Source organism: Triticum urartu, chromosome 5, assembly GCF_003073215.2.
Source record: "Triticum urartu cultivar G1812 chromosome 5, Tu2.1, whole genome shotgun sequence".
Lineage (NCBI taxonomy): Eukaryota > Viridiplantae > Streptophyta > Magnoliopsida > Poales > Poaceae > Triticum > Triticum urartu.
Genome location: NC_053026.1, coordinates 95,001,198 through 95,073,286, shown reverse-complemented (window position 1 = coordinate 95,073,286; position 72,089 = coordinate 95,001,198). Strand labels below are relative to the sequence as shown.

The 72,089-nt window shown below is 45.7% G+C and overlaps 2 protein-coding genes and 3 non-coding genes across 21 annotated transcripts in view; all 5 read right to left on the bottom strand.

Annotated features, from left to right (window-relative positions):
* Window positions 1–33,015: 33,015 nt before the first annotated feature.
* On the bottom strand, window positions 33,016–36,884 carry LOC125508053 (heat shock cognate 70 kDa protein 2-like). The gene is made up of 2 exons (XM_048672619.1): window positions 36,538–36,884; window positions 33,016–34,951 (listed from the first exon to the last, which is right to left on the bottom strand). The coding sequence occupies exons 1-2, from the start codon at window positions 36,749–36,751 to the stop codon at window positions 33,222–33,224; spliced, it is 1,944 nt and encodes a 647-aa protein (XP_048528576.1). The 5' UTR covers window positions 36,752–36,884; the 3' UTR covers window positions 33,016–33,221.
* On the bottom strand, window positions 35,139–35,281 carry LOC125511868. The gene has a single exon (XR_007285140.1). It is a non-coding gene; the product is annotated as a small nucleolar RNA F1/F2/snoR5a (small nucleolar RNA).
* On the bottom strand, window positions 35,343–35,426 carry LOC125511739. The gene has a single exon (XR_007285093.1). It is a non-coding gene; the product is annotated as a small nucleolar RNA Z196/R39/R59 family (small nucleolar RNA).
* LOC125511738 lies at window positions 35,513–35,599 on the bottom strand. The gene has a single exon (XR_007285092.1). It is a non-coding gene; the product is annotated as a small nucleolar RNA Z195/SNORD33/SNORD32 family (small nucleolar RNA).
* Window positions 36,885–61,380: 24,496 nt separating the features above from the next.
* LOC125508051 overlaps window positions 61,381–72,089 on the bottom strand; it is a 13,890-nt gene continuing 3,181 nt past the window's right edge. For 2 of the 17 annotated variants that reach the window (XR_007283195.1, XR_007283197.1), the window contains 5 exons: window positions 71,192–71,257; window positions 70,876–70,994; window positions 70,591–70,667; window positions 67,444–67,723; window positions 66,562–66,924 (listed from right to left, as the gene is read on the bottom strand). Coding sequence is in view for 6 of the 17 variants with exons in the window: in XM_048672612.1 (XP_048528569.1) it covers window positions 62,967–63,411; window positions 63,491–63,555; window positions 63,633–63,716; window positions 63,837–63,872; window positions 63,933–64,094; window positions 64,184–64,270 (879 nt within the window). In the remaining 11 variants the exon portion in view is untranslated. The other 15 variants (XR_007283191.1, XR_007283192.1, XM_048672612.1 and 12 more) reach the window with 14 other exon arrangements.

Genomic DNA, 72,089 nt, shown 5'->3' with positions numbered 1-72,089 from the left:
GAAGCTTTCCGCAAACTTAATCTGCAAGTTGTTCCTCAAGGTTTCCTCGCCAACCTTCAAGTCTCTCCTACCTTGGAAGACCAGATTCGCCAAGCTCAACTTCTTGATGCTATGGTGAAAAAGGTGAAGATTGGGATTGCCAAGAGTCAGCCCAAGTACAAGTGCTACCGCCTTGATGACAAGGATACTCTCTTCTTCGAGGATCTTATTGTTGTGCCCAAAGGTGACCTTCGTAAAGTGATCATGAACGAGGCTCACAATTCTCTCCTCTCCATCCACCCTGGGAGCACGAAGATGTATCAGGACCTCAAGAACACCAAAGGCCAGCTGGTCTCCTCCAACCTCTTGCCATTCCAGAATGGAAGTTTGACCACATTGAGATGGACTTCGTGACTGGGTTTCCAAAGTCCAAGCGTGGCAATGATGCTATATTCGTTGTCATCGACAAACTCACTAAAGTGGCTCACTTTCTGCCTATCAAAGAGTCAATCACTGCAGCTCAATTGGCGGAACTCTATACCTCTCGGATTGTCTCTCTGCACGGTATTCCACAAGTGATCTCTTCAGACCGTGGCAGCATCTTTACCTCCAAGTTTTGGGATTCTTTTCAGAAGGCCATGGGCACCAACATCCGCTTCAGTACAGCTTTCCATCCTCAAACTAGCGGTCAAGTCGAGCGTGTCAACCAGATTCTTGAAGATATGCTCAGGGCTTGTGTGATCTCCTTCGGCATGAAGTGGGAGGATTGTCTTCCATATGCTGAATTCTCCTACAACAACAGTTTTCAAGCAAGTTCGGGCAAGGCCCCATTTGAAATTCTGTATGGCAGGAAGTGTCCGTACCCCTCTCAACTGGTCGAAACGGTGAACGTCAACTTCGGAAATGACTTAATCATAGAGGCAGAGGAATGTGCAAAGTCATTGAGAACCTAAGCAGCTTTCCAGAGGCGAAAGGCCATGGGGAGATATTTTTCTGTGATCCATGGATCTCCGATCGGGAAACCGTATCCAAGCTCCGTGGCTAGTCTGCGCTCTTTGGACTTTTCAAACTTAGCGAACTGAAACATCTGAGTAGCTAAAGGAAGGAAAATCAACCGAGACCCCGTTAGTAGCGGCGAGCGAGAGCGGAACAAGGGTTTTCATCAAAGAAATCGAAGCGGTTTCATCCGCAGAAGAGCTACTATGATAGTAAGCACCGTGATTTGGCTTTCGAGATCAGAAGATCATGTTTACCTCCGCGTCTCTCAATGAAAGGTACTCGTCGCTTCGGTATCAAAGGGAAGCTTGCCCCTAGATACGTGGGACCTTTCAAGATCGTCAGCAAGAGAGGCGATCTCGCCTATCAACTCGAGCTTCCTTCAAACTTTGCAAATGTCATGACGTGTTCCATGTCTCTCAGCTCGAAAGTGCTTCAAGACTCCTGACCGCACCGTCAACTTCGAGGACATTGAGCTCCAAGAAGATCTCTTATCGTGAGCACCCAGTTGCTATTCTTGAAGAGACTGAACGCAAGACTCGCAACAAGTCAATCAATATTCCTCAAAGTCAAGTGGTCACACCATTCCGACCGTGAAGCTACCTGGGAACGCGAGGATCACCTCCGTTCTGAGTACCCGCGTTCTTTCAGTCCTAGATCTCGGGACGAGATCCTTTCGTAGTGGTGGAGTGTTGTAACACCCCGGATATATTCATTGTAATCCAACTCTTGCCGTTTTCGGCGTTAAGTTATTTTATTTTCTCGGGTTCGGTTTTTGTCTCCGTGTTGTTGTCATTGTCATGCATCTCATATCATTCATCATGTGCATTGCATTTGCATACGTGTTCATCTCATGCATCGAGCATTTTCCCCGTTGTCCGTTTTGCATTCCGGCGCTCCGTTCTCCTCCGGTGGTCATTTCTACCTTTCTTTCGTGTGTGGGGATTAAACATTTCCGGATTGGACCGAGACTTGCCAAGCGGCCTTGGTTTACTACCGGTAGACCGCCTGTCAAGTTTCGTACCATTTGGACTTCGTTTGATGCACAGGTTAACCGAGGGACCGAAAAGGCCTCGTGTGTGTTGCAGCCCAACACCCTCCAAGTTGGCCCAAACCACAAAACCTTCCATCATCTAGAGCGTTCGATCACGATCGCGTGGCCGAAAACCACCTCATTTGGACTCTCCTAGCTCCCTCTATGCCTATATAAAAGACCCCGAAATTCTCCTTCCTTCTCCCGAAAACCCTAGATCTGACCCTCCCGGCGCCGGACATTGTCCACCGGCGCGAACACGCCCGCCACCATTCCCGCGCGCAGTGGCACCCCGCGCCGTCCCTCCGCGGCCCGGAGAGCCGGATCGGGCCCTCGCCGCCTCTCCCTGCGCGCCGCCGCCGCTGCTTTTTGCTTCGGCGTCGCGCCGCCATCGACGCCGGCCACAAGCTCGCCGGAGCTCGTCGCCGGAGCCCCGCGCTCCCTCGCCTTCCCCGCGCCTTGGGAGCCGTCGCCGAGGGCGCCCGCCGTCGCCCGCCGTCAGATCCGGCCGGGGAGAGGCCGGCCTCGCCTCTCCTTCATCTCCCCGTCGACGGACCAACCTTGCCGGAGCGAGTTGACCTCGCCGGAGTCACCTCGAGTTGCGTGCCCGCGAGGAACCCTAGATCGCGGTGGTGATTTTCTTCTAAGTTGAATTATCCATATGCCCCCGTTAACGTGCTATAACTTTGCATCCGTAGCTCCGATTTTGGGCATATAGCATATCACAATGTTCGTCTCAGGAGCACATCATTTCATCTCATTGCATCATTTTCATTTGAGTTCATCTTGATGCCCGAAATGCTATTGAAGAGTGCTATTTGAGATAATTGTCAGATCTGCTGCTCCAATTAGATATTTGTCATTTTTGCCATGATTATTGTGTGCATGATATGCCCTGAGCTCTTCATGAGTTTTGTTATATGTTTCCATCTTTCCAGAGGTGCAACCCATGTATTTTTGTGATGTGTGTGGTGACTAGCACAAGCTTGCAAAGTGGGGCATTCGTTAATGCTGATTTCAGGGACTTAGCATTTCCACTAAGTCCTTGAGCTGTTTATCTCAATATGCCATATGTTCATGTTGTTTCCTAGTGATCCGTGCCTCTTTTGAGGATGATCAGTAAGGATGTTTTGTTAATATTGTAGTTCTCTATCCATCCATGCCTTTGTTTGCAATTATGGAGCACCCTATCTTGAGTCAATCGAGCTCTACTTTTGTCATTTCGTGAATCTGGCAGATTGTCTACTTGTTAGCGATTTTGTCGAGGATGTTGTAGTTGATCCGTGCATGCTATGTATTGTTCTTGCCATGTCTAGCTTGTATTTTGTGTATTCTTGATGGGTGTATGATTAGATTGTCATGACTTGCTCTGTAGTGAGTGCATCGAGCTCATAAACATGCCTACTTGATATCTGTTTCAGCATGCTCCAGTTTTCACCAGTCTGAGAACTGATTATGTTTTTGCCATGTTCACATGCTTGCAAATGTATTTTCCGATCCTTTTGTCTCAAGGTCACTAAGGGACCTTTTGTTAAGCTTTTTGAGTAGCTCCATGCCATGCTTTACTTTGCCATGTTTAGGTCCTGTAGCATATGTTTCATGCTCCAAAGTGTGCTATCTGATCTGAAATTCCAGACAAGTGTTAATTTGACTAAGTCTGAGATCTGTTTGCAAATGCATTTTTGCCATGTTTGTTTGAACCTGTTAATGGATGAATTGGACGTAGCTCAGTGCTAGTATTTGTTAAGCATCATGAATGGATCCCTGCATGTATTTTGATGCCATTTTTGGGTGCTGTAGCATGTATTCTTGTTGCATAGTTGGCTACTTGCTGTAAATTGCAGAACGTGGTCATATTTGAATTGCTTGCCATTTCCAAACCGTAACTCCGATTCCGGCGATCTTTATATCGTTTTCAAGCGATTTCATCTCACCTTTCCAGTGGCACACTTGGATTCAAGTGAGGCCGGTTCATGCATTCCTTGTCAAATTTGCAATATCAATGCATATTGCAATCCCGCATAGCATACCATGTTGAATCATGTTGATGAGTACACGTGGTTGATTGTGTTTCCTTGTTGCTTGTTTGGTCTTGCTTGGTAGAGCCGGGAGACGAGTTCGCTACGAGGAGCCGTTGAGTTGCTTTCGAGGATCCAGTCACTCTGACAACTTGTAAGGCAAAGATGATCATACCCGGAAATCACTACTATCTGCTTTGCTAGATGCTCGCTCTTTTGATGCCTGCTACGATGCCTACTTGCTTATCATGCCTCCTAAATTGCCATGTCAAACCTCTAACCCACCTTGTCCTAGCAAACCGTGATTGGCTATATGTTACCGCTTTGCTCAGCCCTCTTATAGCGTTACTAGTTGCAAATGAAGATTTGGAGACCGTTTCCTTTGTTGGAACATATTTAGCTTGTTGGATCATTATATTATCTTGTTATCTTAATGCATCTATAATACATGGGTAAAGGGTGGAGGCTCGGCCTCTCGCTAGTGTTTGTTCCACTCTTGCCCCCTAGTTCCGTCATACGGTGTTATTCCGGATTTTTTGCGTTCAACGCGTTGGGTGATAATGGGAACCTTGATAGTTCACCTTGATTAAAGCTTTCAGCAATGCCAACCTTGGTTTTACCATTTGCCACCTAGCCCTTTTCCATTGGGTCCGAAGCCCGAGGGTCATCTTTATTTACCCCCCCCGGGCCAGTGCTCCTCTGAGTGTTGGTCAACTCTCAGCCAGCCGGTGGCACCAGGGGAAATCTGGGCTGCTACGAAGTATTTAAGACATCTGAGTGCCCTGAGAACGAGATATGTGCAGCTCTTTCGGGATTTGTCAGCACATTCGGGCGGTGTTGCTGGATTTGTTTTAACTTGTCGAAGTGTCTTGTAGAACCGGGATACCGAGTCTGATCGGAATGTCTCGGGACAAGGTCTATTCCTTCTTGACCATCAGAGCTTGTCATGGGCTAAGTTGGGACTCCCCTAAAGGGATTTGAACTTTCGAAAGCCGTGCCCGCGGTTATGGGCAGATGGGAATTTGTTAGTGTCCGGTTGTAGATAACTTGAACCTTAACTTAATTAAAATGAATCAACTGTGTGAGTTACCGTGATGGTCTCTTCTCGGCGGAGTCAGGGAAGTGAACACGGTGTTGGAGTAATGCTTGCGCAGGTTGCTCTCTAGTTTCTCGTTCGTACTTTTCCTCCTCTTCTCGCTCTCTTTTGCGAACAGGTTAGCCACCATATATGCTAGTCGCTTGCTGCAGCTCCACATATATTACCTTGCCTTACCTATAAGCTTAAATAGTCTTGATCGCGAGGGTGCGAGATTGCTGAGTCCCTGTGGCTCACAGATTACTTCCAAACCAGATGCAGGGCCTAATGATTCCATTCCAGATGACGCGCTTGAGCTCAAGTGGGAGTTCAACGAGGACTCACGCCGATACTACGTGTCTTTCCCTGATGATCAGTAGTGGTGCCCAGTTGGGGTGATCGGGACCGTGTCGCATGTTGGGTTGATCTTTTATTTTGGCGCCGTAGTCAGGCCATGAGTGTTTGATTGATGTAATGCTATTTATGTACTTTGATTGACATGGCGAGTGTAAGCCAACTATGTATCTCCCCTTTTATTATCTATATTACATGGGATGTTGTGAAGATTGCCTAACTTGCGACATTGCTTTCAATGCGGTTATGCCTCTAAGTCGTGCCTCGACACGTGGGAGCTATAGCCGCATCGAGGGCGTTACACATCTCCCCTTTTATTATCTATATTACATGGGATGTTGTGAAGATTGCCTAACTTGCGACATTGCTTTCAATGCGGTTATGCCTCTAAGTCGTGCCTCGACACGTGGGAGCTATAGCCGCATCGAGGGCGTTACACGAGGCTAATTCAATCGAATACGGGTACCGGGTCCCCTTTGGTGGGATTCACATCTTCATCGGCAAGATCGGCGAACCGGCCCCTGAGCCGGACACCTGCACCGACATCATCGAGACGGCTCGGCGTGCAAGTTCTTCACCGGTTCAGCCTGAGGCCAGGCATGTTTTCGTAGGTGTTGTCCACGGTTCGGGTTATGAGGAGGAACCGATCTCTGATGGAGAAACCATAATCCGTAGTGATGACGAGTCTTCCGGAGAAACCGAATCGCTTTACCAGTTGTACGACGGCCGGATTGAGGGAGGATCCAAGGGCAACAGTATTCCGGATTCCCCCGGTCTGCCAAACCGGGCCGCTGTCTTCATGGCTGGCACACGACCGGTGCCTCATTCATCTACCGCCGCAGCGGTACTCTTCGGTTCAACAACGGCCACGCCGGCAGGTGCAGGAAGCTCGGCGCCGCCTCCGGCCCAAGTCTTGTCTGATTTGTTCGACGCTCTAGCGGCACTGATGTCCGCTGAGGTAGACGCAGCAGCTAGGGATCAGCACGATGCGGAGATTCTAAAGGTGAAAGATCAGATAGCCCAGGCTAAAGCGGACCTGACAGCAGAGAACGCCAGGATGGCCACAGAGCGGGCCGAGTTGGAAGCACAGGCTTACCAGATTAGACTAGATCAGAATGCTTCAGAAGAGGTCATGAGAAGAAGGTACCGATCACGTCTCCCGTCGGTTTATGAGCCGTAAAATCTTTTCAACACGCCAGGTGCAGGAGCTAGTAACCAACCCGCGCCAAACCGAGCGGGGGCACTGGAAGCAGGAGCGTCAGTTCAGCCACACGCAACAAACCTGCCTCGCTAGAACAACGTTGTATCATCGACACCGCCCGGGCATTATTCCAACCCGTTGGATAATATTGTGGCCGCCGCTTCACGCCTGGCGGCTTTCCCAACCAACGGCGAATCACCAATTGCAGTGGAAGCGCGTCGGGCCAGGGATCTCCTTCAGACAGCACTGAATCAACAGCAAGCATATTCACATAGCCGTGAGAGGATTCATTCCACTCCCTGTCCAAGCCGTAGTTATAGCAGACACGTGGAAGACGAACCGGCCGTATCCAGTAGCGCACACCACCGAAATTCACCGTGGGAGAACAACCCAGCCAGGGGAGGTGCTAATGCGCAAGATGTTGTGGACCACGGCCGCGCACGACGGGGGGGCGAGTTGACAGCTCGACATGAAGCACGACATCATACTCTGGTTCACCCCACTGCCTCCGTGGAGCCAGGGGTAATGTTCAGTTCCCTAGGAGTACCATGTTTAACTCCCGCACTGCGTAATGTGCGATTTCCCAAGGATTTCAAGGGACCTCGCAAGGTACCAAATTACACCACCGAGTTGCAGCCAGAGGCATGGGTGGAGAGCTATGAGATGGCAATGGAGATGTTAGATGTGGATGAGGCGGTTTGTGTTAAATATTTCACCATGATGCTGGAAGGAACAGCTCGCACTTGGTTGAAGAGCTTGCCAACCAACTCTATCAACTCATGGGCCGAATTAAAGCGCCGGTTTATCCAGAACTTCAAGGATACGTGCAAGAAGCTGATGTCAATTATGGATCTGGCCGCTTGTGTCCAAGAGGAAGGGGAGTCCACGACCCATTGGGTTAAACGAGTCTCGACGATTTTGCATTCGTCAGATCGTATTAATGCAGATACCGCGGTATTAACGTTGGAGGGCAATTGCCGTTTCAAGCCGTTGAAACAGAAGTTGGGAAGGCTCAAACATCATTGCAATGACATGTCAACACTCATGGCCGCTTTAGTTAAGTATGCCGATTCAGATAATACCAAGGATCCGGATTTAGAGGAGGACAAACCGGAGAAGGGAAAGAAGAACGGAGGTGCAAAAGGGCAGCACCACAACCAAGGGGGCCATGGGAATAACAGTAAGTGTAAAGCGAATAATTCAGATTTGGTGGCTAACACAAATATGCAGCGTCGCAAAGGTAAACCGCCCCAGCGCGGCATGAATCTGGAGCGTTTGTTAAACCAGCCCTGCCCGAAGCATGGAACCAAGGAGGCCCCTGCCACACATCTTTGGAAAGATTGTCACATAATGAGGGAGTTCAAAAATTCTGATTTATACCGGTATGATCAGGATCCACCGGGCGGTTCAGGCCCAGGTTTCCATGGGGGCGGCGGTTCAAGCTCTGGATTTCAGAACAACCAGGGCCATCAGAACAACCATGGTAATAACTAGCAGAATAACCAAGGGAATCAGCAACAGTCAGGTTACCAGAGTCACCCCAAGCAGTTGAACAGCAGACAGTATCATGTGTTCACTACCAGTTTGTGCAAGCGGGATCAAAAACTTCACAAGAGGGCAGTCAATATTGTTGAACCGACTATACCGCATTATCTACGATGGTCGGAGCAGCCTATTGTGTGGAGCAGGGAGGACCACCCGCCCCGGTTTGACAATCCGGGCCAGCTAGCCTTGGTGGTAGCGCCTCAGGTGGGGGGGCTATAAGTTTACCAAGGTTTTGATGGATGGAGGGAGCAGTATCAACATCCTATACTATGAGACTTTCCGTCGCATGGGTTTGACGAATAAGAATCTCAAACCATCAAACACTATCTTTCATGGTGTGGTACCAGGTAAATCGGCCTACCCTGTGGGAAAGATTGCTTTGAAAGTTGTGTTTGGGGATGAGTTTGATTCCAGGTCTGAGACTTTGACCTTTGAAGTGGTGAAAATCCCAAAGTCCATATCACGCGCTATTTGGACGGCCGGCTTACGCGAAATTCATGGCGAGGCCCTGTTATGTCTATCTACAGCTCAAGATGCCAGGTTATAAGGGGACGATCACAGTACATGGGAGCCGAAGGATTGCCTTGGATTGCGAGGAAGGTGAAGCAGCTTATGCAGAATCGGTTTCTGCCACGGAGGAGCTGAAATTCTATAAAGACAATGTTGATCCGGCGGATATGACCCCTCTGAAGAAACCTACGACTGAACATGACCCGGCCCTGGCGTTCAAACCGGCTAATGAGACTAAGCTTGTTGACTTCGTCCTTGGTGATTCATCCAAGTAGTTTAGTATCAGTGCAAATCTGGATCCGAAATAGGAAAGAGCGCTCATTGAATTCATCCGTGAGAACCGGGACATCTTTGCATGGAAACCTTCTGACATGCCAGGTGTACCGAGGGAACTCGCTGAGCACACGCTAAATATTGATCCTAAGTTTAAACCAGTCAAGCAGTACCTTTGCCGCTTTAACGAAGAAAGACGCAAGGCCATCGGCGAAGAGGTAGCCCGGCTGCTGGCAGCTGGATTTATCGTCGAAGTATTTCATCCCGAATGGTTGGCTAATCCGGTGCTTGTTCTTAAGAAAAATGGCACTTGGCGTATGTGTGTGGACTACACTGATTTGAATAAAGCTTGCCCGGCAGATCCTTTCGCTCTCCCATGTATTGATCAGATTATTGATGCAACGGCGGGTTGTGAGTGCCTGAGTTTCCTGGATGCTTATTCAGGTTATCATCAGATTAAGATGGCAGTTAAGGACCAGGAGAAGACGGCCTTCATCACTCCCTTTGGAGCCTTCTACTATGTTTCTATGCCCTTTGGGCTCAAGAGTGCCCAAGAAACCTACCAGCGTTGTGTGCAAAATTGTCTTCACAAGCAGATCGGGCGTGATGTTCATACCTATGTGGATGACATTGTGGTGAAATCCAGGAAGCAGGAAACCCTGATAAATGATCTCAAGGAGACGTTTGACAATCTTCGGGTTTACAAAATGATGCTCAACCCGGACAAATGTGTTTTTGGTGTTCCGGCAGGCAAACTCTTGGGTTTTCTTATGTCTAACAGATGTATTGAGGCAAATCCGGAAAAGATCAAAGCAATCACATCCTTGGTTAAACTGGCATGTATCAATGATGTTCAGCGTCTGGCGGGCCGGATTGCAGCCCTCAGCCGATTTATCAGCCGTTTGGGAGAGAAGGCGATTCCCCTGTATCAGATGTTGAAGAAAACAGATAAATTCGTCTAGACTGACGCCGCCAATGCGGCATTTGAGGAATTGAAGCGGCAGCTAGCTAAACCGCATGTCCTCGCTACTCCAGTTGATAATGAGCCTCTATTGTTGTACGTGGCTGCCAATGCCCGGGCGGTTAGTGTGGCGATTGTGGTTGAACGTAAGGAGGCCGGAAAAGAATATCCGGTTCAACGACCAGTTTATTATATCAGTGAGGTACTGATCGAATCAAAGCAAAGATATCCGCATTGGCAAAATCTAGTGTATGGAGTTTTCATGGCAAGTAGGAAACTCAAGCACTATTTTCAAGGTCATTCCTATCACAGTGGTCAGTTCTGCTCCCTTGGGCGATATAATCCAGAATAGAGAGGCAACTGGCCGGGTTGCGAAGTGGGCGATCGAGCTCGGTCCCCATAGTTTGAAGTATACACCCCGAACAGCCATCAAATCTCAGGCGCTTGTGGACTTCATCAATGATTGGACCGAGTTACAGGGACCAGAAGACAAACCGGATAATACATACTGGACCATTCACTTTGATGGATCCAGGCAGCTGGAAGGCTCGGGGGCTTCCCCTCGAGGAGATAAGATTTGTTATGTTCTCCGCTTAATGTTTCCTTGTACTAACAATGCAGCAGAGTACGAGGCTTTGCTCCACGGTCTTCGTGTAGCTAAGGAAATGAACTTAAGCCGGATTCGATGCTTTGGAGATTCTGATCTAGTGGCTCAGCAAGTTTCTGGTACCTGGGATTCTAAAGACCCGCTCATGGCGGCTTATAGGCGCGAGGTGGATATTGTAGCAGGTCACTTTAAGGGTTATCAGGTGGAGCACATCGACCGGCGCAAGAATGAAGCAGCAGATGCTCTAAGCCGACTGGGATCTCAGCGTAAACCGGTACCACCTAATACCTTTCTAGATATCTTGCATAACCCGTCTATAAAGTTGCCTACAGAGGAGGATTTAGCTGTTCCTGATCCGGAGGCCCAGTTGGTAGCCGTTTTACATGCCACTCCGGATTGGACGATTCCATATTTGGCGTATCTGAACCGGGGCGAATTACCGGAAGACGAACTTTTCGCCAGGTAGATAGTCCGGCGGTCCAAGTCTATGGTTATTCACAATGGCGAATTGCACCATTCTAGCGTTTCAGGCGTATTCCAACGTTGTGTTTCTCCTGAAGAAGGACAAGAGATTCTACGGGAAATCCATGAAGGGGATTGCGGTCACCATGCCAGCTCAAAGTCCTTGGTTGCTAAGGCTTTCCGACACGGGTTCTACTGGTTGACAGCTCATTCTGATGCGGAAGACTTGGTAAAGCGGTGTGACGCTTGTCAGAAATTTTCACGTCGTGCTCATGTTCCTACTCAGGAGTTACGCATGATCCCCATCACTTGGCCGTTTGCTACTTGGGGGCTCGATATGGTTGGACCCTTTAAGCGTTCTAAGGACAAGAAGACCCATCTGTTGGTGGCGGTTGACAAGTTCACCAAATGGGTTGAAGCGGAGCCCATCAGTAAATGTGATGCAGCCACAGCGGTTCAATTTCTCAAAAAGATTATTTTCCGTTTCGGCTTTCCACATAGCATCATCACAGATAATGGTACGAACCTTTCTAAAGGTGAGATGGAGGAGTTCTGCCAACGAGAGCACATCCGGCTTGATGTAGCGTTCGTGGCTCATCCCCAGTACAATGGTCAAGCTGAGAGGGCGAATCAAGAAATCCTGAAGGGTATCAAGCCTCGGCTCATGGTCCCTTTGAAGCGGACGCCGGGTTGTTGGGTGGAGGAATTACCATCAGTGTTATGGAGCATAAATACCACCCCAAACCGATCTACGGGATATACACCCTTTTTCCTGGTCTATGGGGCTGAGGTTGTCCTCCCAAGTGATATTCGTCACGACTCGCCCCGGGTCGCGAATTATGTTGAAGCGGATAACGAGCAAGCACGCCAAGAGGCCCTAGACCTATTAGATGAGAAGCGAGACATGGCTTTGGCTCGGTCGACGGTTTATCAGCAAGACATGCGGTGTTATCACAGCCGCCGGGTTAAGACAAGAACCTTTCAAGAAGGCGATTTGGTACTTCGGCTCATTCAAGACCAGACTGATATGCATAAGTTATCCCCACCTTGGGAAGGGCCTTTTGTGGTCAACAAAAATCTGCACAACGGATCATACTACCTCATTGACGTTCGAGAAGACTCACGTAGCTCTGAGGAGGAGACCCGGCGGCCATGGAACATAGCTCTCCTACGGCCTTATTACACTTCAAGCCACAGGCTTTTCGTATGTACATATTTTAACAATGTATATATTATGATTAGTATAATAAACCGGCATCCTTGCTATCAAGCAGGGCCTCCGCCGTTTTTTCTTCAAATATCTGTTAACATGGGGGCTTCCTGTTCGAACATAGGTGTATTCACCAAAGAGAACATAGCATTACTACCCTCCTGATGCAGCTATCATGCCACAACAAAGCTTGGGAGCTTCACACCCAAGGGGACAAAGAGAGTCTTGTTGCTACGCACAACTCAAACAATGTTACCTGGGGGCTCTTTGCGTCAAATACCAAAGAGTTTGAAAGGACCCTTGTAGCTGGGTATCGACCCACGGCTTGGAAGCCTGGTGTATTTGTTGGGGAACGTTGCAGAAAACAAAAATTTTCCTACGGTTTCACCAAGATCCATCTATGAGTTCATCTAGCAACGAGTGATCAGATGCATCTACATACCTTTGTAGATCGCGAGCAGAAGCGTTCAAAGAACGGGGATGAGGTAGTCGAACACGACGTGATCCAAATCACCGGAGATCCTAGCACCGAACGGACGGCACCTCCGCGTTCAACACACGTACGGTCAGCGCAACGTCTCCTTCTTCTTGATCCAGCAAGAGGGAAGGAGAGGTTGAGGAAGATGGCTCCAGCAGCAGCACGACGGCGTGGTGGTGATGGAGCTGCAGTACTCCGTCAGGGCTTCGCCAAGCACTATGGAGGAGGAGGAGGTGTTGGAGAGGGAGAAGGAGGCAACCAAAAGCGTGGATCAAAGCCCTCCTTCCCCCACTATATATAGGAGGGCCAAGGGGGGGGCGGCCCTAGGAGATCCAATCTCCTAGGGGGCGGCGGCCAAGGGAGGTTTCCCTCCCCCCCCCAAGGCACCTAGGAGGTGCCTTCCACTAGTGGGACTCTTCCCTTTTGTGAACCCTAGGCGCATGGGCCTCTTGGGGCTGGTGCCCTTGGCCCATGTAGGCCAAGGCACGCCCCCTACAGCCCATGTGGCCCCCGGGGGCAGGTGGACCCACCCGGTGGACCCCCGGGACCCTTCCGGTGGTCCCGGTACAATACCGATAACCCCAAAACTTGTCCCGATGGCCGAAATAGCACTTCCTATATATAATTCTTTACCTCCGGACCATTCCGGAACTCCTCGTGACGTCCGAGATCTCATCCGGGACTCCGAACAACATTCGGGTTACTGCATATACATATCCCTACAACCCTAGCGTCACCGAACCTTAAGTGTGTAGACCCTATGGGTTCGGGAGACATGCAGACATGACCGAGACGACTCTCCGGTCAATAACCAACAGAGGGATCTGGATACCCATGTTGGCTCCCACATGCTCCTCGATGATCTCATCGGATGAACCACGATGTCGAGGATTCAAGCAACCCCGTATACAATTCCCTTTGTCAATCGGTATGTTACTTGCCCGAGATTCGATCGTCGGTATCCCAATACCTCATTCAATCTCGTTACCGGCAAGTCACTTTACTCGTACCGTAATGCATGATCCCGTGACCAGACACTTGGTCACTTTGAGCTCATAATGATGATGCATTACCGAGTGGGCCCAGTGATACCTCTCCGTCATACGGAGTGACAAATCCCAGTCTTGATCCGTGTCAACCCAACAGACACTTTCGGAGATACCCGTAGTCTACCTTTATAGTCACCCAGTTATGTTGTGACGTTTGGTATACCCAAAGCACTCCTACGGTATCCGGGAGTTACACGATCTCATGGTCTAAGGAAAAGATACTTTGACATTGGAAAAACTCTAGCAAACGAACTATACGATCTTTAAGCTATGTTTAGGATTGGGTCTTGTCCATCACATCATTCTCCTAATGATGTGATCTCGTTACCAATGACATCCAATGTCCATAGTCAGGAAACCATGACTATTTGTTGATCAACGAGCTAGTCAACTAGAGGCTTACTAGGGACATGTTGGTGTCTGTTATTCACACATGTATTACGATTTCCGGATAACACAATTATAGCATGAATAAAGACAATTATCATGAACAAGGAAATATAATAATAATGCTTTTATTATTGCCTCTAGGGCATATTTCCAACAGTATTCACCTAAAACCCCGGGTTAACCTGCCTTCATCAAGTAAGCCACTCCTATCCAGGTAATCCTGGCACGACCCTCCGAACGTTTGACAGTTACTCTCATTGAGACCCTGAACTTGTCAAAGTTAAAACGATGATTGGTTAGTTGGAGGGCCATCTTAAAGGGCTTTGCCAAAATGGTTTAACTCAGTGGCCTGGCAGCCCATGAAAAGTCTCGATTTGGGCCTGGCAGCCCTCGAAAAGCCTCGACTACAGTTTTTGTTTGCTTTTTTCTGCCAAGTTTTTATTTTTCGTGAGGTCTACGTTAAACCGGAGTTTTTTAAACCCGGCACGGCTTACGGATCTTCTGTTCAAGTATACAAATAAAGGTAATCTGGCATCCTTCAAAACCGGTCTGGCTTTGACGCTTTGTCTCCAGCAATCGGCCGGCGTTCATCACAACCCGGTTCTATATCATATATATACCAACATGGTACGGTGGAGTTTGGGTTTTCACCCTTCTTCAAATCACAATTGGTAAACCGACAGCAATGTTTTATATCACAGGTATGATTTATTATTTGCTGCAACCATAGTTGCTTACCAAGTGGGATATTTTGACCCGTCCGGTGGTAAACCGCCTGGACAGATTTTCCGTATGCAGACACAGGGATTGCATAATATTGTAAAAATACATAAGCCAGTACTGAAATTCTCATGACAAATCAACGCAAAGTGTATCCCGCTGCACGAGGGCAACGTATCAAAGTATTTCCACTAGCTTATTACAAGGCGCTTGAAGGCCCAAAATATGGTGTTTCCAACAGAACAAGGTTTCTGGAGCATCACTCTAATTGCCGGATCAAGTCTCATTACCATGTTGCTGCGAAGTTGATGGGTCATCTGGCGTCGGTTCAGCTTCCTCTTCCCCACTTAGCGGCTGGAAGTTTGCGGTGGTCCAGTCAATCCGGGTTAAGGCCTGAAAGATAGCTTCTTCACTGATAAATTCTGACGGATCAATGTCAGGGGCATAAGTGTGCTTACGGATTCTTGGAATAAGATTTTGCGCCTCTGGAATGACAGGGTTAACCCATTTGTTGTTGGCATCATAATAAGACCGGTGAACCGTCAAGTTAGCATCCTCTGCCAGCTGACTCCCCAGAGGACGCATCTCCCTTGTCACTCTTTTAAGGGCTGCATCATCAAAATCTGCCCCGTTTTCTTGTGTGCTTGGAAAGCCTTTGGCAAGGTCAACCGGATCCAAGTCAGCTATCCATGCTTTGGCTCGGTTAAGTGCCAACAAAGCGCCGGCCCTGGCAACAGATCGCTTCACCTCTTCTAGCTGTGCCGGTACCATGGATAGCCTTGTCAGAGTATCCTTGATCAGTGTTGGGGCCAGATTGTCATAGGAGGCTGTACAGATAACCCATTGAGCACAGGTGTAAAGTTGTTCCAGAAGAGTATATGCTGCTTTCAACTTCATCCGTACATCTGAGCCCAAATGAGTAATGCGGCTCCCTGCAACGGTTTAAGAATTTCATATTTCAACCGGCACCTTACAAGATGGGTATTTCAAATACTTTGCTAGGAGTACTTACCAAATACTGTGGAGGTCATGGCGTTCACTTGACGCTTTAACCCAGAAAGCTCTTCTGCCACCGGTTTAAGTGCAGATTCGGCGTCTTCAGCCCATTTCAGCAATGTCCCCTTTTCAGTGTCCCAGTTGGCATGTTCTGTCTTGAATTCTTCTTTCAGTCGTTCTATGGAAGTTAAAGCGGCTCGAAGCTCATCTTTGGCTTTGGAGGGTTCTTCTTGGTGAGATTTGATACTTTCTTGAAGATCAGCAATCTGCGTCCGTTGATGGTTTATGTCAGCCTGCCAAAAACAAGAGGAGCAGTTCAATATTTTATCAAAAGTCCCAAGCATACAACTGGTTCTACACTTGGCACTTGGGGGCTAATGTGGATTAATTCTTTCTTACTGCTTATTCAAAGTCCCAAGGATTCATACAAGTTTCAATCCTGGCACTTGGGGGCTAATGCGGATTAATTCTTTCTTACTGCTTCTTCAAAGTCCCAAGGATTCATACAAGTTTCAATCCTGGCACTTGGGGGCTAATGTGTGTTTGTTCAAAAAACTTAAAAGTCAACAATGTGTAGTTTGGAAATTCAAAGTCCCGGTTTGTTTTTACAAATTAAACCGACCCTTGGGGGCTACAGGATACAAGGCAGTGAAAATACAAAGATAAGGAGGAAAATGTTTACCTCATAACGTTCCTTCATCAGGTTTACCAAGTCAGCCTCATTATCTCAACTTGTATAAAGCCGGTTCAAGAAACCGGAATGAAGATCCTGGGCAGAAAGATTAGCATATTTTGACATATCAGTTTCCATCTTCCTCTTGCCCATTGAAATAAACTCATCCTTGGCGGTATGTTTTGCCAAGACAACTGGATCACCCGGAGCGGTATAAGCAGTGCCAGTAACAATAACGTCATCGTCCTTGGCTGGGCTTGGCGGATTAGCACTTGACTTCAGCGGATCAGCAGCCGGACTTGCAGGCATAACATGTGGACTTGAGGTATCCTCATGTATGGCCGGATCAGCTTCAGGCGGATTAGCATTGATAGTTGGCTCTGGCAGGGCAAAATCATCCACAAGATTATCAAGATTTTTCTCAAGACCCTCAGGAGTTTTCTCCGGTTCAACTTCACCGGTAGGGGCGCTGGTCTTGGCCTTCTTACTCAAACGAGCTTGAGCACTAATATTAAAACAAAGATTAGCATGGTCAACTGAGTTATGAAAGAGAAGGGAAGGCTACACACTTACCCAGGGACGGTTTTCAGTGGAGGCAGCTGAGTGGTGGATGAACCACCAGATGAATTAGAAGATGCCTGATAATTTGAATGAGATGAATTGAGAGGGCATCGGAAGAAACCTTTCAAAGGATAACGATTTTCAGGAGAACAAGCAACCTCTAGACGACGTTTCCAGTTTGGGGTGTGAGGTAAACCGGAAGAAGTGACCTGTTGACCACTGTGCCGGGTTGTGCGACGCCCTTCGGTTTGCTGTGTCTTCAAAGAAAGTTTTTGATCCAAATGAGCAACAGGGTGAGAGCATTTCACTTTCCGAACTGCACGGCGAAATCGTTGAACCGGCACAAGTTCTGAGTCAGAAGAAAGACAAATTACCTCAATATGATCTGCATGGCTGGCCTCCGCATCATCCTGGGAGTAATCATTATCAGTAAAATATATGGATAGAAGTCAAGGGAGTCAAACTTTACCTCTTCAGCCGAGTCATCGACATCTTAAGGTGGCTCTGAAGACTCGGCGGTTTTCTTTTTGGCAGCTTTCTTGATGACCTTGGTCTTACCACGAGGAGCCTTAGCCACTTTGTCTTGAGTTTTCTTTTTCCAAAAAGAGCTACTGGCCTATGGGATTGCACAAAAGTATTATTATAGCAGTGTCAAAGCGGAGAAGAATAAGAAAAAGTACAAGGTTAAAATATTTACCCCTGGCGGTTTGTTGGAGGCGTAAAAAGGACGGAGACCAATTTGAGTACATACGGCGAGCGGTTCGTCGAGTATTTTCTTTACACTTTCACTGACTTCATCGTCTGTCATTTCTATTGAGTTAAACCGTTGAGGATCATTGGTGCTGCCGGTGTATTCAAACATCAATCCGGGCCAACGGCTTAAAGGGAGAATGCACCATGAAATCCAGCAACAGACGATATCAACACCAGTTAAACCATTGGCAAGGAGAGCCCGGAGTTTGGCGAGTTGAGATGCATAAGCTTGTCGGTCTTTGGCAGGCAATCTCTGAGGTAAGGGGTGATTATTGCTGAGTCGGTGCGGACGGTAGCCCGGTAGAGGATTCTCTTCAGCAGGGGCAGTATTTTGACAGTAGAACCAAGTGTGGTTCCAGTCTTTTGGATGGCTGTGAAGTTTGGCGTGAGGAAAACCAACCTCTTTCCTCTTTTGAATCGACACACCGCCAAGTTCAGTATTAGGTCCATCAGAAAATTCCGTCCGGCGATTTAAGTGAAAGAGACCGACAGTGGGTTCTTCTTGCAGATAAACCTCACAGAATACTTGGAAGTTGCATATGTTGGACACAGAATTTGGTCCAATATCTTGAGGATGAAGTTGGAGCCTGGCAAGAACATCCCGGAAAAATTTTGATCCGGGAGGACTGAAACCTCGAGCTAAATGCTGCAAGAATACAATCACTTCTCCATCTTGAGGTTCAGGGGGGCATTCAGGGCCAGGAACTCACCAACGGAGGACATTTTTTGAGGCTAAAGCGCCGGTGGTGACATATTCATTGATTTGCATTTCTGTGATCCGAGACGGAACCCAGTTGCAAGCAGCAAATTGTTTCGTCATCTTACAAAGTCTGTAAAAGGAAAATGGATGGTTTACGATTGGCGGTTCGTATCTGTTTGTCAAAATGTTAAACCGGCAATTCAAGATATATGTATGAAGTGAACCGGGCATGGTTGTTCAAAGTCTAGATGGCGGTTTAAGAGAGGGCTAATGACATACGACGAATTATCAACACTAAATGATAAACCGCCCTTTGGAGGCAGAACCCCAAGCTGGAAATTTGTTAAGTATGGAACAAACAGGTTTCACAAGTTGCAATTATTATTTTGGATCAAACGGTCGCTCTGGAAGGAAAAATTTCTAGACCTAAAACAGTGCAGAGAAGTTCATACACTCAAAGAGAGCTTCCAAACAATGGAAATGAGATCTATTTTTATGCAAGATAAGCGCAAACAATTGCTGCAGCAGTTCTATGCTGTTTTTACAATTTAAACAGGGTATTGGAGGTGAAAAATAACAAGGGTTTGCATCGGGCGGCGATGACCGCCGACGAACTCAACAAAAAGTTCCAATGTAGATCTGAGAAGGGGAAGGAGAAGAACTCACAGATGAGGACGAGCTGCGGAGGTTTGTCGTCGATCTCTGGTCAGAGTCAGGTCGATGCATCGGCCTGAGTCGGTGCGGACTGGAAGATCAACGACGGCGGCGGCGGCGATACTTGAGGTCTTCGGGTCGCGAGGAGGAATACGATGCAGTTTGGAAAGGGAGAAAATGGAAGGCGCCCCGGTTTTATTTATAAGGAAGTGGGATAAAATGGCAGGCGCGAAAATCGAGGAATCGGAGGCGGCAAAAGAGGATGCAGCTGTCGCCTCGATCTTTGGGAATTAATTAAAGAGAAGGGAATCTTTATAAAAACTTTTTTATACAGGAATGACGTCACAATGATTTATTACAGTAACAAAAGATGACGTCATGGCGATTCGTCAAAGTTCACAGGGAGAAGACAATATGGCGGTTTACGAGAATTGCCAGAAGTTCAAGGATTGAAGACTGACATGAACAGGTTCAAATCAATCTGGAGCCTAATGTTGAAGATATAACCACTGAGGGTAAACCGCCCAGGAGGGGCCGGTTCACCTTCAGTTATACTGAAGCCTAAGGAAACCCAGAAGATGGCACTTTACGGATGAAGCTTAGAGGCCCAGATCCCACAGGCGGTTTAGGGCCCATGATAGTAAACCGCCATGATTGTATAAACTTGCATTGTAAGATAAGAAAGAAGAGACCGAGGCGGACACTTGTATGAGCCAGCCTCGGGACTCCATAGACCGGCCGGGATCCTCCCTGAATATATAAAGGGGTGACCCGGCGGCGGTTCAGGGACAGAAAACAACAACTCGAAGCCAGACAAAGCGGATTCGCTCCCTGGTCTTTGAAACCCCAGCAATACCAATCACAACTAGACGTAGGCTTTTACCTTCATCGAAGGGGCCGAACTAGTATAAACTCTCGTGTCCCTTTGTCCGGTTTAACCCCTTCAAGCTAACCCGTAGTGATGGCTCCACGACTAAGTCCTTCCATGAGGACATCTGCCGTGACAATTCCACGACAACATCCCTGAAGCAGAATTTATAGAATCTTCGTGCAGTATATTCTGCGGTCCTCCTTGTGGTGTGCTCATTATCTAAAGCGATGTGGGCCACCAGACGCTGGATGTCACGAACCTCTGCATGAGCCTCTATAGAGAGGGGGAGATGAAATGCCTCGTCTAATGAGGAAACATGTAGAAATTTTTTTACTGAGACATCTTCATTCTTAGCAAAGGAAAATGCCCTTGGGTGTGAGTCAACTAGAGTTTCCTCGAGCCAGAGGTCCTTCCACATCAATACATTGTCGCCACAGTTAACCTCAACCTTTGAGATGCCTCGATAGGTTGGAGTTAGTTTAAGGACATCTCTCCACCAGAAGGAGCCACAAGGATCAGAAGCATGGGGTATCTTGTCCGTGTAGTATGTAGACCAAATCAGATCAACCCAAGGGAGGTCATGCTGGTTGTAGAACTTGTGCAGGTATTTGAGGAGGAGCGCATCACTTTGTATCTTTAAGTTGATGATCCCAAGGCCTCCACTATCTTTTGGGCGGCAGATCCTATCCCAGGCAACCAAGGAGTTGCATTTTTCCCCTTGTTCAGTTTTCTTTGTACATAGACATTTTCGACGAATCTTATCCAATAACTCCAGGATTTTCGGTGGGAACTTTAGAGTGCATAGAGCAAACATGATGAGCGAGGTGATGACTGTATTTAGCAACGAAAGTTTGGCTCCATATGACATCATGGTCAGGGTGGAAGTCAGTCTTCGTTCTACAGAGCATACCATCGACATTAGGTCTTGGATGGAGGGTTTACTAGTCCCCAGAGGGAGGCCGAGGTATGTGAACGGCATGTTACCAATCTTGCATTCAAAGATACTAGCAAGCTCATTTGTAAGATCTACCTCACAATTCATCGGAATGAGTGTCAATTTATGAAAGTTTATCTTGAGACCAATAGACGTGGCAAAATCATTAAGAACTCCTTTCATAGTACGCGCTTGAGTTGGGCACGCTGGCATGATAACTATTGTGTCATCCGCGTATTGAATAACCGGATAGTCCTGTTGGCGCTGTCTGTCAAACGATAGATGGATCTTCCCTTGTCGGAATGCATCATTAATGGCAACTTGGAGGAGATCCGCTGCAATAACAAAGAGAAGGGGAGACAAATGGGTCGCCTTGTCAGACACCACACTTACATAAGAATTGTCTGCCTGGTACGCCATTGAGGAGCACGGAAGATTTACCGGAGGAGAAGATAGACTTGATCCAGCAAAGCCACTTGTCATTAAACCCCATATGCTTCATAATCTCAAGCATAGCCCCATGTTCTACGGTGTCGAAGGCTTTAGCGAAGTCAAGTTTGAGTAGAACAATTTTTTTCTTCCAGACTTGGCATTGATGGATGTACTCAAAGGCCCAAGCAAGACAGTCTTGTATAGTTCTACATTTGATGAAACCGTATTGGTTACGATGTATAATTTTGAGAATGATCTTCTGCAGACGGTTGGCCAATAGTTTGGTGATTATTTTGAGGCAGCAATTTAGCAGTGTGATCGGTCTAAAGTCGTTAATCGTCTCTGGGGAGGGAACTTTAGGTATTAGTGTAATAAAGCCCTCATTGATGCTTTCTAAGTTAGAATCATATTTTCTGGAAAGATCATCAATAGTTGTAGAAAAAGCTTCATGCTCTTCCATCAATTTTTGATTTTTCTCCACCTCTTTGACCAGTAATTCTTCGGTTTTCCTGAGATTCTTCTCAAGCATTTCAAGTTCATCATGTTGAGATTTTGCAATATTAACAAGTTTAGCATAGGCAATGTATTCAGGAGAATATCCATCCATGGATTTTTGGTGTTTTGCTGATACCTCATGCTTAGATGATTTTTCCATGAGATAGAATGCAATTGGTTCATCATCACTTGAAGCATCATCACCAGTATCTATCTCGATTGAATTCTTAGATGATTCACAGGCAATGAAGGCATTGCTCCTTCCTATCCTTTTGTAGAATTCTTCATCATCTTATTCAGTGTTTATTGCCTCCTCTTTGGAATCCAGGGTCATATCAGCACATGCTTTATTCAGCTGTGATATTATCTTCATGTTTGATTCGATGGTTGCTCTTTTTTCACGTTAGTGACTGGTCTCGTCGAAGAAGATGAGGAAGCTTGATTTTTCTTTGAGAGCTTAGTATAACGATCCATTCGAGTGAATCCACTATAGTGAAGACATTTCCATCTGTTACTAGGTTTTCCTTCCTAGCTAGGACAGACTGCTATTAGATGACCGAACAGTTTGCATTTGAAGCATTTCATTCGGAGATAACCTTCTTGATGATTCTGGCAAGTCAAATTCGTCATCATTCGTGGGGCTTAGATTTTGTCTTCTAAGATCACTTAGCATTTTTGTTAGCATCTCAAGTTCTCTGGTGATGGTGTGTTGATTCTCAACATCTTCTTCTTCTTCTGAACTGTCATAGTGTGAGAGAATTTCTCCTTCACTTTCCGAAGAAGATTCTTGATCTGCATTTTCCAGATCCATCTTTTCTTCATGAATCGACAACAGCTTCATGACTTCAACATAGTGAAGTTCTTCATACTCTGGTCTTTTCTTGATTTCAGCTATGATGATGGGATCGAAGGTTTCATCAAGGGCACTCAGAAGCTTGTTGACTACATCTCTATCGGTGATATCAGTTACTCCTCACTGATGAAGTCTTTCAACGATGTTTGTCCAACGACCAATCAGTTCCATAGCACTTTCCTTATGAAGACTTCTGAAGCCAGCAAACATAGCATGAAGCATTTGAATGTGAGGATCTGATCTGGCAAAAAATTCTTCATGGGCATTTTTGATAGCATCCCAAAGTTGCTTGGCAGTGTCGAGCTTTTGGAACCGAAAGAAAATGTCTTTCGAGAGAATGCTACAAATGATATCTTTTGCTTGAGCATCCAGCTACAGATTTCCTTTGTCATCGAAATTGGGATCATCTGGTTGCTGAATAGTGTAGCCACTTTCCACAATCTACCACAGATCATAGTTGATAGCTTGAATTCTGATTCTCATCCTTGCCTTCCAGTAGAGATAGTCATTTCCATCGAAGATAGGAGATCTTTCATAGTGTGAGGATCTACCTGCAAATGACATACTCAAAACTCCAAGGACGTTAGACCTTTAATAAACAGAGACATGGAGTACCTGCTCTGATACATTTGTTAGGACCGAGAGTATATCGACCAGAGGGGGTGAATGGCAGATTCAAAAATTATTTTGAATGTTTCCCAATCACAGCAGCGGAATAATGGAAAGAGGGAAATGAACTAAATCATTCTTCATCTTCAGAAGAATATTCCTTGATGAAGGAAGTGACAACAGTACGAGCTTGGGAAATCATAGGTTTAACTACGATCAGAGTAATGCAACAAGCTAACAAATGCAGTAGAATGAGACACAACATGATACGCATAGAGAAATAAAACTCTAGTAAGATATCATAGATGAACCGAGGAATATGACAGTGACAAATGAAAACAAGTGATGAAAATGAAATGATATGAACACAATGATGTTCGAGGTTGACAATAGAATAGAACGATACATAAAGGGAACACAACAGATGATAATGATCAGGTAAACTATCGACACGGAACACGAATGTAAACTGCTGAAGGAATTGCAGTAAAGTAGAATGAACCAGTGGTGATCGATGGCGACAATCATATTTGGTAGACCAGTTCACCCTTTTGCCAAAGGGCTACGTTTGGTTGGAGGGGTTGTGACTTAACACGGAAGATAAACTCTCTTCGACCTATTCTCCTTCAACTCAAAGCTGATCAGACTCTAGTTGATTTCACTCATGGTAGATACTTGACGGCGTTCTTTTTGGATGGTCAGCGGCGCCATAAACTCGATAACCAGCACCGCAGAGTCAAGAAATTCAACTAAATAGAATCCTAAAACAATCTTATTCGAGCACACACGGGACCCACAGCAATGAAATTCACACAAGTGGCAATCATCCGAGCAGAGAATGGAGAACGGAAATATACTTGAAATTGTTTTTTATGAATGAGAAAGCCTTTGGGAAACTCCTTGCAAATATGTTTTTGCCGGGCACAATAGACATATCTGCTCAGTCACAACATAGTTGAATGATCTGATCCCAAAGCAAGCTTTCTACTTAAATTGCTATGACTGGCCAACTAATGATAGACTACCAATCTTGATGCTTTGAATCTATATTCAGAGCTTTTTCCAACTACCGGGACTACTAATTTCAAGTACAAAGCTCTCCTATGAATATGCTACTGCTCTTACTTTCTACCTGAATCCGAGCATTGAAGAAGCTTCGGTCGACCTTCGCGAACCACAATCACTCTTGGTTGCTGAAGATCTAGCTCGGTCAAGACAACAACTCTTCAACATCGAGCGGAAACCTATCCGTCCAGAGAGTGCGCAGCTCTCAAGAGTAATAGGTACAAGAACTCTAACTCAAAACTACTGTGATGCTAAACCACTGTCTAAGTTTGGGATCTTGATTTTTCTCTCGGTGGATCTTAAACTCAAATCACTCGGAAAGGGGTTGCTCAAATCAATCTTCTCAGAAATCTCAAGCGGAGTAGCCAACGGACAATGTTGGAGTGGGTGGCTATTTGTAGGCGCAACCTTCCCTAATGGGAAATGACCAAATTGGACACGAGGAGCACCCAATGACTGAACGACACGAGTCCAACGGTCGGAAATTTGAGGATAACGGTAACATTACTTGCGGAGCAAGTAATGCTAACTCCCGGAATATATCTCCTGCAGCACAAAGAATAACGTCTACTGCTGCCAGGTAATCATTCGGAGCATAAAAAGATTTCTCTCGCATCTTTCATAGGTTTTGTGCTAAGCATCACAGCGGATCTAAGCTTCGAAAAACTATACCCCTCTTAATAGTACAGAGGTCTTATGACTCAAATGAACCAAAGAACAAAGACGAAAAGAATATTATGTCTTCAATTTGTCTTCGACTTCCGTTCGCTGCAGTCAATTTCTTTGGACGACGATACCGAACCAAATGCTTCGCTTCAGCAGTAAACGTTCGAGGGGTTAATTCCTTCACATCAATCTTCTCGCATACATGTCTTCAACAAATGCAGCTCATTCTTCTCTGCAATGCAGATATACTTCGGTGAAGTTCCTCGAACTTGGCCCCGGAGACAACATTCTTTGCGGTTCTGTATGGACTATTTCTCTCTGTATGCACTAGCAAACAAATCAGTCCATACCTGTTTCCGTCAACAATCTCCAAAACATAGGTAGGAAGATATTGCACCAACAAGAAGAAAACTCAAAAACTTCAAGACTCTGACTAAAAAGCGTACTTACAATGGTACTTACTCGGGCGTTGGTCTGCAACGCTTCACTCTCGTCATATGCCTCCTTCAGTCGCTTGTTCCTCACCTTGACTTGAATCAGAGCCTCCTTGCTCGCCCCCACCTGGTCCTCCAGGACCCTGTACAACGTGAAGGCGGTGACAAGGGCTGGTTTCGGCATGGATAAGGGTTTAGGAGACAGAGTTGTGGCCACAAGCTTGGAACCAGCCCAGGCCAGAGGGCTTCGACCCCGCGGGCTTCACAACAGCTTTGGCTGGAGAGTCGCGGCCCACTCGGCTTGGTGAAGCATCCCGCAAGATAATATCGGTGCCAGTTGGCACCCTATCATCAACCTATGGGTTTGGCGGGTCGGCCTTGTCATCGTCATCAAGCTGGATTGTGTCAGTTGGCGCTACACTCACACGAGTAATAAGACATCATCATGTGGGTCACTCGGACATGATTCGAAGAATGAACCAGTCAATACCTTTGGAAGTGGCAGCGTCCGCGGCGTGGGCTTTAGTCTGGCCCTTCCTAGGGGCATTCGGGTCCAGTGAAGTCGTCGATGTCTCATTGCTACAGTCACAGAATCGCTCGACTATCTGTCAAGACAAATTTGCACAAAGAAAGAATTCGGTCTCTAACACTTACGTCGAAGCCACTAGCATGACCACCATGATCTTCGGCAGGTCGGCCTTCCGAGGCTTGGTAGAAACATGCTTCCGTTGTTTCTTGACTGACTCCGTAGACTCTGCCCGCTTGTGCTTCAAGCTGCGAGTGGCAGGAGCCGTAGCAGTCGGCTTCGAGCCACTCGGCGCCCGAATGCCAACCACGCGGGCGCTCGAATCATGGTGTGCTTTGGTGCGAGGCTCCCTGGGAAATTCTTCTGACGGGGAGGACTCTGCCTCCTCACCTTCCTCGGTGCTCTCGTCATGTCGCTCTCTTCCTCCTCATCGCACTCCTCCTCCTCCTCATAATGATGATGCTCGGTGCCGCTCGCCACATCCCCTAGGGCGTGATCAACATTTGGTACCTGCGAAATCACCTTCTGGAAGCTCTGCTGAAAAGAAATCACATTGAAATCAGATCCAAGCATGAGAAAGTCGTTACAGAGAATGACTCGGCTGATCTAGATGCAAACTTACATTGACAGGCGGGTGCTCCTGGTCTTAAGCGGGCACTTTCCTGGCGCCCCGCGGGTTGTCTCATGCGGACGTGATGGCCTTGAGCTTTCACTCTATGGCCTTCTCAGTCAAGTCCTCGGGATGAACTCGAATTGGATCACCCGGCCCGATCTTCATCCACATGGGGTGCGCCCTGGCCTACAGCAGTTAGATCCTCCGACTGAGGAACACCTCTAGCAGGTCCATCCTGTCAACTCCGACCCTCACAACTCCGACCAAGGCGTTGACTAGAATACCTACATCTACTTTCTCATCCTTGGCTACCTCGAGGGACGGGGGAGCAACAACTCTCACCCTCGAGTAAGGGGGAAGTCCATTTAGAGATCTAGCACTCGGGATGTCCCTCCAGTAAAACCAACTGTCATGCCAGCCCTTGACGGAGTCGGGGAAGCTCATCTTGGGGAAGGCTCTCCGCCCCCTGAGCTGTATGCCCAGTCCGCCACACTGCTAGGTCACGTTGGTCTTCGCCCCATCCAGCGAATCCTTCTTCACGGTCATCGACCGACAGGTGAAAATGTGCTTGAACAGCACCCGGTGGGGGTAGCAACCGATGACATTCTCACAGAGTAAGACAAAAGCATACAGATAGATGGTGGCATTCGGCGGAAGTTGGTGGAGCTGCGCCCCGAAGAAGTCCAGGAATGCGCGGAAAAAAGGATGGGATGGCAAAGAAAAACCTCTCTCGATGTGGGCAACGAGGAGGGCCTGCTCGTCCGCCTGTGGTGCGGGCTCTACCTCGTCTGCCTCCGGCAACCTCCAACGGCCCTTCGAAATCAACTTCTCGTCCTCCAATTCCAGCAATCTCTTCCGCGTGACCCTGGACGGCATCCAGTCCCCCTCGGTTCGGCCCGCCGGTGGACCGCCGCTCGACGATGCGCTCTTCCCCGACTTCGCCTTCTCCAGGCTCACCGTCGAGTCGTTCCCCCATTCTATCGTAGTGGGTTGATGCTTAGGGTGGACGTGGATGAGTCGAGGAACAACGGAGCGGGCGAGGTGACAAGGGGATCTATCCCCTCCGCCCTAGTTTGTTCGCTCTTTATACCATGGGTAAATCTGCCCCGTGAATCTCCGACCTCGATCTATGGATCCAACAGCGCCCGCCGCATTCACCGCGCAGAGGAAACAGGGCACGTGGCGGATTTCCCGGGCGAAAATCGAGGCGTCGTGCCCCACTTTGCCCACTAGCCGCGGTGCAACCGCTTCCACGCGCGCATGCGAAATTTCGAACAACAAGATTCTGGCTACGATTCAACTCGATTGGTCGCTTCCGATTCCTTTCCTAAGTAACACTCATCGGTCCGACCAATCGCCCTCCAAGGGTTACCATGCACTCGGACACCTAATCAAACCCGACTCAAGTCATCTTCAGGATTGCGATGGGAAGAGCTCGACGCCCCTCTACGGGTTAACTTGGCCCTTCTTCTAGGCTCCAAGGCGCGAGCCTCATAAATTTGGACTCGGAGATGGCCCGCGCTGGCATTCCCCCGTGTTAATGAGTGGCGTCTCTCCAGAGAATCGGACCACACGCCGACGTCGTCACTCGAGTTACATGGCATTTCCTCACTCGGACCTCTAGTCTATCTCTCCCGAGAGATCACTAGCATTCGTCTGATGTACACATGAGAATCCTCTACAATGCAACATGTATTAGTGTATTTTAAGTGGGTTTTAATTGTGACGTGTACAATTTTTCGTGTTAAGACTTTTTTGCTTATGCAAAAATTTCTCTCGTAGTTTAAAATAGTAATGACAGAATTAGTATTCTACACAGACTATATATAAATATTAGAAAACTATATATATCTAATTTCACGGTGATGAGCGGGGTATCGAGTATGATGTGAACAGTTGGTCCAGTTAACCTTTTTCTCAAGTCGTGTATTGAATTGTGTGCTTAGATGCATCTTGTATCAATATTTCCAATAAAATCCGTTTTTTATGTCTTTTTGGGAAGCATTGTATATGTTCTTGATAAAAAAATATCACTAGGTACCTAAAATAACTTAGTTGGTTAAATGTAAATGGTATCATTAAAAGAAGAAGAAATCATAGCACAACATAGTTTATAATTGTCAAATTTGGAAGCTGCAAAGTACAAAAAAACACATATATTTTGAAACTGAAGGATTATGTTGTAGTCTCAAAGGAGAAAATGTGTGGGCTTTTTTCTTTTTTGAAGCACTTGTTCTACGGTAAATTTTTCACATACCAAAGAAAGCAAAGCAGATACTGGTTGTATCTTTTTATATACAAAGGTGTAACTGATTGTTCAGATAGTTTGTGAATCTCCTCATCTACAAATATATCCCTGGGAGCTCAAGTGCGTGAGCAGAGCGCTGACAGTGCAAGGTACGACTAGTGCGCGACGAGGAATCATCAACCAATCAATCAGGCAGAGGCAGAGGCAGGCAGCATCAAAGATATCTTGGCCTGGAAGACTCCTCCCTCCCTCCCTCTAGTCTAGGTTCCCCAAATATATAGGCAGTCAAAGATGGCCGGGAGGGGAGGAAAAAGCAGCCGGCAGCGAGGTAGGCGAGGCGAGTGCCTCCCATGTGACCCGATCCCTCTCCGGTTCAGCGCCCACCGGCGCGGCCTCCGAGGCCGGCGTCTCGTCGCGGCAGCTTTTGGTTGGCTCCCTGCCGGGCCAAATCTAGGGTAAAGCTACCGCCGGCCACTGCCGACCCGGCGGGGAGGACGAGCTGCAGGCACGGCAAGGCAAAGCTCGCATGCTGCCGCGACGGGCTGGGTTCTAGGCTTCTACTACTAGCTTGGAAGAATCAAATGGGATTGCGCTGCAGGCAAGAGACGCTTTATATGCTTCGAGACCAAGGAAAAACTCCTCTCCTGCTGCTGATTCCTTCTCGCCCTCGACCGACCGGCCGTCAAACGGAAGCCGGACGACGGGACGTGACTGCCATTGCGAGTGTGACTGTGAGGAGGCACCTGAACGAACAAAAGCAGTCGCACCATGTCACCGACTCTGCACTGCGTGCCGCTGCATCCTACTCCCTATGTAAAGAAATATAAAAGCATTTAGATCACTACTTTAATACTCTAAACGCTCATATATTTATTTACAGAGGGAGTACCTATAAAATGGACTCGTATCCCGTCCCATGCCACTGCACGCCGCGTTGCCACGGACACGTTCCAACTCGCGCAGCATACTAACTTAGCCGCGCGCAGCATTTTTTTTTTTCATGAATATGCATAATTGCGTATCGTCTCATTGATAGGGGAGAGAAAATACAAGGTGCAACTCCTGGTAATGCGCACAAGCTGGAGTCACAAAGACCGGCACATCAGGTTCATGTTACAAGTACTCCCTCCGTCTTAAAATAACTGTCTCAACTTTAATATAATTTTGTACTAAACTTAGTATAAAATTGAGACATTCGAGACAGAAGGAGTATAATTTTATCTAAGCCTTTGGCTCCGGTGCAAGCTCAGAGTGTGCCTTTGATGTCATGGCCGCATACCGTCGAAGACGAAAGCATTGCACATGCCGGTGGATGACGCAGTCGTGACCTCACATCAATTGAAGAAGGCCGCCGTGCTGTCTGATGGTCAGATGTTGAGGTGGAAGCACGACAGAATTTTCATGCCCAATGGTGTGGGAGAAAATGCACCCGAGAAAGAAGGTGATGCATGATTTCATTCTCTTCGAACCAAGGAGCGCAGAGCAAAAAAATTTGATGTTAAGCAAGGCCCAGCACTTCCAGATTATGCGCTAGGACGACACCGGGATGGAACAAAAGTGCCATGACGGAGCAGAGGAAGAGGGTTACGGTGTAGATGCCACTAGCGAACCCCTTCCGGAAAAAATCCAAAACAAACCTTAAATTTGTAGACGAAAGCACATCGAATTTTCAGATGTTGAGGTGGAAGCACGACAGAATTTTCATGTCCAGTGATGTGGGAGAAAATGCACCCGAGAAAGAAGGTGATGCATGATTTCATTCTCCTTGAACCAAAGAGGGCAGAGCAAAAAAATTTAATGTTAAGCAAGGCCCAGCACTTCCAGATTATGCGCCAGGACGACACCGGGATGGAACAAAAGTGCCATGATGGAGCAGAGAAAGAGAGTTACAATGTAGATCCCACTAGCAAACCCCTTTTGGAAAAATTCCAAAACAAACCTTAATCTTGTAGACGAAAGCACATCGAACTTTCAGATTCCAGTCTGTTTTAAACCCTGAGCGAGTTAACAAAGAGATTGTTGACATGGCAGGTTTTTTTTTGAGACAATGTTGACATGGCAGGTCTGGCTGCGGCCGAAGGCGACTGGGCCAGCCCACCAGGAGCGAAGCGTGTTTTTCTTTTTTGTAACGCAAGGCTTAAAACTATCCATAAAACCGAGACTCACGAGGAATCAAACTTGGGACCGGGTGCTTCTAAACTACTCCCACTAACCACTCTAACTGATAACTTTTGGTTATAAATGAGAAGCGCAAAATATTTAACTACACAACGCAATGTCGAGATTTGGAACATTTTATTAAAAATTATCAACAAGTTTGAAATCTGAATATCCTTAAAAAAATTCCACACGATTTTGCAGAAATGCGATTTTTTTAATTACAAACAGTTTTTGAAAAACACAAAGAAATATTGAAAACGTGAACCATTTTTTAAATCCCTGAATTTTTTTTAAGTGGCAATATTTAAAAAATGAACAAATTTTTTGAAAACACGAAAAAAATTAAACCTGAAAAATTAAAGTGCGAACAATTTTTCAAAACAAGACAGTTTTTAAACATAAACATTTTTTGTAAAAGTGGGAGCAAATTTTGAAATCTGAACAAAAATTTAAAGTTCAAACACTTCCTAATTTTTGAACAAATGGGAACAAATTATCAGAATTTGTTCGCATTTCAAAATTTTGTTCAGGTTTCAAAGTAGTGTTTTTTCAAAAAGTGTTTGTGAATTTCAAAAATGGTTCACGTTTTCAAAATTAGTTTATGTTTTCTAAAGAAGATCGTGATTCCAAAAATTCCAGAAAATGTTTGGATTTCAAAATTGTTGACAATTTCTAAGAAAACATTTCGAAAAATTTCAGAAATGTTTTTAAATGTCGATGATGCGGTATGTGGTCAAATATTCTTTGCGCTTGGCTATCAAGACGAGTTCGGCAGCAGGTTGCAAAATCGATTCCCCGTGCTCTCTCCTTTTTTTCAAATTTTTAACTCACGTGTTACGGAAAAGGTGGGCCAGCCCAGTCGCGCTCGGCCACAGCCAACTATCCCAGGTTTGAGGTGCCATGTTTGGGACCCCTCAAAGTTTAAAATAGACCAAAAACGCGTTCAAGGTTTAAAATAGACCGAGATTAAAGAGTTTGATGTGCTAATTTCAGGAATTAGAAGTTTAGGGTTTGAATTGTCTTTTGTCTGCAAGTTTAAGGTGAAGGATACGAATTTTGTAGGAAATATTTCTTTGGAGAATAAATTCCTATTCCTATATAGGATAGGAAACAATCCTTCAAATTTCAGTTCAAAGGAATCATAGAAATAGGAACCGATCCTTCTCATTTCAGTTCAAAGGAAAAAAACATTAGACACTCAATTTTAGGAACCAATCCTTCTAATTTCAAATCAAAGGAAAAAAACATACTACACTCAATAAAAAAATTCCTATCCTTAGCCTATAGGAATGAGACACGTCTTTCGGAGAATGAATTGATTTTCCTTCATCAAAGCTAGGTTCTCCAATCGTAAAAGGGGCCAAAAGATCAAAGTACTGAGGCTAGTCATAGTGAAAGTAACTTAGCTAGTAACATAGCACACTCTAAGAATTTTTTGCTTATATGGCAAATATTTAATGTGAGGTGATAACATAATATGTTACTGTAACATAGCGCTAGATAAAATGAGTCTACAAACTAATAAATAAAGTCATCTATGACACTACTATCATGTTACTTTGCATTATGAAATACTTTGCATTATGAAGGTAGTAACTTAGACTAGTGTCATGCATATGACAAGCCTGAACGATAGCCACGGGTCCAGGGTCTCATGTATGTCACGAAAAACAAGGGCCGTAAGTGTGGGGGCGATCTGAAGATAGCCAGTAGAGGCAGAACTCACCGCGGTTTCGTCGTCCGCAACCTGATCCTGGCACCTTCATCTGCCTTGCGACGACCCACGGCATAAAATTTGACACTCCGACCACTCAGTCCAGTGAACTCCAAAACAGAGTAACCAATCCAGTAAATAACTCAACAAAAAAGAACAGCACAGGAGTAAGAAAATATAACAATGGGCAGCAGAAATACCAACGAACTAGAATAATATATTACTTAGACGTGACATCGTGGCCCATTTAACCCACGAATGTTCCAACTCGCACTGGAATAACTCCGACCACCCGGAGCGAAACAATAACCATCACAACCTCAAGTCTCAGATGACAGACACGACATAATAATACTGTAACTAGCAGCAGGCTTCACCGCCTCTGTCACAGAACATCGACTGTTTAGTCGACCTCCTCGATCTTGGGGCCAGGGCCGCCGGACGCAGCTGGGGTATCGTCGTCCATGCCGCCCTCCATGTCAGCACCAGCACCCTGGTACATCTTGGCGATGATGGGGTTGCACAGGGCCTCCAGCTCCTTCATCTTGTCCTCGAACTCGTCCGCCTCAGCGAGCTGGTTCGTGTCCAGCCACTGGATGGCAGCATCAATGGCATCCTCGATCTTCTTCTTGTCGTCCGCCGGCAGCTTGGAGGCGATCTTCTCGTCCTTGATCGTGTTGCGCATGTTGTATGAGTAGTTCTCCAGGGCGTTCTTGGACTCCACCTTCTTCTTGTGTTCCTCGTCCTCGGACTTGTACTTCTCAGCCTCCTGGACCATCTTCTCGATCTCCTCCTTGCTCAGCCTGCCCTTGTCGTTGGTGATGGTGATCTTGTTCTTCTGCCCAGTCGTCTTGTCCTCGGCAGACACGTTCAGGATACCATTGGCGTCGATGTCAAAGCAGACCGTGATCTGGGGAACTCCCCTGGGGGCAGGAGGGATGCCAGACAGCTCAAACTTGCCAAGAAGGTTGTTGTCACGGGTCCTGGTCCTCTCACCCTCATACACCTGGATGAGCACACCGGGCTGGTTGTCCGAGTAGGTGGAGAAGACCTGCTCCTTCTTGGTGGGGATGGTGGTGTTCCTTGGGATCAAGACTGTCATCACACCCCCGGCTGTCTCCAGACCAAGAGAAAGAGGGGTGACATCCAATAACAGCAGGTCCTGGACCTTCTCGTTGCCCTCTCCGCTCAAGATGGCAGCCTGGACAGCAGCCCCGTAGGCAACAGCCTCATCAGGGTTGATGCTCTTGCACAGCTCCTTGCCGTTGAAGAAGTCCTGGAGAAGCTGCTGCACTTTGGGAATCCTGGTGGAACCACCGACAAGGACAACATCATGTACAGTGCTCTTGTCCATCTTTGCATCCCTGAGACACTTCTCCACAGGCTCCATACACTTCCTGAACAGATCCATGTTCATCTCCTCAAACCTGGCCCGGGTGATGGTGGAGTAGAAGTCAATGCCCTCAAACAGCGAGTCAATCTCAATGGTGGTCTGCGCAGTGGAGGAGAGAGTCCTCTTTGCCCTCTCACAGGATGTCCTCAGCCTCCGAAGAGCTCTCGGGTTGCCACTGATGTCCTTCTTGTTCTTCCTCTTGAACTCCAAGACGAAGTGGTTGACCATCCTGTTGTCAAAGTCCTCACCACCAAGATGAGTGTCACCAGCTGTGGCTTTAACCTCGAAGATACCCTCCTCAATGGTGAGAAGAGAGACATCAAAGGTACCACCTCCAAGATCAAAGATGAGGACATTCTTCTCACCAACACTGGAAGCCTTCTTGTCAAGACCATAAGCAATGGCAGCAGCTGTTGGCTCGTTGATGATACGAAGGACATTGATGCCAGCAATGACACCAGCATCCTTGGTAGCCTGCCTCTGCGAGTCATTGAAGTATGCAGGTACAGTGACAACAGCATTCTTCACAGTGCTGCCAAGGAAAGCTTCAGCAATCTCACGCATCTTGATGAGAACCATAGAAGATATCTCCTCGGCTGCAAACTGCTTCTCCTCACCCTTGTACTGGACATTAATCATAGGCTTGTCACCAGGTCCAGCAACAACCTTGAAGGGCCACAGCTTAATATCACTCTGGACAGTAGAATCGGTAAATCTCCGGCCAATGAGACGCTTGGCATCTGCATAAAAGAGTTTACGTCAGAAATGCATAAAAAACAAACTAAAAAGTAAACAGTTGTCATTATATGAAAAGTTCATTCACAGACAGACTTGGGCAGAAAACATGGTAAGTATTTAAACGGGCTGGAAATAGGGCTGTATCTAAGAGGACCATTATCGAATAATAAACAGTTATCATAAGCAAAGTAATATAAACAGGTAGTATATAGTAATTAGAGGCTCATTATGAGCAGCCAGTGTAGCAAAGTTTCATTCCCCCTCATTTTTTGCCATGTTTTGAGACACAGAATCACAAAAAAAGCAAAAAAGTCAGATGCCAAATGGTATTTAGTGTAAAAGCATGGATGCATTCATCAACATTGCATTAAACAAATCAACATAAACTTGTCATGCAATCTCAGCTGAAAGATGGTGATCTTGTTTATAATAATCACAGTGATTCAGCAAATGGGATTGTTTGCATCACAGATTGCACAGCAACAAAAACAGGTTCAGCATTTCAGTTTTCAGAATTCAAAAGTTGAATTATATAAAAATATATCAACAGTAAAAATAGCAATGGGAGATCAGATGGTAGTGCATGATGTAAGTTGATCATCACAGTGAATACAGAAATGTGGTATGGTTATGATATCATCACTTCTCCCATCAAGAATGAACCAGACAAAAATGAACCAGTACAACAAAATCCAGTAGGTAACAAAAAATGCAATGAGAGATTGAGCTGCAGATTGTTCAGATTGAAAACCATGAAAGCTATGGGCACATTTAGCTTGCTACCCTATTTTGCCACATCTAAAATTAGACGGGCAAAAAAGGAGCAAATCACAAGGAATTCGCCCAATTCCGCTTCACAAAACATGGTAGCAAACTTATGGCCCAAAGCCATCCATCATAATTCAGCAGAAAAGCGCTTGGATTTTATTTCATCATCAATCTGCTAGCTCTAGAAATAAAACAAATACACCAATAATAACTAATTCAAAAGATAAAGCTACACTAATTGGTGCAGAACTGCTACAAAGAATGAGAATCAATGAAGAGTGCGGTGAACAACAAGCCTGTCATGCAACCAAGTGGGATTTGATAAAGAATCGTTTCAATCCACAATCCGCTAGAATTATTCTCCAACAGAATAGCTAATTGACAATGTAGATTTAAATCATGTTAACCAAACACACTTGGCAAGACAAAGCAATCAAACCCTATAATAACATTAATAATATAGATATCATCCGAGTCACATGCCAATGAAGTGTAAAATAACTCACTGTCCAGATCTACTTTAAACAAATAGACTAAGTGGGACCAAACAATTAACAAGATCCAACTGCGCAAGTCATATATGTTTATACTAATAGATCTGAAACCTCAATACCAACCAGCTAACAGCTACCTCTAGTAACAAACCGTTGGCAGCACGGATCTAAGCGACCAAGACCAATAATATATATCAGACTAGAACACATGCGAATAATACTAAAACACACTAAACAGAGTAGATCCGAGGTAGAGTGCTAATCACTTTATGAAAACAGTAAACAGATCTGAGCTTGTAACGGATGCAAGGTAAAGAGACGCTCACCGAAGACGGTGTTGATGGGGTTCATCGCCACCTGGTTCTTGGCGGCGTCACCGATGAGGCGCTCGGAGTCGGTGAAGGCGACGTACGACGGCGTGGTGCGGTTGCCCTGGTCATTGGCAATGATTTCGACTCTGTCGTGCTGCCACACGCCGACGCACGAGTACGTCGTGCCGAGGTCGATGCCGATCGCCGGCCCATCGCCCTTCGCGGCCATCTCTCGCGCTCCGGAGAACTTGAAGCTCTCTAGGGTTTTCTTCCGGAGGAGAAGAAGCGGCGGCGGGTTGAGGAGGAGGGGGAGGACTAGGGTTTGAAGAGCAAGAGTAGAGGAGGCGGAACCGGGGATTTTGTAGGACGGAAGAGGGCTCGTGAAACTCTAAAAGGTTCTTGGGCTGCGGGCAGGCCAACTCCACCGCGCGACCCTATCCTGTCCGTCCCTGTTCATTTGAGATAAAACAGACAAATCAGACGACCCAGCGGCAAACTCCATTTTGCTTTTTCATCCGTTTCGTGTCCGTTTCACCCCATCCCTGGACCAAAATTGGTCTCGCTTTGAGGCCAAAGCGGACAGAAAGCGGACGCAGCTCGTCCGCTCGTGTCCGGCCGGGCCCATATGTCAACCTCTCTCCCACCTACCCCGCTTTTCTCTCTCCTCTCTCTCTCCCACCCCTCTCTCTCCTCCCTTTCCACCCACCTTCCCACCAACCGTGGCACAGCGGCGAGCACACCGGGGCGTGACGGCATGCGTGTACAGCGGCGCGGGGTGGCGGGCGCAGCGGCGGGTGGGCACAACAGTGTGACGGCGCGGGGCGGGCGCGGTGGCGGGGCACGACGGCGCTTGCAGCGGCGGGCGAGCACGTCCTGACGCGGGCGAGCGTGCTGGCGAGCACGTCCGGGCGTGGGCGAGCCCACGGCGGCGAGCACGAAGTGCGGCGCGCGCGGCGGTGACGCGAGCAGGCGGGCGCGGCGCGAGCGGGCGGGCGAGGCTGCGGCGCTCGGGGGCGGGGCCGCGCGCGGCGGTGGCGCGAGCGGGCAGGCGAGGCGGCGACGCGTGTGGACGGGCGCGGCGTGGGCAGGGCGTGCGGGAGGGCAGGGCGCGGGGCTCAGGGCGCGACCCGCGCGGCGGGCACGGGGCGCTGGCGCGGCACGGTGACCCGGCAGGGGGCGCGCGGAAGGGGCACGAGCGCGGCGCAGGCGCGACGCGGGTGGAACGCGTGCGGGGCCGCCGGAGCGCGGCAGACGCGGGCGCGCGAGCGCGGAACAGGCGCGGCGGCCAAGGCAGCGCGACTGGCAAGAGGGCGGCTGCGGGCGCGGCGTGAGGGCGGCGGCGGGTGCGAGGCGCTCGCGGCGGGCGCGGCGCAATAGGGCTCGCGGCGAGCACGGGCGTACTCGGCGGATGCGTCGTTGAGTCCGACAGTTTGGGGTAGTCGTTGCGATGGGTGCCTTAACCCAGAGTGAGCCGGACATGCGTGTCTGGTTTGCTACCTATTGCCACCTCAAACGGACGAAATTCGAATAAAGCGAACGTCTATTTGGAGTCGCGTGATGGAGCCGTTCAGATGATGGCGCAGGGTGTCCTTTCCACGGACGCCTCTCTGTTTGGAAGATGCTTTACTTTTTTTATTTTTGCGAATCTCGGTTTGGGATGTTCAAACGGCTAGTTTTTGCACTTTCGGCAAAAGAGATTGCTTCCATATGGGTTGAAGGAATCTGATCAATCTTGGCAAAAGGCTGCCGTGTAAGAGCATCTTCAACATGCGCTGGTTGCGTCGCGCGCAAAAAACAGATATGTCGCGCGCGTATCATTTGATTTGACGCGGCGCGCAGCGCTGGCTCCAGCAGCCGCGCTAAAATGCACAGCGCGCGCGCCGCTCCAGCAGCGCGCCAAAATGCAGCGTGCGCGACTTGCACAAACAACATATGCATTCGAAAACAGAAGTAAAAAGATCAAAACAAACAAAAATAAATAGTTCAATTTCGTTTATTACAACTCAAACAAACAGTTTTTATCGTTCAATACAAAAAATAATGCAATTAAACACAACAAATAGTTCAACAATACAATAACGAACGCACAAATCATGATGCTCTTTGTTGTCCATTCCATGCCCACCACTTCTCAATGAGATCCTTCTGAAGATCATTATGCGCTGCGGGACGTCGAATGACATGATAGGAGGCAACAAAACGGGCCACCCTTTTAGCCCTCCGTCGCACTCGCGCAGGATGTCCCAAGAGCTCATACTGAGAGTAGTCTACATCTTGGCCACGCTCATTCTCGATGATCATGTTATGCATGATCACACAAGCGTGCATTATCTACCAAAACATCTTCTGATCCCAAAATCTAGCCGCTCCTCTCACAATAGCAAATTGGGCTTGCAAAATCTCAAAAGCTCTCTCCACATCTTTTTTAGCCGCCGCCTGAGCATTGTGGAAATCAAGATTTTTCTTACCTTCTGGCTTTTTCAATGGCTTGACAAAGGTTTGCCACTTTGGATAGATGTCATCCGCTAGATAATAGCCATAGTTGTATGTACGGCCATTTGCTACAAACTACACCGGTGGCAACTCCCCATTTGCAATCTTACTCATCAGTGGTGACTAGTTGATAACATTGATGTCATTCAAAGATCCAGGCATTCCAAAGAATGCATGCCAAATCCAAGTCTCTTGATCGGCCACCACTTCAAGGATTATAGTGGAACCCTTTTTTTGGCCGTGGAATTGCCCATGCCATGCCTTTGGACAATTCTTCCAAGTCCAATGCAAGCAATCTATTGAGCCAAGCATGTCAGAAAAACCGCAAGCTTTGTTCATCGCTAAAAGCCTTGCGACGTCTTCAGCGTTGGGAGATCTCAAATACTCCTCGCCAAACACTTGCACAATTTCGACTGCGAAGCGCTTGACACACATGATGGCTTGGCTCTCACCCATAGCCAAGTGATTATCAACTAGATCAGCCGGTATACCGTATGCCAACATATGCAAAGCGGCTGTCACCTTCTGAAAGGTGCTATGCCCGAGCTCTCTGGCGGCATTCCTCCTTTGTTGAAAAAAGCGGTCATGGCTCGCTAGTTTCTCTGCAATGCGCCTGAACAACTCGATGCTCATCCTAAACCGGCGACGAAAATACGACTCGGGGTATGTGGGATTCTCCGCAAAATAATGCCTGATCAATCTGTTGTGGGCATCGATCCTATCCCTTCAAATTTTTTGACGACTCATAACCGAACCACCGTGCTTCGGTTTTTTTATTAATATGCATAGCTAGGATCATTGCAAGATCCTCCTCTTCCATATCAAATTCTTCTTTGGAAGAATCATACGACGAACTCATCTACAATGTTGAATACTATGCTATAAATACAAAACTACAATCAACATGCATGAAATTCATGGCTTTTGAGCAATACATACCTTCTAGGCGTTTTGTCGAACACCTTGCGGGCGCCGAGCGGCAGCGAGCGCTCGGGCGCTGTTCGTCGGAGGACTAGCACGCGTGCGGGGCTGCGGGACTAGAGGGGAGCCGGAGAAAGCGCACGCGGGGCGGGGATAGGTCGCGGAACCGCCGGAACGGTCGCCGGGTGGCGCGGTCGGCGGCGGCGTCGCGGCTGGAGGGGGGTGGGAGGTTTGAGCGAGCGCGCGGGAGCGGGCGCAGCAAATAAGCGGCGCGCGATTGCGTTTCGGCCCGCGCACTGGACTACGTATGCCGCGCGCGCGGTTTTCGCGCGCCCGCTGGAGCAACTATTCCGGTTGCGTGCGCTAAAAGAGGGGATTTTGCGGCGCGGCGCTAGTTTGGCGCGCCTGTTGGAGATGCTCTAACAGTTTCAAAAAAATGTATCGAGCGACCATTCGCTCGGTCGCTGGGTTGTGTGGCTCAATTTTTACACGTTCGCTTGTGATGTAACTCCGCTAGCTTTGTTTGTTGTGTACCTGGCCATACCACGGGTCGGGCCGGGCCTACAAAAGCCCGTAGCAGAAAATCTAGGCCCGAGCCCGGCCAGGCCCGTCCGTCAGACCTAAAAATTAGGTCCAAGTCCAGCTCGTGAGTGGAAAAGCCCGTCAGGCCTCACGCCTCTTCTCTAAAACGCATAAATGTCAAGCCCAAGCTTGACCTGACCTAGCATTCGGGCTCAAAATCTAGGCCCTGGTCCGGCCCGTGGGAAAGATCGGGCCAGACCGGGTCGGATTTCCCATGGCCAGGACTAGTTTGTTGCATCCCAATGGACTATGTTGTCCCGCTTCATACTGTCCACTATTTTCTAGTAGTGACTTTGTGGGCGATCTAGACCGTGCGATGGAAGTTGATCCATGGAGGCGAACGTCAAAGTTCAATGTCCATACATATTTATATATATATCTATATCTATCTATACCTGCTATTAAAGGAAATAGGTATTTTTGGTTTGGTTTAGTCCTTTTCGTTCGGTTTGCACACGCTAAGCAATCTGGCCCAGATACTTGTATGTTGATGGGTCTTTTATGGGCTTTCATAGAGACCGTGAAAAATAATTGAATCAAAATAAATCAAGATTGTTGGAATTAAACACAGGACCTCCTGTGTAGCTCTTTGATGTAACAACCAACGGCCTATGCGCCTTTCACATTTACTAATTCTAACTCGCCCTAAATATATAAGTGACAATCATCATGTTTAGGGCGAGCTAATAAAGAAGGATTGTGGGCTTAAATAGAATATTTAAACGGATGTGCCTAATTAAAGAAAGGATTATGGATAAACCGGTGAAATAACTAAAAGAAAGATTGTGATCTTAATAAATTCTACATGAAGGATTTGAGGCAAAAAGATAGGATAATTAAAATTTAAAAGGAAGGATCTGTAGGCTTCAATGTGTTGGAGCTACTAAATTAGAAAAGTAAGGATTTGATTTCCGACTAAAACGGGTAAGGACGCCATGGTAATTAACGAAATAATTATACTTAAATGCCATTAAAAAGGATTATACTTAGATGGAAACAGTGGGAGATTATGCCCAGCAAAGAAAATATGAACACGGCTAAATTGCAACGTATTTTGTATGTTCATTTTGTAGAAGGATGCTGCGTTGCAGCATGTTCTTCATAGTGAATCCGGTGCTGTGGGACATTATGCTTGCATAAAACATCAATTTTTCCCGTTGCAACGCATGGGCATATGTGCTAGTGTTCATATAAATCGTTATTTATTTGATCCTAAGATTGCAACACTAGAGTCCAAGACTAAACCACCGGTGCATGCACCTATTGTAACGCGAACTTGGATTTCACCACTATCGAGTTGTCATAAAATGAATGTTTATGTTGCAGTTGGCAAGAACATGATGAAGGGCTTTATATCGGATGTGTGCCACAATGATTTTGGCTCATATATAGGTTCGTCGGCTCTTGTTTACCAGGATTTGACGGGTCCTACAATCCTCAAGGCTCTTGCATGTCGAGAAGCCTTCGCTCTGGCAAAGGATCTTATGTTGCAACATATCAGAGTTGCATCAGACTGCAAAACAATGGTCATGGGTATCCACAATGGCACATTAGGCCTAATAGCACCAATTGTGAAGGAGATATGAGAAAATACTAGGGACTTTCTTTCTTGCAATTTTATTTTTAAAGGCTGGCTTTCAAACATGGACCCGCATAGGTAAGCTGAACATGCTTTACATCTAGATGATGAGGGACGCCGTTTTTGGCTGCTATGTGGTTAGGATCAGAGGTTGAGCCTGAGGCGGCCGACGAGTTCTCAAGTCGATCTGGCATCCAGCCAGAGAGGGCGAGGTCACCGCGTGAATCGGCGGTGTATTCCAAGCTTTCGAACACGGCCACCTGGTTAGGGGCGACATTCTCGATGCGGTCGAGGCGACCCGCTTAGTTGGCGTGTAGTACGATGTTGCAGAAAGCGAAGAGTTGGCCCGGGACGAAGATGTCACCGCAACCAGCGTTGAAGTTGATCTGCAGATGGGCCATTGATCTTTTTTCGATCACACCGTGGAATTCTCAATGAAAGCACCAACGTCGATACTAAAAACGGCAGACCTCGGGGAGGGGGTCCGGAGCTGTGGATCTTGGATCTATTGGTAACATGAGACGAAGGGGACAATATTTACCTAGGTTCGGGCCCTCTCGAAGAGGTAATACCTTACGTCCTGCTTTGATTGTATTGATGATGATGTATCGAGTACAAGCTTGATCTACCTCGAGATCATAAGTTATGTTCTAACCCTAAGGCTAGGTGGTTGTAGTTGTGATTGTCCTCTCTACGGACTAACCCCCGCAGTTTATATAGACACTGGGGGTACCTAGGGTTACACATGGTCGGTTGCCAATCCAGGGATTCACATGCCGTCGCCCGATGAAGTCCTTGGAGCACACGTCAAGTCTTCAGCAGAGTCCACCTTGATCACGCCGAAGTGCGAGGCTTCCGGTGTCCTCCCTTGTAATAACGGTGGGCCGTAAGCTCGACCCATGGACTATGGGTCAACTAGGTTGGTACCCCCTAGTCCAAGACACCATCAGGTGCCACTATTCAAAAGCAAAACGAATCAAGATTAGACATGACTAACACAAATATTGCAAGGTTTTTAAATGTGTCAAAACTAAAGACGAAGGCTCTACCACAAGCAAAGCATGAGAGAACACGAGATAAGCCACAAGTGTTAAATAGACTATGCAGCTAGATTATTGACTCTAGTGCAAGTGGGAGACTATTGGAAATATGCTCTAGAGGCAATAATATTGTGTTATTATATTTCCATTTTCATAATTAAGAGTTGATTTAATTGGATAAATGACACTCGAATTTTGGAGATTCCAAGAAACGCCACTGCAATTTCGAAACTTTGAAAAATGCCACTGCAATTTTTTCAAATTTGAAAACACCACTACAGACTTAGAAAAATGCCACTGGAAATGGCATTTTTCAAAGTTTGGAAATTGTAGTGGCATTTCTCGGAATCACTAGAATTTGAGTGGCATTTATCAAATTAACCCTTAAGAGTTTATATTTCATGTTATAACTGCTATGATTCTGGAATATGCGATTTAGTCGAAAACTCCTATGCATGTGTGAAATGATAAAATGGCAAAGTATAGGTTCCTGGTCTTGCCTCTATGACTGGCTCAAGTGTTGTTGGTGATCATGTTTTCCGAATCTTAGGTTATAATTAAGTGTAATGATAGTCCTAAAACAACATTGAAAGTATGACGTTAGAAGAACGATCATATTGAATCAACCCAATCTTGTTTATTATACTTTGAGATAATATCGTATGAGATCAATTGCTATAACATAGAGTGTTAGCATGTGTTCAGTTCCTCGGACCATGAGGGTAACTTAGTCACTTCCAACCGTATGATGGACTTTGGGGTTACTCAAACATCATCAGCAACACTGTGATGAAAACAACAACTTACGGGTTCATCGGAAAGATTGACAAGGGACTAAATAGCTCGAGAGTGGGATTTGCTCCTCCTACGATGGAGAGATACTCGTAGGGCCCTCTCGGTGTGATGGCATCAGTCAGCAATCTCCCTCTTCATGTAAACCTTGCAAATTAAGGGAGAAAACACATTAGAATTGCACCACAAAGTATTATATTAATCAAAAACATCATATATAACAGTAGGAAAACATGATGCAAAATGGACATATTAACTCCCCCAAGCTTAGACCTCGTTTGTCCTCAAGCAAAAGCCGATATCAATAATCATTACCACATGTTTAGAGAGGGAGGTGTCGATAAAAAGAAAATACAGACATAGAAGCATCATGATCATTATTATAGCAACAATATATATTATCATAAAACTTCTCATGAGAAAGTAACAATTCATCACAACCACGAAGTATAAATCATAAACTTTCTTGAAAACTAACAAACTATTTTCTCATTCAACAAGGCAATTGCAATTCATCATCTTTTCAGGAAGGGTCTCATGTAAGAACTTTTTTTAGCAAGTCCACATACTCAACTATCATTTAGTCTTCTATGATTGCTGACACTCACGACATATATATGGAGCAAAAGTTTCAGTCAGACACATAGAAAGATAGGGGCTTATAATTTTTCCTCCCAACTCATTTACCTCAAGGGTAACGTCAACAATAAGAACTCATGATCACTCATATCAAAAGCGAATATATATATGCCTAGATCTTTCCCCACCACATGATGGTTACAAAAGAGAAAAATAGAAAGGAATAGAGAAGAGCACTATTGACACTTGCATGAAAAGTAGTAAATACATAAAAGTAAAAGATAGACCCTTCGTAGAGGGAAGCAGAGGTTGTCATGCGCTTTTTGTTTTTGGATGTGCAAGCTCTTAATTCAAAGGAACATCACTTTATATTGTGCCTTGTGATAGCAATCTTTAATATGTAGTTCGTCGCTTTTATTTCTTTACCATCACAAGATCGTACAAAGCTTATTTTCCCCTACAATAAAAGATCATACATATTTAGAAGCAATTTTTACTGCTTTATGCACCGATGCCAACTTACTTGAAGGATCTTGTTCAATCCATAGGTAGATATAGTGGACTCTCATGACATGAAGCTGGGTTTAAGTGTTTTTAGATGCACATGGTGTGGGTTTTTGCTAGCAAAGATATTTGAGCAAGCACCACATGTTGGAGGATATATAACAATATAACTTATATGTGAATATAAGCAAACACAACTCATTATGTTGTCTTCCTTGTCCATCGTCAGCAATTTGACATAAGATACTTAATGGGGGCTCACAATCATAAAAGATGTCCAAGATAGTATATTTATATGTGAATCTTCTCTTCCCTTGTTAACTTTTTCATGAATTGCATCATTGACCAATGCTATATTTGTTAACTTCCAATAAATTTTACCACTTACACTTTTCTTTATGTGATGTCATTACTTCCATAAGATTAGCACATGATCTTTTCATTATTTTCATTGCTAAGATTGAAACATGAAAGTAAAGAAGCAAGACTCAAACTAATCTTTATTATACAACTCTCAACTCCATTAAATAGATAGATAGATCAAAATACAAGCACTCGAAAATAGATCATACTAAACTTTTATTCAACTAAATCAAGAAATAGCTAAGGATCAAACTAAAAATAGGTAAAGATAATAAAAGTGATGGTGATACGATACCGGGGCACCTCCCCCAAGCTTGGCACAATCCAAGGGGAGTGCCCATTGACGATGACATGTACCTAGGGTAGGGTTCTAGGCCTGACCTACATACCCTACCGAAGGACACTACACAAGATGCCAAGACCTACAAAGATAGAAAGAAGATACCGACTCAAATTATCGGGAAGTGCAACTCACTCAACATAATATTCACTCGGATATCCCACTTCCACTCGACCATCGTTATTCACTCAAAATACAAGATTTCACTCGAAGGACAGAAGACCTAGAGTCACCCTAGGATGGCAACGGTCGGACATTCACTTCATTGTCATAAAGATAATTAAACACAGGCGTTATCAGTAACGTTTGTACCTTTATTCTCTCATTGAGGACTGCGAGGGATCATCGTACTCTATATAAGCTACCCCTCCCCTCTGGCACAAGGGTTCGCACCCCCTGTAACTCAACACTCCAATCAACAAAGCCTCTACGGCACCGAGTGTGACAGCCTGGTTTTGCCCTCTTTCATTTTCTAGATTTCTTTGCCATTTGAATTTGAATTTGGAGTTTTGAATCAACTCACTTGGACTTAAACACTTGGGCATATCCTTGATTTTCACCCAAGTGACCCATCTCTCTCTCAAAACCATCATTTCCTCTCTGATAAATCCCAAAATGGCCATAGGAATATTTTTCATAAATGAAAAATATTCTTTTTCTTCTCTGAAAATCATTTCAGCAACATATCCTCCAAAGCAACCCTCATTTTTCTTGCCCAAAAAAATCTTAGAAAATTCCTAAATATTCTTTGGACCTTGGCACACCTCCTTGAACAAAAATATTGCATGGGTATTTGGAATATTTTTGCTACAGAAAATCTTTTCTATTCTTGCCTCAAAATGCAGTTTCTACAGGAAGTGCATTTTTCCTTGATCAAATGAGGCTGAGATTTTTAGGGCATCATTACCCTCCTAAGAAACTACTAACCACCAAAGATCAGCCCTAAACTCCTTCTAGATTTTTCGTAGTTAACCTCACAAGTTTCTGTCCAGAAACTTGCCAGGAAGAAACCCACGCGCACAGCCCACTTGTGATCAACTCAAAGCATTGGAGCAACCCAAACCATCAAAGACTACACGCCAGACATGAATTCAATGCATTGCGCAGCGTGATGCCAGAGTTCATGCAGTGACCGCGTTCGTACAAGCGTGCTGGCATGCATCCGACGCACTCTGCGTCGCGCCCGAGCCTCTGTTGCGCTCGTGCTCACTTCCCCGCTCGCCGCGCCTTGCCAAACCTCACCACAATCATCGTCCTGACGCCCTTAACTCTCCCCTGGCACTCGCCAACGCCGGAGCTCGCCGCAGTGGGCACTGCTGCCTCTTGAGCTTGCGTTTGTTTTTCCCTTGAAGAGGAAAGGGTGATGCAGCAAAGTAGAGTAAGTATTTCCCTCAGTTTTGAGAACCAAGGTATCAATCCACTAGGAGACAACGCGACAAGCCACCGAATACCTGCACAAACAAACACCAACTTGCACCCAACGCGATAAAGGGGTTGTCAATCCCTTCACGGTTATTTGCAAAGTGAGATCTGATAGAGATGGATAAACGGTAAAGTAATATTTTTGGTATTTTTGGTTTATGGAACAGAAAGTAAAAATTGCAAAGAAAGTAAATCGGAAACTAAAATTATAGATCGGAAACTTATATGATTGAAAATAGACCCGGGGGCCATAGGTTTCACTACAGGCTTCTCTCAAGATAGAAATTATTACGATGGGTGAACAAATTACTGTCGAGCAATTGATAGAAAAGTGCAAAGTTATGACGATATCTAAGGCAATGATCATGAATATAGGCATCACGTCTGTGTCAAGTAGACCGAAATGATTCTGCATCTACTACTATTACTCCATAAGAATAGAGAAAAACATTAAGATGACATAGTGTAGCGGGATTAACTCAAGCAATATGATGAAAACCCCATCTTTTAATCCTCGATGGCAACAATACAATACATGTCGGTTCCCCTTCTGTCACTAGGATCGAGCATCGCAAGATTGAACCCAAAGCTAAGCACTTCTCCCATTGCAAGAAAAACCAATCTAGTTGGCCAAACCAAATCGGTAATTCAAAGAGACTTGCAAAGATATCAAATCATGCATATAAGAATTCAGAGGAGATTCAAATAATATTCATAGATAAGCTGATCATAAATCCACAATTCATTGGATCTCGGCAAACACACCGCAAAAGAGTATTACATCGAATAGATCTCCAAGAACATCGAGGAGAACACATGGACCCATAGGTTTGTGGTAAACTACTCACGCTTCATCGGAGAGGCAATGGTGTTGATGTAGAAGCCCTCTGTGATCGAATCCCCCTTCGGTAGGATGCCGAAAAAGGTCCCTAGATGGGATCTCACGGGTATAGAAGGTTGCGGCGGTGGAAAAGTGGTTTCGTGGCTCCCTGGAAGTTTTTGGGGTATACGAGAATATTGGGAGGAAGATCTAGGTCAGGGGGTCACCGAGGGGCCCACAAGGTCGGGGGGGGGGGGCGCCCTCCACCCTTGTGGCCGCCTCGTGGCTCTTCTAATTTGCACTCCAAGTCTCCTGGGTGTCTTCTAGTCCAAGAAAAATCATCGCGAAAGTTTTATTCTATTTCGACTCCATTTGGTATTCATTTTCTGCGAAACTCTAAAACAAGGAAAAAACAAAAACTGGCACTGGGCTCTAGGTTAATAGGTTAGTCCCAAAAATCATATAAAATAGCGTATTAATGCATAAAAAAATCCAAAACAGATAATATAATAACATGGAACAATCAAAAATTATAGATACGTTGGAGACGTATCAAGCATCCCCAAGCTTAATTCATGCTCGTCCTCGAGTAGGTAAATGATAAAAACAGAATTTTTGATGTGGAATGCAACCTAACATATTTATCCATGTAATTCTCTTTATTGTGGCATGAATGTTCATATTCGTAAGATTCAAAACAAAAGTTTAATATTGACATAAAAACAATAATACTTCAAGCATACTAACAAAATAATTATGTCCTCTCAAAATAACATGGCCAAAGAAAGCTTATCCCTACAAAATCATATAGTCTGGCTATGCTCCATCTTCGTCACACAAAATATTCAAATCATGCACACCCCCGATGACAAGCCAAGCAATTGTTTCATACTTTTGATGTTCTCAAACCTTTTCAACTTTCACGCAATACATGAGCGTGAGCCATGGACATAGCACTATGGGTGGAATAGACGGTGGTTGTGGAGAAGACAAAAAGGAGATATTCTCACATCAACTAGGTGTATCAACGGGCTATGGAGATGCCCATTAATAGATATCAATGTGAGTGAGTAGGGATTGCCATGCAACGGATGCGCTAGAGCTATAAGTTTATGAAAGCTCAAAAAGAAAACTAAGTGGGTGTGCGTCCAACTTGCTTGCTCATGAAGGCCTAGGGCGTTTTGAGGAAGCCCATCGTTGGAATATACAAGCCAAGTTCTATAATGAAAAATTCCCACTAGTATATGAAAGTGATATCATAGTAGACTCTCTATCATTAAGATCATGGTGCTACTTTGAAGCACAAGTGTGGCAAAAAGGATAGTAACATTGTCCCTTCTCTCTTTTTCTCTCATTTTTTCTTTTCTCTTTTTTGGGCCTTCTCTTTTTTTATTTGGCCTTTTCTCTTTTTTCCTCACATGGGACAATGCTCTAATAATGAAGATCATCACACTTCTATTTACTTACAACTCAAAGATTACAACTCGATACTAGAACAAAAATATGACTCTATGTGAATGCCTCTGGCGGTGTACCAGGATGTGCAATGAATCAAGAGCAACATGTATAAAAAATGATGAACGGTAGCTTTGCCACAAATACGATGTCAACTACATGATCATGCAAAGCAATATGACAATATGGAACGTGTCATAATAAACAGAACGATGGAAAGTTGCATGACAATATATCTCGGAATGGCTATGGAAATGCCATAATAGGTAGGCATGCTGGCTATTTTGAGGAAGGATATGTGGTGGGTTTATGCTACCGGCGAAAGTTGCGCGGTACTAGAGAGGCTAGCAATGGCGGAAAGGTGAGAGTGTGTATAATCCATGGACTCAACATTACTCATAAAGAACTCACATACTTATTGCAAAAATCTATTAGTCATCAAAACAAAGTACTACGCGCATGCTACTAGGGGGATATATTGGTAGGAAAAGACCATCGCTCGTCCCCGACCGCCACTCATAAGGAAGACAATCAAAAAACATCTGATGCTCCAACTTCGTTACATAACGGTTCACCATACGTGCATGCTACGAGACTCACAAATCTTAACACAAGTATTTCTCAAATTCACAACTACTCACTAGCATGACTCTAATATCACCATCTTCATATCTCAAAAAAAATCATAAGGAATCAAACTTCTCATAGTATTCAATGCACTCTATATGAAAGTTTTTATTATATCCCTCTTGGATGACTATCATACTACGACTAATTTTATAACCAAAGCAAATTACCATGCTATTCTAAAGGCTCTCAAAATAATATAAGTGAAGTACGAGAGTTCATCAATTTCTATAAAATAAACCACCGCCGTGCTCTAAAAAGATATAAGTGAAGCACTAGGGCAATTTTGCATAGCTCAAAAAATATAAGTGAAGCACCTAGAGCATTCTAATAAATCACGATTCATGCGTGTCTCTCCCAAAAGGTGTGTACATCAAGGATGATTGTGGAAAACTAAAAAGCAAAGACTCAGATCATACAAGACGCTCCAAGCAAAACACATATCATGTGGTGAATAAAAATATAGCCTCAAGTAAAGTTACCGATAGACGAAGACGAAAGAGATGATGCCTTCCCGGGGCATCCCCAAGCTTAGGCCCTTTGGCCTCCTTGAATATTACATTGGGGTGACTTGGGCATCCCCAAGCTTAGGCTCTTGCCACTCCTTATTCCATAGTCCATCAAATCCTTACCCAAAACTTGAAAACTTCAGAACACAAAACTTCAACAGAAAATCTCGTAAGCTCCGTTAGTATCAGAACATAAATCACCACTTTTGGTACTATTGTGAACTCATTATTTATTGATATTTGTGTAATATCTACTATATTCCAACTTTTCCATGGTTCATACCCCCCGATACTAGCCATAGATTCATCAAAATAAGCAAACAACACGCGAAAAAAGAATCTGTCAAAAACAGAACAGTCTGTAGCAATCTGGATATTTCGAATACTTGTGTAACTCCAGAAATCCTGAGAAATTAGGAAGTCATAGAAATTTTTTATTAATCCTCTGCAAAATTAATCAGTATTTTATCTCGCTTCTGTTAAAAATGAAAACTAATCTCCTGGGTGCAAAAGTTTCTGTTTTTCAGCAGGATCAAATCAACTATCACCGTAAGTTATCCCAAAGGTCTTACTTGGCACAAACACTAATTAAAACATAAAACCACATATAACCAGAGGCTAGATGGATTATTTATTGCAAAACAGAACCTAAAAAGCAAAAATAAAATTGGGTTGCCTCCCAACAAGCGCTATTGTTTAACGCCCCTAGCTAGGCATAAAACACGAATAGATCTAAGTATTGTCATATTTGGCATGCAATCCATAAGTGGCTCTCATAATAGATACATAAGGCAATTTAATTTTCTTTCTAGGGAAGTTTTCCATGCCTTTCCTTAACGGAAATTGAAATCTAATGTTTCCTTCTTTCATATCAATAATTGCACCAATCATTCCAAGGAAAGGTCTACCAAGAATAATAGGACATGTAGGATTGCAATCTATATCAAGAAAAATGAAATCTACGGGAACATAATTCCTATTAGCAACAATAAGAACATCATTAATTCTTCCCATAGGTTTCTTAACAGTGGAATCTGCAAGATGCAAATTTAAAGAACAATCATCAAATTCACGGAAACCTAACACATCACATAAAGTTTTTGGAATTGTACAAACACTAGCACCCAAATAACACAAAGCATAGCACTCATAATCTTTAATTTTAATATTAATAGTAGGTTCCCACTCATCATAAAGTTTTCTAGGAATAGAAACTTCCAATTCAAGCTTTTCTTCAAAAGATTGCATCATAGCATCAACGATATGTTTAGTAAAAGCTTTGTTTTGATTATAAGCATGAGGAAAATTCAACATGGATTGCAACAAGTAAATACAATCTATTAAAGAATAATTATCATAATTAAAGTCCTTCAAATCCAAAAGAATGGGTTCATTGCTACCTAAAGTTTTGACCTCCGCAATCCCACTTTCATCAAATTTTGTATCAAGATCAAAAAACTTCGAATCATTGGGACGCCTTCTAACAAAAGTTGACTCATCTCTAGTCCCATCTTTATAGAGATTTACATTGGAAAACAAAGATTCAATAGGAGTCACATCAATCACTTTAAGATCTTCATCATTATTTTCAGCCCCTGTTTTGGCGGCCGTTTTGTTTACTGAAGTAGCTTGTTTGTCAGAATTTTGACCTGCTAAATTTTCAAGGTGCGCAAACTGAGATCTCAAGCCATAAAATTCTTTAGACATATCATCAAGCTCTTTATTCATGTATCCCATAAAGTTTTTCTTCTCCTTGAGCTCATTTCTAAAGAAATTGTTATGCTCAAATTGCAAAGACATGAAACTTCTAACGTTATTCTCAATTTAGTCTAACCTCCTAAGGTGAGGGTCAACATTTTTAGGAGGAGTAATGATGACAAGGCAGGCAATCCAACACACGAGTACACAAAAAGCAAGCAAAGAAGACGAAAGGAAGAAGGGCGAGGAAAAGGTGAATCTTTTCGAAAATCATTTTAGAAGTGGGGGAGAGGAAAACGAGAGGCGAATGGCGAATAATGTAATGCGAGGGATGAGAGTTTATGATGGGTACTTAGTATGTTTTGGCTTGGCATAGATCTCCCCGGCAACGGCAGCAGGAATTCTTCCTGCTACCTCTTGAGCTTGCGTTGGTTTTTCCCTTGAATAGGAAAGGGTGATGCAGCAAAGTAGAGTAAGTATTTGTTCGGGAACACAGTAATTTCAAAAAAATTCCTACGCACACGCAAGATCATGGTGATGCATAGCAACGAGAGGGGAGAGTATCGTCTACGTACCCTTGTAGACCATAAGCGGAAGCGTTATGACAATGCGGTTGATGTAGTCGTACGTCTTCACGATCGACCGATCTAGCACCGAAGGTAGATCACCTCCGCGATCTGCACACGTTCGGCTCGGTGACGTCCCGTGAACTCATGATCCAATAGAGTTTCGAGGGAGAGCTTCATCAGAACGACGACGTGATGACGGTGATGATGTTGCTACCGGAACAGGGCTTCGCCTAAGCACCGCTATGATATTACCGAGGTGGATTATGGTGGAGGGGGGCACCGCACACGGCTAAAGATCAATGATCAACTTGTGTGTCTATTGTAATGACCTATATTTTTTTCACATAGTAATTCCACCCTTAACTAGATAATTAAGTAGAATCCATTAAGCAAATACATATCAGATTTCTTCAACAAGCATCATAACCACTCAAGTATATATATTTATATTCATACACCTCAGACAGTATAGCTGTAAAAGTGTATTACAAATCTGTTGGGGATATAGCTACCAGGTATGACCCGCCCAGGAGGGGCCGGGTCAGCCCCAATGGCGTGTCACAAAGGAAGCCCAGTAACATTCAAGGCAATAGTTTATTAAGGCTTATAGAAGGCCTAAGCCCAGAGGCAGCTTAAGGTCCAATATTATAAACCGCCGTATATAAGGAAAGTCTTGTAAGGAAAGGCATATAAAAGAATCCACCGAGCCGGACACGCTTTATGAGTCGGCCGGGACTCCGTAGGCCGCCAGGCGTCAACCAATGTATATAAGGGGACAACCCGATGGCGGCTTAGGGCAAGAAACAAGAGATCGATAACCAAGCTGTCGGATTAGCCTCTTGGTGATCGAAACCCCAGCAATTCCAACACCACTAGACGTAGGCTTTTACCTTCATCGTAAGGGGCCGAACTAGTATAAAACCTCTCATGTCCTTTGTCCCGATTAACCCCTTTAAGCTTCCTAGTTGCGATGGCCCTACGACTAAGTGCTTTTGCTAGGACATCTGCCGTGACAATTCCATGACAGTTGGCGCCCACCGTGGGGCCAGCGCATGGTGGATTTGAGTTCTTGAAGGGCAACTTCGAAGGGCTAAAGGGATACGTTGTGGGCCGGATGACCAAGAGTCGTCGCAGCAAGCTCTACATCGACGACGAAGGCTGGGGCCCCGAGGCCGGCTCAATTGAGTAAGGGTACTGGGTCCTCTTCGGCGGGATTCATGTCTTCATCGGCCAGATCGGCGAATCGGGCCCTGAGCCGGACGTCTGCACCAACATCATCGAGATGGCTCAACGCGCGAGACCCGCCCGGGCCCGGCCCGCTGTAAAGTGTGCCTTTGTGGGTTGCATCCATGGAGGTGAATACTTGGAAGGATCAGTGGATGGCGGTGAGACGACCATCTGTTCTGACGCTACGTCATCAAAAGGCGAGACGAATTCTTTGTACCAACTGCAAGATGGCATGCTCGGGGGCTGTTCCGATGGCAGCAGTATTCCGGACCCCTTCGAGCCGCCGAATCGAGCTGGAGTCTTCATGGCGGGCACTCAACCTGGTCAGAACTCCACGGCTGCAGCAGCAACAACCACTGGGTCGGCAGCGGCCGGGTTAGGAGACCCCGCGCGCCCCCGGCTTAGATGCTAATGGACCTCACGGATAAGCTGACAGCTCTGTTGACTGCCGCGGTAGAGCCGGCGGATAAAGCTCAGCATGACGCGGAGGTGGCACAGATACATGAAGAGATGGCACAGGCCAAGGAAAATTTAGCAGCAGAAGAGGTTAGGATGGCCGCGGAGGGGGCGGCTTTGGACGCTCGTTCTCAGCAGCTTCAAGCGGAGACTTTCCGGCTCTCGGTGGATCTGAACGCGTTAAATGAGGTCATGAGGAGAAGGCATCAGAAAACTCAGTCACGTCTACCTCTGACACTCGATCCTAGGAACCTTTTCCATACACCCGGGGCTGGTCCAAGTAACCCGCCGGAGGCAAATCAGATCACGACACCCGGAGCACCGGTTCAGTCGCGGGCCATGGAACCACCTCGCATGTATACCGCCCCGCCTCATTATGCGCCAACACCATCGGGTCACTCCTCCAATCCTTTGGAAAACCTCATTGCTGCGTCGGGTCGTTTGGCGGCTCTCCCGATGGAAGGTGACTCTCTGAAAGCAATCGAAACACGTAGGGTGAGAGAACTTCTTCAGACGGCTCTGGCACAGCAGGATGCGTACTCTTACAGTCAAGACAGAATCCATTCAACCCCTCGCCCGAGCCGGAGCCCAATCTACAGTAGGCATATGGACTCCGCTGATATGTCAAGCAACGCTCAATGCCGCAACCAACCGCGCAGGCATGAGCCGGTACAGGCCGGAGCCCTTAACTTAGCGGATCAAGAGAGGATTCGACAAGAGGCTGAGCAGGTGGTTCAACTGGCAGCTGAACAGGCGGCTCATCAAACTTTTCTGGCTTATCTAGCAACCTCTGTTGAGGCTGGAGTAGCCACAAGAACAGGAGGTGTCCCTTGCTTGGTGCCGGCTATACATAATGAGTGCTTGCCAAAAGACTTCAAGGGGCCTCGTAAGGTGCCTAATTACATGTCCGACTTGCAGCCCGGGGCCTGGATTGAGAGTTATGAGATGGCGATGGAGCTGTTGGAGGTCAGCAATGCAGCAATGGCTAAGTATTTCACTATGATGTTGGATGGAACGGCTCGCACTTGGTTGAAAGGATTACCCCCCAATTCCATCGGCTCATGGGCGGAATTAAAAGCCTGGTTCATTCAGAACTTCAAGGACACATGCAAACAACCTATGTCAATCGTGGACCTGACTAATTGTAAGCAAGAGGAAGGTGAGTCCACACCCCATTGGGTGCGCCGGGTCAAGGAGATAATACATTCATCTGATAAGATGGATGCCGGTTCGGCAGTCTTAATGTTGGAGAAAAATTGCCGTTTTGAACCTCTGAAGCAGAAGCTGGGGCGGCTCAAGCGTGACTGCAATGACATGGGCCAGCTGATGGCGGCTCTGGTCAAGTATGCTGATTCTGATAGTACCAAGGACCTCGTGTCTGATGAAGAAAAAACAGGGAAGGGAAAGAAGAACGGCAACGGCAAGGGTCACCAGCATAACCCGGCAAATCAAGGAGGTAATAAACGTAAGACTGATGAATTTGTGGCTAACACCAATGCACAGGGCAACAATCAACGGCGCAAGGGTAGGAAACCCCCTCGGTCAAGCGGGTCACGTCCCACCCTCGAGCAACTATTGAATGAACCTTGTCCAAGACACGACACCCGGGAGAAACCAACCACCCATATGTGGAAGGATTGTACAATCATGAAGGCATTCAAAAATTCAAACACGTCTGATGGAAGTCACGGGCCTGGCGGCGGTTCAGGCGGAGGCGACTTTCATGGCCCGGGCGCCAGTTCAGGTGGAGGCGGTTTTCACGATCAGGGCCATACGGGTAACCAGGGAGGTTATAATCCACAACCCGACCAAGGTAATCAGCAACAACAGTCCGGATATCAGAGCAACCCAAAATAGTTGAATAGTGGGCAATACCATGTATTTACCACTAGTTTATGCAAGAGGGACCAAAAGCTTCATAAGAGGGCTGTCAATGCCGTTGAGCCGGCGATTCCACATTATTTAAGGTGGTCAGAGCAGCCCATTGTGTGGAGCAGAGAAGATCATCCTCCCCGAGTTGATAATCTGGGTCACTTAGCCTTGGTAGTGGCACCTCAGGTTGGTGGATATAAATTCACTAAAGTGCTCATGGATGGAGGTAGTAGCATCAACATCCTCTACTATGAGACGTTCCGTCGGATGGGGTTGACTGATAAGAGTCTTAAGCAATCCAACACTATTTTTCACGGTGTTGTACCGGGCAAGTCGGCATACCCAGTTGGTAAGATTGAACTGGAAGTAGCCTTTGGGGATGAATATGATTCCAGAGCGGAGAAGTAAACTTTTGAGGTGGTTAAGATCAAAAGCCCATATCATGCTCTGTTTGGACGGCCGGCTTACGCCAAGTTCATGGCTCGGCCGTGTTATGTATATCTGCCGCTCAAGATGCCGGGTTATAAGGGCACCATTACAGTACATGGAAGCCGGAAAATAGCCCTAGAGTGTGAAGAAGGAGATGCTGCATATGCTGAGTCTGTTTGTGCAACAGAGGAGTTAAAGTTTTATAAAGATAATGTTGACCTGGCAGACATGACGTCTTTAAAGAAGCCAACAATGGAGCATGAACAGGTGTTGAAATTCAAGTCAGCTGATGACACCAAGACGGTTGATTTTGTGCCCGGCGACTCATCCAAGCAGTTCATCATCAGTGCAAACTTGGATCCAAAATAGGAAAGCGCGCTCATCGAGTTCATCTGTGAGAACCGGGACATCTTTGCATGGAAACCTTCTGACATGCCGGGTGTCCCGAGAGAACTCGCTGAGCACACTCTCAATATTGATCCGAAGTTTAAGTCGGTTAGGCAGTTTCTCCAACGGTTTAACGAGGAAAGGCGCAAGGCCATCGGAGAAGAGGTGGCCTGGCTCTTGGCGGCCAGGTTCATTGTGGAAGTTTTTCACCCAGAGTGGTTGGCTAACCTGGTGCTTGTACTCAAGAAGAACAGCACCTGGCGTATGTGTGTGGATTACACCGATTTAAACAAAGCTTGTCCAGATGACCCTTTTGCTCTCCCTCGTATTGATCAGATCATTGATGCTACGGCGGGTTGTGAGTGTTTGAGTTTTCTGGATGCTTATTCAGGTTATCATCAGATCAAGATGGCAGTTAAGGACCAGGAGAAGACAGCTTTCATCACTCCATTTGGAGCCTTCTGCTATGTGTCTATGCCTTTTGGGCTTAAGAGTGCCTAGGCAACTTATCAACAGTGTGTGCAGAATTGCCTTCACAGTCAGATTGGGCGTAATGTTCATGCTCATGTGGATGATATAGTGGTGAAGTCCAGAAAAGAGGAAACCTTGGTAACAGATCTGAAGGAGACCTTTGATAACCTCCGGGTCTACAAGATGATGCTTAACCCGACCAAGTGTGTTTTTAGAGTCCTAGCTGGCAAACTCTTGGGTTTTTTGGTGTCCAACCGAGGTATTGAAGCTAACCCAGAGAAAATTAAGGCAATCGCATCCCTGGCCAAACCAACATGCATCAACGACGTTCAACGGCTGGCGGGTCGTGTTGCTGCTCTGAGCCGGTTCATAAGCCGGTTAGGGGAGAAGGCGATGCCTTTGTATCAGATGATGAAAAAGATGGATGACTTTGTTTGGAGTGAAGCTGCAAATTCTGCCTTTGAGGATCTGAAGAAACAGCTTGCCGAGCCACCGGTTCTTGCTGCTCTGGTTGAGAAAGGGGCGCTATTGTTATATGTAGCCGCTAACTCACGAGCTGTTAGTGTGGCGATTGTGGTGGAACGCAAGGAGGCTGGCAAGGAACATCCGGTCCAACGGCCGGTTTACTACGTCAGTGAGGTGTTGATTGAATCTAAACAAAGATATCCACATTGGCAGAAGCTCGTGTATGGGGTGTTCATGGCAAGCCGGAAGCTCAAACATTACTTTCAGGGTTACCCAATCACTGTGGTTAGCTCTGCTCCTTTGGGAGACATAATTCAAAATAGAGAAGCTACTGGACGAGTCGCCAAGTGGGCCATTGAACTTGGGTCTCATGGGTTGAAGTATGTACCACGTAAATCTCAAGTGCTGGTTGACTTTATTAATGACTGGGCAGAGATGCAGATGCCAGAGGAGAAACCAGACAACACATATTGGACGATTCACTTTGATGGGTCCAGACAGTTGGAGGGCTCGGGGGCTGGAGTTGTGTTAACTTCCCCTCAAGGTGACAAATTTTGTTATGTGTTGCGATTGATGTTTCCTTGTACTAACTACACAGCAGAATATGAAGCCTTGCTCCAAGGTCTTCGAATGGCAAAAGAAATGAGTCTAAGCCGGGTCCGGTGCCTTGGCGATTCAGATTTGGTGGCTCAACAGGTGTCGGGCAAGTGGGATTCCAAGGACCCTCTCATGGCGGCTTATCACCGAGAAGTCGATGCTGTTGTAGGGCATTTTAAAGGTTATTAGGTGGAACACATTGATCGTAGGAAGAACGAAGCGGCCGATGCTTTAAGCCACTTGGGATCTCAGCGTAAGCCGGTGCCACCTAACACCTTTTTGGATGTTTTGCATAACCCGTCTATTAAGTTACCTACAGAGGAAGATTTAGCCGTTCCTGACCCGGAGGCACAGTTGGTGGCGGCTCTTCATGTCATCCCAGACCGGACAATACCGTTCTTGGCTTACATGACCTGGGGCAAGTTGCCAGAGGATGAGACCCTGGCCCGACAGATAACCCGGTGGTCCAAATCAATGACGATTTCTGACAGAGAGTTATACCATCGCAGCATCACTAGAGCATTTCAGCGGTGTGTTTCTCCTGAAGAAGGCCAAGAAATACTTCATGAGATCCATGAAGGGGATTGTGGTCATCACGCCGGGTCAAAGTCTCTTGTGGCCAAAGCCTTTAGTCATGGTTTTTACTGGTTGACGGCTCACGCTGATGCAGAGGATCTGGTCAGTAGGTGTGATGGATGTCAAAAATTTGCACGACGAGCGCATGTGCCGGCTCAAGAGTTGCGGATGATTCCAATCACTTGGCTGTTTGCGGTATGGGGGCTTGACATGGTTGGGCCTTTCAAAAAGTCTAAGGATAAAAAGACACATCTTTTAGTGGCAGTTGACAAATTCACAAAGTGGGTTGAGGCAGAGCCAGTGAGTAAGTGTGATGCAGCCACAGCGGTTCACTTCATGAAAAAGGTGATCTTTCGCTTTGGCTTTCCACACATCATTATCACTGATAATGGCACTAATTTATCCCAAGGGGCTATGGAGGAGTTTTGTCAATGTGAGCATATCCGGCTTGATGTTTCTTCTATAGCTCACCCTCAATCTAATGGGCAAGCTGAGAGAGCAAATCAGGAAATCTTAAAAGGTCTCAAACCCCAGCTCATGGTTCCCTTACAACGGATGCCGGGTTATTGGGTAGAGGAGTTACCCTCGGTACTGTGGAGTATCAACACCACTCCTAACAGGCCCACGGGTTATACACCCTTCTTCATGGTTTATGGAGCGGAAGCGGTGTTGCCTAGTGACATCCGTCATGACTCGCCTCGTGTGGCGGCTTATGTTGAAGCTAATAATGAACAAGCCAGATAGGATACACTTGACTTGTTAGATGAGGAGAGAGACTTGGCAGCGGCTCGATCAGCAATTTATCAACAGGACCTGCGCCGTTATCACAGCCGTCGGGTTAAGTCCATGACTTTTCAAGAAGGTGACCTGGTGCTTCGGCTCATCCAGGATCTGTCAGATGCACACAAGCTATCCCCGCCTTGGGAAGGACCCTTTGTGGTTAGCAAAAACTTCAACAACGAGTCATATTACCTCATTGACGTTCGAGAGCACAAAGACTCACGTAAGTCGGAGGAAGAGACCCGCCGGCCGTGGAACATTGCTCAACTTCGGCCATACTACACCTGAGCCACCGGCTCTCATCATGTACATACTTTGACATTGTATATACTATGATAAGTAATAAAGCAATACCTTTGTCCTTTTCCCTTTCAAAGATTATATATCTTTACTCTTTTTTACTATTAAAATGACTATTAAGAAGCTGATCATATCTGAATCAAGTCTAACCTTTTTGGTCCGACTTATGATCGTATTCGAATCTAGCTGTAAACCTCATGATCACTTGGGGGCTTCTTGTTCAAACATAGGTCGTATTCTAACCAAAGAGAACATAGCTGTTGTAACCCTCTTGATCGGCTCAAAGCCAAACTCACTAGGGGGCTTCTTGATCGTATCCGAATCATAGCTTAACCCCTTTCGGGTCCGACTTGGATCGTATTCGAATCAGGGTCGTTAAAAACCTCTCAAGGTAATTTGGGGGCTTCCTGTTCAAACATAGGTCGTATTCAAACCAAAGAGAACATAGCTGTCGGTACCCTCTTGATCGGCGCAACGCCAAAGCCACTGGGGGCTATATGATCGTATTCGAATCTTAGCTTAACCCCTTTGGTCCGGTTTACTGATCGTATTCGAATCAGAAACCCCCAACTTTCAGTTACAAAGTTAATTTATGTTGCAAACTACTATTTTGCCTTCCTGGTCTTTTATTGTCTCAATTTTAAATGATCAGCACGGTCTTTTCACCGGCTTGACTATTTGACAATAAGCCGCCCAGGCATGATGATCATCAGGCATGAAGAAGCATTGACTTCTCAAAAATGGATTGGATCATCAACCTCATTACCCGGGTCATATAAACCGGTGGTCCAGAGGTAACAAATACAGGTACAATTGTTATTTATGAACATTTGTTTCTGTGTTAATCGAAGGTTGTTTCAACCTTGTTTATTTTCGCATCTGTTTCTGTTTTTTCTACTATGATAAACCATTGGTTATATACCGGGTGTTCTGACCCGTTCGGTGCTAAACCGCCAAGCCAGTTTTTTCCTTTTCTACAGGAACAGAGCCGAAATATTACAGAGATAACCATAAATATGACGCATATATTGACATCAAGAAGCAAAGAGCCACACATGGCATCTTATGCACGATGGCATAGGTAAATATGCGGTTGTTTCAAGCTAAATCTATTACAGGGCTCTAAAGAGCCCACGAATATGGTTCTCACTCTTCCCTCGCCGGTTCACCTCCTTCTACTGATTGGAAGCTGGGTTTTGACCAGTCAAAACCGTTCACGACAATGAATTCTACTTCTTCATCAATCAGGCCAGCCGGATCAACTTCCGGAGCAAATGTATGTTGACGAACCGGCGGGATTAGATCTGTCACCTTGTAAGAGGGAGTTGCCATCTTCTTATTCTCCAAATCAAAACCCGGCTGATATTTTTCAATATTGGTTTCATCTCCAAGAATGGTAGCCTTAGGTCGAACTCCTCTCACACAAGCAACAAAGTCATCCTGCTCAAATGGAGACCCGTCTTCCTTCACGGTAGGGTACCCCCTGTCTACATCCGCCGGATCTAGATCTGGCACCCTGGCTTTGGAGCGGCTCAGGGCAGTCAAGGCTCCAGCTCTGGCACATGATCGTTTGACTTCTTGGAACCTGGCGGGTAAGACTGACAACTTTTTCAAGACATCACTGAGCCGGTTGGGTCCTTGATTGGCAGGAGAGATAGCAGCAAGTGCTCGTTGCGCGCCAATGTACAACTGCTCCACGGTATAGACCGCCTTCAGTTTAGTCACATTATCTTGGCTCAGATTCCTGCTTCGCGGGCCTGCACATATTTTGTAAACAAGGGGTCAGCTGGCGGTTTATATTCCGGGTCAAAAGAAGGTATAAAAGATCAGTACAAATGGCTTACCAAAGATGGCGGAAACCATTTGAGACACCCGGTTCTTTAAACTGGTCAGCTCCGTGGTAACCTCCTCAAGAGCCGCTTCAGCTTTTTCGGCACGTTGTGTCAGCAGCGTCTTTTCTTCATCCCAGGTTTTCTTTTTGGTAGTCAAGCTGGTTTTCAGTTTTTCTGTCTTAGCAAGACTTAATTGAAGTTTAGAATCAGCAGACTTGATTTCTGCCTCTTGATCCGCCAGCCGGGTCTTGGCGTCAGTTAATTGGGAACCCAATTCAGATAAGGCATTCTATAAAACATACACAGGTGTGTCAAGGTTTAAACTAAAAGTTCAAGATTCAAGTCTCAAGTACTTTGCACTGCAAAACCACTTGACACTTGGGGGCTAATGTATGCCAAAACAATTTCTTATGACTCTGATATATTTCAAGTCCCAAGTACCTTACAAAGTAACAATACTTGGCACTTGGGGGCTAATGCATGATATTCAGAAAGCCTCTCAAGATTAAACCGGATTACAATATTTGTTGGGTTCAGCACAAGACAGTTATGAAATTAAGTACCGGCTCATTTATGATCAAGTGAACCGGCCCTTGGGGACTACAGGTGAAGTTTATACTACTTTATTGGACTTCTGAAAAATCTAAAGGTAAAGCTTTAGCCTATATCATAAGTCTACAGATCATTCAGGTTTTATCATAATCTAAAGACTTGGGGGCTGGCAGAATATAAGTAAGCCGGAAGAGCATACCTCGTACTTCAGCTGCAATTGCTTGACCATCCCGATTTCCGAGTCACGACTGGAGTGCACATGACTGAGATAGCCGGGCAGCACATCATTGACATTGAGATGGGTGTAATGGGAGACATAAACCGCACCTTCTGCTTCTCTAAGGCTTCTTGTTTAGTAGTGTGTGGAGCTAATATGGTGGGGTTCCCTGGCTCAACAAACCGGCTACCAGTAACCAAGACGTCAGTGTCAGAGGTTGTCGGTGGATTAGCTGAACTGGATGGTTCAGTTATAGCCGGGTAGAGAGTGGTCTCATCAGCTGATGGTTCAGGAGGGTCCGATTGAGCCGTCATAGCCGGATCTTCTGGCGCTTCAGTTTGAGGGGGAGAAGTTGGCATAGACGGTTCAGGTGCAAGAACTAATGGGTCTTCCACCGGTTTAACCACTTCGGCCTTCTTGGATTTGGCTTGGCCACTAAGAAAGATTTTATAAGACAATTAGTGCAACGGTGCAATTTTTAAAGACATAGAGGAAAGATGATTTTTTTCCTTACCCAGGGGCAGTCTTGAAGGCCGGAAATTGCATTTGAGATGAGTCGCCAGAAGAGCGAGAAACCTCCTTCAAAGGGCAGATAACGTCAGTAACACAAGATAATAGATTCATTAATGAAAGCCGAAGAGGAATATAAAAGAGACCTCATTTTGGCATTTTTGAGGAGTTTGTTGTACAACAGAAGGCGGCTCATCATCATTCCGGGCTTGACGACGGCTCTCGTGTTGCTATTTTTTCAAAAGAAAATGAGAGTCCAAATAAGCCAAAGGGTGCGAAAACCTTACTTTCCGGGTTACCCGTCGTAGTTTCTGTCTCAGCAAATGGTCTGAGTCGGAGGAAATAATTACCTCTTCTTCTCCGACCTGACTGGCCCCCGTGTCATCCTGGCAATAATCAATGTCAATAAGGTTATTAGAAAACTGGCCAAGGGAGTCAAGGGCTACCTCCGACTCAGAAGTATCATCGTCAAGCTTTAACAGGTCCTCAGCGGTGCTCTTCTTCTTCTTCTTAGACCTCCGGGTCTTCTTCTTGGCGGTCATGGCGGCAGCTCTAGCCTTCTTGGCGGCTTCGTGGTCATATTTGGCTTTCCAGAAATCAGATTTGGCCTGTAAACAAATAAACAAGATAAAAGGTCATGCATGTATTTAAAACGGTTGAGAAAAATACAAAGAGAAAGAGGTCAGAGGTTCTTTACCTCTGGCGCCGGGTTAAGTTTGCATAAGGGGTTTAACCCGACTTTACTGCAGTCTTCATATTTGCCGTTCACCAGAAGGGTCAACATTGAAACAATATCTTCTTCAGTTAATTGAACGGAGCTGTGATGAAGAGAGTCATTTGGGCCTCCACCATATTCATTCGTCAATTTGGATAGGCGGCTTAGAGGGATGACCCGCCATGAGACCCAGCAACAAGTCAAGTCAACTCCGGTTAAGCCGTTCCCCAATAAGGTGTTAATCCTTTTAATTGATGGAATAAGCTTCTTGCGTTCGGCGGCAGTGAGTTTGTCAGGGAGCGCAAACTTGGAGTCGAGACGCTCTGCGCGATAACCCGGCAGTGGCTTATCATTTGCTGGTGAAGTGTCTTGACAATAGAACCAAGTCTGATTCCAGTCTTTGGGATGACTCGGCAAGACTATTAGGGGGAAGATGGCGCCCTATCGACGCTGAATTGAGATGCCTCCAAGTTCCAAGCTAGGTCCATTGGTACACTCGTTCTGGCGGTTCAGATAAAAATACTCTCTGAAGAGTTCCACAGTCGGTTCTTCTTGAAGGTACACCTCACAGAGAACTTGGAAATTGCAGATATTGGATATGGAATTGGGCCCGAGATCTTGAGGGTGGATTTTGAAAAAATGGAGGACATCTCTGAAGAACTTTGAGCCGGGTGGTGAAAAGCCACGGTTCATGTGGTCGGAAAAGACAATGACTTCACCATCTTTTTGGATTGGGCCGTTCCTCGTCCGGGTCAGGTGCACGGTAAGACATAACATTCTTCCCTGGCGAAAATCCTATGGAGAAGAAATCCTTCAAATTATCCTCAGTTACTGTTGAAGGAACCCAGTTGCAGATAGTCGGTGCTTTTGACGGCATGATGTTCAAAAGACGAACTGAAAAGAAAGTGACATGCCAGTTCAATTCAATGATAATGGTGAAGTTAAGTGATGATGGTACAAAGGAGTAATGGCGGCTTAAGTAAGGGCTAATGTCATATAAGGAAAAGTAAGCCGGCGCAATAAGCCGCCATGACTACAGATATTTGAGAAAACAGATTCGGTTAAGTGTTGAGACAAACAAGTTTCCTAATTGCTTGATATTATTCTTGATCAAATGGCTATTCAAAATGGAAAATATTCTAGACCTAAAAGTCTAGCGCAGATGAGTTCGTGAGTCCTAATGAGGCCTTTATACCGGGAAAAGGGATCTACTAGTATCAAGAGTAGGCACAAAACAACTACCGCACAAGTATATATCTCTTTTTGGATCAAGAAGAGGTTGTAGTTGAAGAAATACGAAGAGACTGTGATGAACTACAAAGAACACGCAGAAACCTAGAAAGCCCTAATGCAGATCTGAGGAGTAAGAAGGGAAATGCTTACAGCCACAAATCTTCCGTGGAGAGTCGCCGCCGTTCTCTGGACCGATTCCAGTTGATGCAGCGGCCAAAGTCAACCGAGGTGAGGCGCTCTCTGACGGCGGCGGAGCTCGAGCAGCAGTGGGGGTTGCGAGAGGTAGAAGACAAAGAAGAGAGAAGAATGAGAAAGACCGGGGCGTGCCTATTTATAAGGGGATAAAAGAACAGGCAGGCGCGAAAATCGAGGAAGACCCGAATAATGATTATCCAACTAAACGGACGCCTCGATTCTCGGAAGGCATTAAAGGATAAAGATCTGTTGAGAGATGACGTCATAATAGTTTTTCGTGTTTTCAAGAAATGACGTCATGGCGGGTTACAAAAATTTCTGCGAAGAGAGGAAGATGGATTTCGTCTAAGTATTGAAGACTGACAAAGAACAAACTTCAAAGTCAACCTGGGGCCTAATGTTGGGGATATAGCTACCAGGTATGACCCGCCCAGGAGGGGCTGGGTCAGCCCCAATGGCGGTCACAAAGGAAGCCCAGTAACATTCAAGGCAATAGTTTATTAAGGCTTATAGAAGGCCTAAGCCCAGAGGCGTCTTAAGGCCCAATATTGTAAACCGCCGTATATAAGGAAAGACTTGTAAGGAAAGGCATATAAAAGAAGTCACCGAGCCGGACACGCTTTATGAGCCGGCCGGGACTCCGTAGGCCGCCTGGCGTCAACCCGTGTATATAAGGGGACGACCCAGTGGCGACTTAGGGCAAGAAACAAGAGATCGATAACCAAGCCGGCGGATTAGCCTCTTGGTGATCGAAACCCCAGCAATTCCAACACAACTAGATGTAGGCTTTCACATTCATCGTAAGGGGCCGAACTAGTATAAAACCTCTTGTGTCCTTTGTCCCGATTAACCCCTTTAAGCTTCCTAGTTGCGATGGCCCTATGACTAAGTCCATTTGCTAGGACATCTTCCATGACAATTACACGACAAAATCTTTGAAAAAAATATAGGGAGACCATGCTATGCTAAGCTATACAGTTGGACCAACACAAAAATATCTCTGGGTCAACCAGAACAGCAAGACACATGGACCACCACCCTCACGTGCACCATATTAATAGTCAATTGGTCAACATTATAGTCTATGTATGGGCTTAAACCTTCAGCCAATTATAAGCTAGCACCTGTGAGAACAATGGAGAAGGGGATGGGCAGCCATACCAGCCAAGGGAGGTGGATATCAAATATTAGATGGCAAGGAGAGCAGAGTAAGCAACTGCCAAGTTTCACTCATCTCAGCTTTACCCAAAATAGTCAGACCAAGCTCTCTTCTTCCCAGCAGCACTAGCATTCCCCTGTCCAAAACCAACAAAGATCCAAGAACAATAAGTGAAGATGGTGACATGAGAAATCATCAGTAGACTGAAGGGGACAGGCTAGAGCAAGAAGCTAGCCTACTGGACTGGGGTCTGGAGCGTAGGAGCAGCAAGAGTAGGGCCAACAGAGAGAGCAGAAGAAGAAAGGTGAGTTCTTCCTCTTCTACCAGTTCTTAGTACTCACATACACAAAGAGGCCTAACCCAGATGCACACACAATATTGCTCAATGGATTTTCACATATTCACATAAAATATAGGCAATCACAGTAGCATCACATCTCAGTTTAGGAAAATAGAAGTATGAGGAAGAAAGGGGATACAACCTCAAATAGCTCAAATAAAATGGATCAGGTTATTGTACAGTATCAGCACACCATAATCTTGAACAGGGAGTGATGAACTTGTTCAACACACACATGTGAGCCAATTTAATTTACTAAATCTGAGAACTTGAACATACAAAAAAAATTAGGGAGGGGAACAAGGCATCACTAACCTGCACATATGTTCGATCTACTCCATGGCCACGCACTGGAGCTCTGACCTGCACCATCCAGCATCACGGCGGCGCCCAACGCTGACCACTTCAATCTGGAGCAGGGAAATCACATCCCCAATAGGGTTTGACCTGCAAGCCAAAAAGAACACACACACAGAGGGGGATTAGAGAGTTGAGGCTGAAATTCATGGGGATAATATGGGGATTCACATCAGGGGAGAGAGAGTGTGGAGGATCTAGCAGTGGCATCTTTCCCGTCGCTGGCGGTGGCGCCGATCTGGGCAAGGAGCAGAGGAGCATCAGTCTGTGCTATTACTTGTGTTCTTCCTGGACTGATAGTACTAGTGGGTGCTCTGTTCGGTTGAGAACTACTAGTACAGAACTAGTACAGGGAAGAGAGAGATAGGTTTAGTTTAGAGAAAGGGAGAGGGCACGTGGAGGATAAATTAGCCTAGTAACATACCCAGGTGCACACCTAGTACACGTACTAATGCAAGCTTAGTAAAAAGACATTAGAAATAAAGAGTAATATTTGACTGTAGGATGACCACACTGCACCGACATATATTTTTATTTCCCTATCATTCACTCGACTTAGTCTCGAAATATATATTTGCCGAACTGCAGGAAATGAGTACAATCAGGAGAAGGAGGCGCTACAGAAGCAAGCTGAGTCCGGGTCTGAGTACGGGAACTCAGGCAAGCTCTCCTTGATCATCCCGAGTAGAACTATTTTTTTGAAAGAAAAAAAACTATTCTCTTCTATCTTATCATCAACTTGCATAAAATGTTTTGGTAATAAATTGTGCGGAGTGGCTGCTGACAAAGAGTTGGGTTAGCTAATGGAGCAGCTAATCCATTGATTTATTTATTTTTATAATTATTTGGTGGGTAGAGGGTGCCCTGGATGGACATACTGGAAGGTGGGGCCCTCTACATATGGCTAGCATATTAAGATTAAATAACTTTCACTCGTTTTATGCGTCGTACTACAACTGTATCAACCATGGTCTCGTCTAAGTCGAGTTGAGCCAAATACCATCAAGTTATTATACTCTCCACATGGGTAAGTAGTCGTAGGATGGGCGATGAGTTCCCACGCTAATGCTGGATGGGTGCATTAACAAGCGCTATATAATAAGCCTTGGTGGAGTGCGGGTTCCGAAAACCGACACAACGGCTAGTGACCACTAGCCGGGGGGAGATATAATATACATAATGGGAAAAGCTTTATGTTCGGAACCATGTCTCGCATCTAAGGAAATGCATATGGCAATTATGGTTTCGAGCTCTATGGGTAAAGTGATACAAACTATGAAGAGTTAAAGAAAAACATGAATTCATGCCAGTCTCTTGGATTGGGGACTACGGGGACCTATTGGTGGTCTATCTCGCAATACGAGTGTTTTATAGCTTTTATAAATTGAAATAAACTTTCTGCAACAAATGTACCTTACTATTGTGTATCTCGCAACATAAGTGCTTGTTCTATAGTATATAACTTGTGTGCATTAGGAGGCTCATAGTACCTTACTATTGTGTGCTTTAGTGAGTAATCAGAGTGGTATCATTCTGGTTACTAAGAGGCATTTGCCACCATGATTGTACTTCAGTTTTGGTTACTACAAATTGAAGGACAACACGCTATTTATTGGTATCACTTGCACTTGTGCTTGCTGATTTGAATCAATAATCATGCAAAGAAGTAACCAACTAACTAGAAGAAGAAGAAAAAAATGCAGGATGAATAACAATGGTTTGACTGAGCAAGACCTTGTCTTTCGTTTGGGATCAAGCGACCATGATCAGCATGGGGGTACTCCAGCTTCAGAAGATCAAAGTGTTCTACCTGGACCGGCACAACTTCCAAGCAACCCAGAAGTTGGCAATGCTGGAACTTCTGGACTTATGGGTGGAGAAGGCAATCTGGGAGATGTCCCTAAGTTCATGGAGAATTCTCGAAGGGTGTCCCAAGAGAACCAGAACCGTTTCCTCGAAGCAATACTGACAAGACTAGTTCCTGGAGGAGCAAACCTACCTGGTGCAGGAGTTAGCTTGGGAGAATTTCTGAAAACTCAGCCACCCACATTCTCCAAGGCAGTGGATCCACTAGAGGCAGATGACCGGTTGTTAGAAGTAGAACACAATCTGGAAACCGTGGGGTGCTTAGATGAAGAGAAGGTGAGATATGCATCGCACTAGCTAACCGGACCAACAGCAGCTTGGTGGAGAAATTTCAGCCTTAACCGAGCAAATAATCAGCCTATCACTTGGGAGGAGTTCAAGGAGAATTTTCGTGAGACCCATATCCCAAAGGGAAAGATGGATATCAAAAAGAGGGAGTTTCGCAATCTAACTCAGGGTAGTAAGAGGATAAATGACTACCTAAACCAGTTTAATGATTTGGCAAGGTATGCTCCGGATGATGTGAATAAAGAAGCCAAGAAGGTGGAAAAGTTTATGGAGGGGCTGCATCCATTCCTAAAAAAGCACCTCTCGATTCATGGGATCACCCAGTTTTAAGACCTTGTCAAGAGGGCCTTCATACTTGAGAATGAGCATGCCAACCTAAGTGAAGAAAGAAGGAAGAAAGCAAGGGTAGACCGACGCCCCATGATGCATCACCCACGTCCTATGATGCCTGGACCAGTGCGTCCTCATATGACACCACCATGGCCTAGATTTCCTACTCAGCCAACCTTTGTTCCTAAATGTGGGAAGTGTGGAAAAGGGCATGCTACTCGAGATTGTATGACGGACACAGGACTTTGCTTCAATTGTGGGAGACCAGGACACCACAAGCTCAATTGCACCCTCCTTCCGCAAATCCTACAAGGCCACCTATGCATCAGACTCAAGTGCATCGTCCACCAGCTGGGCGAGGACAAGGCGGACCTATGAACTATGCAGCAAGAGGAGCTGGGCATGGAGGACATGTAGGAGGACAACCAAGGCTGAATTATGTGGCTGCAGAGCAACTAGGAGAAGCTACAGATGTTGTCATCGGTAAACTACTCATTCCTCCTTCAGTTGGTACAGTTCTTTTTGATACCGGTGCCACACACTCATTTATTTCCCAAGATTTCGTGAATAAGAATGGATTAACATGCACACCGTTGGAAAAGGCTTTAGGAGTTAACTCACTTGGAGGGAAGATTATAGTAGAGGCAATGCATAGAAATCAACAAATAATAATCCACAACACCAAATTTTCAGCAAACCTGCATGTTATAGAGATGTCAGGGTTAGAAATAATCCTTGGGATGGATTGGTTAGCTGCTAATGGAGTAAAAGTAGATTGTGAACTTAAAAGTGTATCCATAAGGAAGTCTGATGGCTCTAGGCTGATATATTTTGGAAGTAGAACCAGACCAAACAATCCCTTAGTAATGGCATCAAGTGGACAAAAGAAAGAAATAAAGGATATACCTGTAGTTTGTGAGTTTCCTAATGTATTGCCGGATGAACTGCCGGGGTATGCCGCCTGATAGGGAGTTAGATTTCAGCATAGTTTTAATGCCTGGGGCATCACCTATCTCCAAAAGACCCTACAAAATGTCACAGCCAGAGTTAGTGGAGATAAAGAAACAATTGGATGAGCAGAAGGAAAAATGATTCATTAGGGAAAGCATCTCACCATGGGGAGCACCGGTATTATTTGCAGAGAAAAAGGATGGAGGGTTGAGGCTATGCACAGATTTTCGAGACCTTAACAAGGTAACTGTAAAGAATAAGTATCCATTACCTAGAATAAATGATTTATTTGATCAACTCAAGGGTGCATGTGTCTTCTCGAAAATTGACTTGAGATCTGGATATCACCAAATGAAAGTGAAGGAAGAGGACATTGAGAAGACGACATTTGTATCTCGGTATGGACACCATGAGTACACTGCGGTTCCATTCGGTCTAACTAATTCGCCAGCTATGTTCATGAACTTGATGAACAAAATTTTCATGCAATATCTAGACAAGTTTGTAGTGGTCTTTATTGATGACATATTAATATATTCAAGAAGCAAGGAAGAGCATGCAGAACAATTGAGGATAGCACTTGAAATCTAAAGAGAGAATCAGTTGTATGCAAAACTTAGTAAGTGTGAGTTTTGGCTGGACCAAGTAGCTTTCTTGGGGCACATGATTTCAGGAAGAGGAGTTGAGGTTGACCCATCCAAGATTGAAATAATTGTGTCTTGGGCTCGTTCGACCAATCCAAGTGAGATAAGGAGTTTCTTGGGCTTTGTTGGGTACTACCGCAGATTTATAAAAGGGTTTTCGTAGATTACAACACCAATCACCAAATTGCTTAGGAAAGAAACTAAATTTATTTGGACTGAAGGGTGTGAGAGAAGTTTTGAGGAACTAAAGAAAAGGTTAACTACCGCACCAGTGTTGGAATTACGTGAAAGTGGACAAGATTATGTGGTGTATTGTGATGCTTCAAAATCTGGACTAGGATGTGTTCTGATGCAAAATTATAGAGTGATAGCCTATGCTTCTAGGCAATTAAAGACACATGAAGTAAATTACCCTACCCATGACTTGGAGTTGGGAGCTGTTGTGTGTGCACTGAAAACATGGAGGCACTACTTATATGGTTCTAAATGCACATTGTACAGTGACCACAAGAGCCTCAAATATAT

Bases quoted from the DNA above. Each gene is read 5' to 3' on its own strand.
- LOC125508053 (XM_048672619.1), bottom strand. From the start codon at position 36,751: ATGGCCGCGAAGGGCGATGGGCCGGCGATCGGCATCGACCTCGGCACG. The intron at 34,952-36,537 runs GTGAGCGTCTCT...TCTTTTATGCAG, and splicing joins CCCCATCAACACCGTCTTCG to ATGCCAAGCGTCTCATTGGC.